This window comes from Phyllostomus hastatus, unplaced genomic scaffold (genome assembly GCF_019186645.2).
Source record: "Phyllostomus hastatus isolate PE091 unplaced genomic scaffold, TTU_PhHast_1.1 phas_contig_86, whole genome shotgun sequence".
NCBI lineage: Eukaryota > Metazoa > Chordata > Mammalia > Chiroptera > Phyllostomidae > Phyllostomus > Phyllostomus hastatus.
The window spans coordinates 11,262,555-11,334,643 of NW_025333977.1; the positions used below are offsets into that span (position 1 = coordinate 11,262,555).

A 72,089-nucleotide genomic window follows, 5' to 3' on the forward strand; every position below is an offset into this window, starting at 1 on the left:
TGTAAATTCCTGTGAAACCTGCTTTGTTTTGAATGCTCTCAGTTGAATGATAAGGGTCCAAGGAAGAAAGAAGTTTGTTCTTTAAAGTTTTACAGCTCTTTGACCCTGCTCAAAATAGGGCCTCAGACTTCCTTATTATCTATTGTTTGATCCTTACTTCCTAGCAATGAGTAATGAGCTTTTACCTGAATTCTTATTTCAAACGAAACCAATAAAAAGTCTCTCTGGAGGGGGAATGGCGCGCTCTCCCCACTGGAGAGAGTGGCCAAGCTATGCCCTCCAGGAGAGAGGGTGGCCATAGGCGTTCCCCATGTGAGGAGTAGCCTTTCTATCCTTATTCCCCCACAGGACCTGGTTGTCTCTGTGTATGTTTTTCTCGTGTTCCGACGAACATCTGCAGCCAAGATGGATACACTGGCCAGTATCCTCCACACCCTTATGATTCAGATGTTAGAATGTTTAAAAATGTCCTGGAGGTTCCTAAGCCTCTCCTCATTTTTTTTTAGTTCTTTTTTTTTTAAGAAGTGGGCTTTTCTTTTTGTTTGTTTGTTTGTTTTTAGAGAGGGAAGGGAGGGAGATAGAGAGAGAAACATCAATGTGCGGTTGCTGGGGGTCATGGCCTGCAACCCAGGCATGTACCCTGACTGGGAATCGAACCTGCGACACTTTGGTTTACAGCCCATGCTCAATCCACTGAGCTACGCCAGCCAGGTCTCATTTTTTTGAATTCTTGTTTCTTCATTCTGTTCTGATTGAATATTTCTTTCTTCCCTCTGGTCCACACCATTGATTTGAGTCCCAGTTTCCTTTCCATCACTGTTGGGCCCCTATACATTTTCCTTTATTTCACTTAGCATATCCTTCATTTTTTATGTATTTTGCAACCATATTCAACCAATTCTGTGAGCATTCTGACGACCAGTATTTTGAACTGTGCATCTGATAGGTTGGCTATCTTTTCATTGCTTAGTTGTATTATTTCTGGAGCTTTGACCTGTTCTTTCATTTGGGCCTTTTTTTTTTTTTTGGTCTGGGTATTCGTGTCATATAGTAAGGGGTGGAGCCTTAGTTGTTCACCAGGGCAGGGCAACCCATGCCACTGCTGTATGTGGGGGAGGGGTCAGAGAGGGAACAGTGTTCTGCTCTCTGCTGGTTTTGGTCACTTTTCCCACAACCCACAAGCAAACTGGGCCCTTCTGGTGCTGATTCCCATGTGGGTGGGTTTGCGTATGTTCTAGAATCCTGTGGTTCTCTCCAATGAACTCTCCTGTGAGGCTGGGAGTTTCTCCCGCTACTGCCTCAACCCCCACAGGTGTTTTCAGTCAGAGGTTTCGAGGCTTTATTTCCCCGAGCTGGAGCCCTGGGTTGCGCAGTGTGTTTCTCTCCCCAGTTTTTCCTCCCAGTTTATCTGCATGTGAATGTGGGACCACCCAGTCCACAAGCTGTTGCCTCCCCCAGTCTGCCAGCTGCCACCTTGCCGAGAGTCCTCTCCGCCTGGCTGCCATCTCCACCCCTCAATCTGGATGGAGACTCCTTTAACTCCTTGGTTGTTGGACTTCCATACAGTTTGATTTTCTGTCAGTTCTGGTTATTTTTTTGTTTTTGAATTTGTTGTTGTCCTTCTTTTGGTTGTTCGAGGAGGCACAGTGTGTCTACCTATGTCTCCATCTTGGCCAGAAGTCCATTCTACACAAACTCTTTAACTTCATTCTTTGAGGCCAGCATTACTCTGACACCAAAACCAGTCAAAGACATTACAAGAAAACTACAATTTGATGTTCCTCATCAACATAGATGCAAAAATTCAAAATAAAAATTTTAGCAAAGACAATCCAATATATGAAAAGGCAAATACCTCATGTTTACTTTAAATTTATCCCAAGAATGGAGGGCTGGTTTAACATTTCAAAATCGATCAATGTAATTTATCACATTAATAAATCAAAAAATCAAAACCGTATGATTATCTCAACAGACACAGAAAAAATGTGCAACGATATCCATTCATGATAAAATTTTTTGGCAAAATTAGTATAGAAGGGAACTTCTTTAATTTGATCTAGGGCATCTGGGAAAAACTTGTAGCTTATGGGTGAAAGCCTGAATATTTCCCTCTATTATCACAGTGCCAGTGAGATTGGGCACAGAAATTTGGGAGCTTCTCTTTTGGACTTGTTGAATTTGGGGCCCAAGATACCATTGAACATCTAACTGGGGATATGTAGAGTAATGTGGATCTGGAGCTCAGAAGAGAGCTGTCAAAACATAGAAGCTATTAAGGGTATTTTTGAGCAAGTCTATACATTTAAACAAAAGCCCCAGAGGAACGTAAGTGGACAGAAAGATGAGAAGAGGGTTAGAAATGGAAATTCTGATGAAAAACATAACTTAAGCCTCCTCCTATAGGATACAGGAAGAAGGGCAAGAAAAGGTGACCAAGTACAATCCTAGATGTGAAAAAAATACCTCTATGATGTATTTTAAGGAAAATCCAGTTTCAAGAAAGGAGGGCTTGATACAGTCAAAAGTTGCAGAAGAACATACGATACAAAGATTTTGGCATATGCTGATATTCTTAGCCATAAACATACGTGACCACTAGACTATATTGAAACTAGGCATTATCTAACATAGATGGGATTTAGCCAGTTCTTAACACTGGCTGGCACATTACATTTCATTCCATTCTGGGTGAATGTTGATGCAAGTTGGGGGTTTTTCTATCAGTGATTACACTGTTCTCTGGACTGTTCGTTCAGACTACCAAGAGAATCCAGTATCTATGTCTATCTAAAGAAAGTTCAAGTATCCATTTTTCAGAAACACTTTCCATTAGAGACCCACTAGAGGCTTAGGACTTTTGTTCCTGTATATTTGTACTATTCAACTTTCCCAGATCAGGTCCTCATTATCCTACACCAAGAGAGGCACATCATCTCACTGAGCCTCAATTTCCTCATTATTTAAAAAGTTGATAAGAACATCAGTTCTACCTCACTAATTTCATGGGATTGGTTAGAATAAAATGAAGTTTTGGAGGTCAGAGTTGTCTCACTTTGAGTCCTTAATACCTGGACTCCTGGAGGCTGACACAGCATGAGCTCAGCAAATTTGACTTCCTATAATTGAGTATTTGTTCAAAAGCTTTGCTAACTGGAAGCCATTCAGTGAGTTTTTATTTATTCCCCAGCTCCAATTTAGTCCTTCAAGTGACAAATTCAAAGCACTACCTCGTCTTGACGGGAGCCAAAGAGTAGTTGGAAGGGTCTGCAAACCTTTCTCTTCAAGCGATCCAAATAAAAACACTGCCGTGCAAACTACTTCATCACTAGTCCCCTGGCCCAGCTTCCCACCTGATTGCTGCTCCCAAACGTCTGCCTTCAGAAATTCTGTATCCATTGTGGAACTTTCGAGGGAACTAAGTGATCAAATCTCACTTTGACATCCCTTGAGACGTCACCACTGAACTCTTCAAAGCGGTCTCGGGCTCCTCCAGGTCCCCAAACCTAAGATGAAGCCACGCACTGGATATGAGTTTTCCCACGGGCCCAGCTCTTTAAGGTCTCCAACCCAGCGGCTCCAGTGCTCTCGCAGCGGTTTTAGGTAAGCGGGAGAACACGAAGCTGGAGTGGCTTCGGCTTTCCTCTGTGGCTGTCTGGAACCGCGGGGATGGGGCGGGGCACCTCGGATCCCTCCTTCTGCGCTGGCCGTCCAGTGCCGAGATGGGAGGGGCGGAGCCATCCGGGCGCCTCGAGCTCCTCCCGCCAGGGTCGGGCCAGACGGAGGCGGGGCAGGATCTGGCCCAAGAGCAAGGCTAAGCGCTGCAGGCCCCTCCTCCTGCAGGCGGGCAGGCGAGACTGGGCGGGTTTCTTCTCCAGAAAGCCAGTCCCTGCGGCGGGGCGGACCTGGAGGAGGGGCCCCGCGCTGAAAGCCCCGCCTATTTAGCCGCGGCGGCAAGTCGGGGGCTTCCCGCGACTCGCCTGCGGGGCCAAACGGGCTCTGGCTCCTCCCAGTGGCCGGCCGGGCGGAAGCAGGAGGTGGGGGTAGCGTGTGCGCTGCTGGTCTCTTCTCCCGCGGCGCTGGGGCCCGCGCTTCGCCGCTGCTACTGCATTAGGCGCTTCGCAGGCGGCCAGCTTCTCTCCGCGCCCTTCCGCTCCTCAGCCAGGCCCTTTTCTCAGTCGCGGCCCGTGGCATCGACCCGGTCGGCCCTCTCCCGCCCCGTCTCATACTCTGGCCGCCGCGGCACCGGCCCCGATGGCTCTGTGCAACGGAGACTCCAAGGTCAGTGTCTGGCGTGGGGGTCCCTCCCTCAACGCTTCCGGACGAAGGCTTGGCTCTGGGGCCAGCGAGCCACCGCGCGGGGCCCTTCCCCGCCCCCTCCCCCAAAACCGTCAGCGCAGCCCTGCTGCCCGGGCAGCGGCGCATCGGGGAGCCACGGGTCAGGGGCCTGTGGCATGTATTCTCTAGAGCGGCAGGTGCTTTGTTGATTTTCTCTGCGTGTCGGGGTTCCTGCGCCCTCCGAGCGCCGGGCGTCGGGGAGGGCGTCTGCTCCCTATGGCCACGCTACCGGCCCTGGCTCCCCCGCGCCGCTGTGGGGCGCCGAGCCCGCGGAGCGCGGCCCGAGGGTGGGGGTAGTGAGGCGAGCGGGTGTGTGTGTGTGTGTGTGTTCCGGGGGTGGGGGGAGTTCTGCAAACCTCATCCCGTCCCTTCGGGAGGCTAGGGGCCTTTTGTGAGATCCTGGGGCCCGCTGAAGGCAAGGCAGGGTCCTGGCCTCGCGTGCGGCGATCGAGCTGGGCCATTCTCTCGTCTTCCCGCCACCCCGTTTCCCGCCTGTCCTCGGTGGGGCCCTCCCCGTTCCCCCACGCACGCCTTGGGGGGCCTTGGCGGTGAGGCCCCGTAATTGCACCACCCCCACCCCCCGATCCGGATCTGGACCGGTGGCCGGAGGGTCGCTTACTCCTTTCCCCTCCCCCATCCTCCGAGGAAAGGAGCGTTTGCAACCCCGCCCCCACCGACTGAATGGTGATTTTATTCGTTTCTTTGCCATGGGACCGGTTCCCGGAGTGGCGAGCGTGGGGAGCCGTCTCTGGGACGCCAGCCTCCGCCACCACGCCAGAGGACTGGGGGAGTCTGCAGTCCCGGGGTGCTGGAAAAGTTGCTTAGTTGATGTTCGGATTGGGGATAGCCTGTTTGGACCCTGCAGCGCTTCTCGCCACCTCCAGCTCACTTTTTCTTTAGACTCCTTTCGTCTCCCTTCTGAATTGAGCGCCTTCGCTTTCATTTATGTCTTACAATTTAAGTCGGCCTGGAATTCTTTCAGACCCTCACTAAGTTTCATCAGCGGGAAACGGCAGAGTTTTGAATTAAGATTTACTTGAGTAAGGTGTACCTCCTGTACGCTGTTTAGGGCCTGACGTTAAGAAACTGCTTTATTAAATTTCATTCAGGTGTGTGGATTTTTAATCGTCAGGTGCCAGATGTAAGTCATGCAGGAATGTCTTATTTAGGCAGTGCTCCCTTACAAAAGTGGTTCCAAAGTGTCACATTTTAGTGGGTCTTCTCCATGCTTGCCTAGTATTTAGTAAACGTTCAGACAGTGTTGGTTGAACAAATGTGTGAAGATTGTAAGGTAGCTAGCTGATACAATACTCTTAAACCGAGGAAACTGATGCTCAGACTTCTTGGGGCTCTTTCTCTGAATTAAATAGGTGAATGAAGACACTCAAACTTTTAGCTTCTAACATCAGAATGTAAACCTCAGTGTACAGCTCTTCCCTGGTTACTAGTTAACACAGCTTTTTGTTCTCTTTTAGTTTGAGCCTTATGCTCATTGGAAAGATTCTGCTTTGTCCTGATAGAGGAAATGACTATATTATTAAGAGGACTCAAACCTAATTTTGCAAAGTTAATGGTGATTTGAAAAAAGTATTTTCACAAAATTAACAGAAGAAAGTTCAAGTTTCAGTTTCCAAATTACTTGATCAGTCTCAGGAGTATAGAACATACATTATTTTTTTCCTTGCTGGTATTTCTTGTTTGTTTTGTCCAACTTGAATTTTAAAGAGTATATTGAGCAGTTTGCTGTATTCGAGCCTCAGGTGAATTGTTGATTAACTTATTTTTATTTAAAGGTCCTTTATCTCTTATAGCATAATCAAGAGTAGTTTGTTTGTTTTACTATACTAACATTAAGATATGGACAGAATTGGAAGTGTTTTCACGAGGAGCAATCCAGGGAAATACCTATTTCATCAAATCTATGATTATTTCATGTATTCTTAAGGGAGGAAAAACCTTACAATTAAACCATGATGTGCACTGATCACAGGGAACATTTCAAGTGAGGACATCTTTAAATATTGGAAATACTGAATAATTAAGTAGGTGAAATAAGATATATCTCAGAGATCCACCTGGAAATCTGAGTAGGCATCTATTTTCCATAGCTTACCCCTGAACCGCCTTTCCCCTTGTGGTGCAACGTAAATAGCTGAGACACTGGGCCCAAGCTTAGTCTGCACATCTGTCGTGCCTCTGACAGTAGTGTGTACATCCTAGTTCATAAATGAAAGTGAGGAGAGAGCTGATTTTGATTCTTATTCTGGCATATTTCAATTTTTAATCCAGGACTTGCTAGAATGACTTTTTTTTCTAACCTGATAGAAAGTTGGGAGAGACCTAAAATCTATAAAAGCATTTGGGCTGTCTTCATTAGTTTTATCTACAAAGGACCCTTTTAGAGCTGGAAAGCACCTTTATGTGTTCCAGCGCCTTATACTGAAAAAACAGCTGGAGTTGGAAACGAGTTTTTTCTTTTCTTTAGGGCTACTTTGGTCAACCATCCAAAGCAGATATTTTTGTTTCCTTAACAAATGTTATTTGGTTAGTATCTCACACAATATAAACAAAAGCATAGGCAGTCAGCAATTCTGTTAAAAATTATTCAGTGTTGTCAATTAAAATACGTGTAAATGTCAAGTATTAGACATAATAACTTTTTTCAGTTTTATTAAGGCAGGATTATCTGAGTTATGTTCTTGGAGCTACTTGTCAGGTTTTCCACATTACGTCCCTACCAAGCCTCAGCCTCTTGGTTGGAGTAGAAGTGAGACTTGTCCCACCACCTTCACTAAAATATTAACTAGGTTGTGTCATACTTGGATTAAGGCTGTTTTATAAATACTTACTGATGTTATAAATTTAAATTTTGCATTTTAAAGTATAAAGGTTTTTTAAAAGAACTTCACTACATATTTAAGCTTTTATTTATTTAGAGAGAGGGGGACAGAGGGGGAAAGAGAAGGAGAGAAACATCCATCTGTGAGAGACATTGATGGGTTGCCTCCTGCCTGTCCCCAACTGTGGTCCAGGCCTGCAACCCAGGCATGTGTCCTGACTGGGAATTGAACCGGTGACCTTTCAGTTCACAGGCTGGCACTCAATCCACTGAGCCACACCAGCTAGGGCTAAAGTATAAGTTTTGTAATTTAATGGAAAGATGACCTGAGGTTTTTATCTGGGGTGCATTGAGAATTAACTGTCCTTTTTTTTTTTTTCAATGTGCGGTTACTGGGGGTCATGGCCTGCAACCCAAGTATATACCCTGACTGGGAATGGAACCTGCGACACTTTGGTTCACAGCCCGCGCTCAATCCACTGAACTATGCCAGCCAGGGCTTAACTGTCCTTTTTTGATAATCCTATAGTACATTTTTTTTCTGGGGTCAAAGATTTTTTTTTTTTTTTTGCTTCAGATTTTGTTCCATCAAGATATTCATCTAGAAATGGAAGAGCTATTACAGACAAAAGGAATGGCTTTTATTTTCTCTTCTTGGACTTGGAAGGTTTTGAAATTTCTATAGGAACATCAGATGGCTTTGCTTTTAGTATGGGCCAGCTTGTCACTTAAGGAAAGTAGTTGTCTTTCTAGGATTTAAAAAAAAAATAGACTCGTCTCATACTTTGCTCAAATGTGTTTAGTAATATTTTTAGGGCTATTTAATGAATAATATTCCAAAGGATATCATTTGATACAATGTTTGCTATCTGCAATGGTAAAAATTTCTTCCATTTTAGTACTTAAACTCTTTTCATGATTCCTACTAACCTAAACTTTGTTTAGATGCTCAAAATCAATGAAATCTATAGGGTTAATACATAATTCTGAAGTACTTTATGAATCAACAACAATAAAAAGGGCAATTGTTTTACAGAATTTTGAACCTTTATATAGCATATATTGTTCTGGATTATATAGAGTATTTTTTTTTCCATGCTTATTGTGGAATAGAGATGTTTTCTGTATTTGCTCAAGAATCACAGCAGTTCATGCCCTGGCTGGTGTGGCTCAGTAGACTGAGTGCCAGCTTGGGAACAAAAATGTCACCAGTTTGATTCCCAGTCAGGGCACATGCCTGGGTTGCAGGCCAGATCACTGGTTGGTGGTGTGCGAGAGGCAGCCAATGTTTGTCTGGCACATCAGTGTTTTTCTTCCTCCTGCCCCCTTTCTCTAAAAATGCTAAAATACTTCTTGGTGGACCCTTGCCATGGCTTTGGGTTCATGGTTTAAAGAAAAAGATTTTATTTATTTGTTTATTTATTTATTTTTAAAGAGAGGGGAAGGGAGGGAGGAAGAGAGGGAAAGAAACATCAGTGTGTGGTTGCCTCTCACATGTCCCCCACTAGGACCTGGACTGCAACCCAGGCATGTGCCCTGACCAGGAATGGAACCGGTGACTCTTTGGTCCACAGCCTGCGCTTAATGTACTGAGCTACACCAGCCAGGGCGGGTTCGTGGTTTTGAGAACCCAAGAGATGCTTCATGTAATTATGTCTACACATTCCCTAATAGAATCCATTATAATGTGATAGAAAATAAGGTGTTTTGTTTTGGTAGTGTGACCATATATTTTCTTTGTCTAAACTGGGGCACTTGATCGTAAAAGCAGGTGCTAAAATAACTTAAATTTCTAATTGCTCTAAAATAATGTTACCAAACAAATAAATAATTGTGGATTTACACAATACAGTAAATAAATTAATGGCAAAATCACTGTAGCATGAGTGCTCAGATTATACTCTTTGTACATTATGCACAGGGACACATAGTGTCTCTTTCCTGCGTGGACTTTACAAGCACATTATTCGCATTTCCCACTGACCCAGCTGTAAGTGGCCTTGCAATCTGAGGAATGGCTGTAACTCAAACGGCAGGTGCACCAAGTGACTGGCGGGAGTAGCAGCTTCAAACATTTCTCCTATCAGCAACCAAGACTGCACAGAAGTAGCTACCCCCAGTTGCCAGTGTGCAAGTGTACTTCATTTTATGGGGAATGAGGGCTAGATAATCGGTGGTTGGTTTTCACATTGAAACAGAATTAAAGTGAGAACTCTGTTCACTGCACCTGCACTCCACACAGTACGAGACAAAGGCATGGCAGAAGGTGAAGTATAAAGTGAAAGTACAGTATAACAAATCCAACATATCTTACTTTAATGCAGTTATTCATAATATTATGTTAAAAATTAGAAAATGAGACAAATGTTAACGTGGGTAGGCTGTGGGAATAACAGGTGTAAATTAGGACAGTCCTGGGAAAACTGAGCCATATGGCCACTCAGCTATAGAGCACATAATGTCCTGATTTCAGATCTTTTTATTGACATGTATTTAAAATTTGGCTAAAATTCAAGCCTAATATGTATATATTAGAATACTTTTTAAAAAAGATTTTAATTATGTATTTTTAGATAAAGGGGAAGGGAGGAAGAAAGAGAGGGAGAGAAACATCATTGGGTGGTTGCCTCTCTAACGCCCCCTACTGGGGAACTGGCCCACAACCCAGGCATGTGCCCTGACTGGGAATTGAACCGGCTACTGTTTGGTTCGCAGGCGGCACTCAGTCCACTGAGCCACACCAGCCAGGAGGGTAATTTTTTGAGTTAATAACTATGTGAAGAGAGTTACTCTAAAATTCTTAAAAATTGAGTGTCAAATTACTTGTTTTCTAAAAGTTGAGAACCAGTAATGTTGAAACTAACCAAAAGGAAAAATAATGTGCTCTAGTCTGCCATAAAATTTTCAGAGGATATTTCCTAAACCTTTAAAGCTGCTTGGACATTTAAAATTATTAGCTACTCTTGTTTGTCAAGGGGAGAACAGAATCCTTTCTGTCTCTTTGATTATAGATCTTAGTGAGTATGAAGTGGTATCTGGTTGTGGTTTTGATTTGCATTTCTGTAACTACTCATGTTGAACATCTTTTCATGTGCTTATTGGCCACTTGTATGTTTTCTTTGAAGAAAGGTCTTCAGGTATTTGTCTTTTTACTGAGTTGTGAAGTTCTTTATTCTGTTAACAAGTCTCTTGTCAAATGGGGTCTACAGATATATTTCTAGGGGTGGGGGTTTTCAGTTGCTTAATCGTGTCCTCTGATGCATAAACACTTTTGATGCAGTTCAATCTAGTTATCTTTTCTGTTGTCATGTGTTTTTGGCATCGTATCTAAGAAACATTTCCTAATTCAGGATCATGAAGATTTGTGTTTTCTTCTTAATCTTTTAGCACTTATATTTAGGTGTCTGATCTGTTTAGAGCTGTATTTTATATATGCTATAAGGGAAGGTACCAATAAAATTATTTTGTTTGTGGCTATTTAGTTGTCCTAGTACCATTCTTTGGCAAACACTGACCTCGGCACCCTTGTAGGAGATCAATTGTTTGATTTTGGACTCTTGATTCTGATTCATTTATCTATCTGGTTATCCACACACTAATTTTACATTGTCTTGCTTTTGTAACTTTGTGTATTAAGTTTGAGATTGGGTTGTGTGAATCCTCCAACTCTGTTCTTTCTCTTTTTTTCCCCAAGTTTGTTTTGGCTATTTTGGATCCTGTGAATTTTAGCATAATCTTGTTATTTTGGCAAAGAAGTTTGGTAGAGATTGTGCTGAATGTATAGATCAGTGTGGGGGTATTTTTCCATTTAAGTCTTCTTTATTTTTAAAAAAACTTTACTTATTTCTTTGTAGAGAGAGGGAAAAGGAGGGAGAAACAGAGGGAGAGAAGCATCAGTATGTGGCTGCCTATCGTGCGCCCCCTATTGGGCACCGGGCCTGCAACCCAGGCATGTGCCTTGTCTGGGAATCAAACCAGTGACCCTCTGCTTCGCAGCCTGGTGCTCAATCCACTGAGCTACACCAGCCAGGGCTGTACTATAATTTTTTAGAAGATTTTACTTATTTTTTTAGGGAGAGGGGAATGGAAGGAGAACGAGAGGGAAAAAAATATCCATGTGTGAGAGAAAGAAACGTCTGTCAGTTGCCTCTCGCACTCCCCAAGCTGGGAACCTGTCCCAAAGCCCAGGCATGTGCCCTGGCTGGCACATCAAACTGGCAACCTTTGATTCACAGACTGGTGCTCAACCCACTGAACTACACCAACCATTGCTACTATAATTTTTAATACAATTGGCAAGGACAGAAATCCTTGTTTCTGATGTTAAAGGACAGCATTTAGTTTTATACCATTAAGTAGGGTATTAGCTGTGGGTTTTTTATAGATGCCCGTTATCCCGTTGAGGGAGTTCCTGTGTATTCCTAGTTCATTGGATGTTTTTGTTATGAAAATAGTTTGGATTTTGACAAATGCTTTTCTATGTATATTCAGATGATCATATGGTTTTTGTCCTTTATTGATTGGGTATATTATTAAGTTAATTGATTCTTGGATTAAACTAAACTTGCGTCCCTGGGATAGATGTCACTTCATCATAGTATATAATCATTTTTTATAATGTTTCTGGATTTTTTGTAACCATTTTGTGGAGTTTTGCATCTCTTTTCATAATAGAAAATGGCTTATAGTTATTTTGGTGTTGCGGCCATACTAACCTCATCGTATGAGATACCATTTAGTTTGTACTCTACTTGCTTTATATCACCAGTTTTTTGTGTGTAGACCCTAAGTTACATTTTGGTGGGCTATTTTCACATTGCTTCATTATTGTAACAAACTGTCAAGATATGTTCCTTCCAACTCCAACATCTGATTGGGTGAAATAAGGCATAATACTTACAGTATTAGACTGAGAAGATAATTCTTTTGAAGGTTATTGGTATACCTTGAGTGGATATAGCTTAAGTTAGTCTGAATATTTTTCTAGCTAAGAGTATAAACTTTTAATGGATGATTAATTCATCCACTTACAGGGATTTAGCTGGATGGATTTAGGGTCTTGTAACATAGTGGCTTTGAGATTTGTGTGCGTGTGTCAGCCTTGTCATCGATACTGTGGCAGTGCTCGACCATCCAGTGCCCCTGAAGGGTGAGGTAACAGTTGCTTATTGTAGTATTGTCTTTCAGTTGGTGGAGAGAAGTGGTAGTTTGAAAAGGTCACTAACAGGTGTTTTGTTTTACTTGTTTTCATTGAGGTAAAATGTATATGTGGTGAAGTATACAGACCTTTACGTTTACAGTTTAAGTTAAGTTTTGACAAATGTGTGTACCCATGTAACCACCACCCCAATCAAGATACAGAAGATTTCATTACTCTTGAAGCTTCCTCATGCTCTTTGGCAATCATTCCTTCCATTCCTTCAGTCACCACCACTGTTCTGCTTTCTGTCACCGTGCATAAGTTTTCTGTTTTTGAACTTTATATAAATGGAATTATACAATGATTCTGTCTTCTTCCTCTCAGCATAATGTTTTTGAGATTTATCCATGTTGTTGTATCATTAGTTTGTTCATTTTTATTTTTGCACAGTATTCTACATATGGATATATTAGAACTTATTTGTCTGTTCACATGTTGTTGATGGCCATTTGAATTGTTCATTTCTCTCGGATAAGTACCTAGTGCCATTGCTAGGTCAAAGGGTAGCTCCTACAGGAGATAAACCTTGGCATAGTGCATACACTTTTAAGAATTTCATTATAATATTTTATAATAATTGTATAATGATCCTTAAGAATATTTTTAAAAGCACTCATTCAGCTATATTTTAAGGGAAATAGTATGTGGTTTGTGGGGAAACACACTAATTTTTTATTGACTTTATAAATATAAAAATGTGTACCAGAGTGTGTAATACTTCTTTATTTGACAGTAGCAGTCTAAATTTTAAATCTAAAAGTAATTTGACAGTAAAGCTGATGAAAATAAATAGAATTGGAAGTGCTCTGGACTTAACAAGCTTGGGTTTTTAAAAAATGCAATCCTGGTATTGGTGTAGTACTTTCATATAATGCTATTTTTAGTAATTTGATAAGAAAACTATCAATTTGTCTGTGAGGTATAGTATCATCTTGGGCTCATCAGGCCTAGCTCTCTAGAGTTAATTACTCGTGCCTCTAGTTTCTCTGTCCTGATGTATTGCCTTCGTTAGCTAGCTCTTTAAAGAAGGGTAAGCATGCATCTATATTTTAATCTGTAAAGCTAAAGAATCAGTGTAATACCTGTCTTAAGGACAAGATCACGAAGAACTAAGCATGATTAGAGCCATTCTGTCCAGTTTTGCCCTACATTCTTACATATTTCTGTTATCTATGGCCAGGGAAAGCCGAATCACGGCATGTTATTAATTCAGAGCCTGCCATGTATGCAGTGTTTTTTAAAAATTTTACTTAATAGGTATTAGAAGTATTAGAAAATACTTCTAATTTTCTAATACTTCTAAGAAGTATTTTCTAATGGATGAATCTCAACATGGATAAATCTCAAAAGTATTTTCAAATACTTCTAATACTAATTTGTGGTACCAGAAGGGCATGTGCTAACTAATTTCCTGCTCATGAGTTTGTGGGTTGGTTCAGCATTGCTGAGCTCCATTACTCTTACCTTCCCCTTGGGATCAGTGGGCTGTGATGATTGCAGAAGCACAGGAGGCAAGTGGAAACATTAAGATATCTTAAGGTCTGGCACACTATCATTTCTGCCCTCATTACTTTGACCAAAGCAAGTGTCATGGTTGAGCCAAGTGTGAGGAGTGAAGAAATATATCCTACCTATAACAGGGCAAACTGTAAAGTCAGGCTATAGAGAATAGTGAGGAATAAGGGCCAATCATGTAGTTGGCTACATATGGAAAATTAAAAACATATGTATAATGTAACTAAAGCAAAGAGTATAATGTCTCTGTCGTTCAACTAAACAGTTATAGACACACATGGTTTAGTCTTCCTTCATATGTTTACTTAGTGCCTCACAGTAAGAGTTACATATACCTGGTCTCTATTTTTGTATGTTAAGCGTGATGAATTGAATCAGATATTGCCAACTTATCTATCCATTATCAAGTTTCACTTTCATCTAATTTCTTTTATTTTTATAGCCAGTACCTAAGTTTAGTGCTTCTCACAGGTCTGTAGTAAAAACCATTAAAAAAACCAGTTTCAATCTATTGACGACTCTATTATTGTAAAGTAAAATAAATTTTTAGGCAAGTGAAATTTAAAAATCAAAGACGCGAAAAGTAGAAGGCCCAAATTTTTGTAGATTCAACAGAAATAAAAGTACTGTAAACTTGTAATACAAGTTTATGAATGCTTATATAAAATTTATGTACGTTTTTCTTTTTCTTTTTTTTTAAGGATTTTATTTATTTATTTTTAGAGAGGGGAAGGGAGGGAGAAAGAGAGAAAAACATCAATGTGTGGTTGCCTCTCACATGACCCCCACTGGGGATGTGGCCTGCAACCTAGGCATGTGCCCTGACTGGGAATTGAACCTGCGATGCTTTGGTTCGCAGCCCGCGCTCAATCCACTGAGCTATGCCAGCCAGGGCACGTTTTTCTTATTACGAACTGGTAACAAACAGTTTGCAGACCACCACTGGTCTTTTTGTGGACCACCATAGCCGAGGTTCATTATTTTATTAGGGATTGCAAAATGGTGATACTCTAATTCTATTCTTTCTGGAATACAGGCTTTATTAGTTCGTGATTATTCGCAACAAAGTGTACTTGCTACAATAGAAAAGGCCATATGTAGAGAGGCAACTTGGTTTGTGAAGCATCTTGAAAAATTGACTGCGTACTAAACACCTGTGAAATTGTGACAGTCTGTGCTTAAACTTTACAATATTTATAAAGGAAATGTGTAGTGCTTGCATCGACAGCTCATGTATTAGAATTGCAGTGATACAGAGCAGGTTAGCATGACCTCTGTGCAAGGATGACATGCAAATTTGTGAAGTGTTCCGTATTTTAAAAAGAAAGGAAAGATATATAGGTCTCTTCTTAGCTAAAATTACATCTTAAAAGTATTTTAGGAATAGTGGTTATATGAGAAGCAAAATTGAGTCTGTTCATAAACTCAGTATTGTGGGGGGACTCTACCCGCAGGGCCCCCCCATCTGTCATGGATGAGAATAAATCTAACAAGACATGATCTGCTTGGGGAGGAAAGGTGGATGGTCTCTCAAAGGAGAAGGGCCAGGAGCCTTTTACTCAATGGGCTTTTATTGGGTTCAATATGCACAGGAATACAGGTAAAGCTCATCAGGCATTGTCAGGCAGTAAGGATCAAACAATCGATGACATACAAAGAAATATGAGGGCTTATTCTGAGTCAGGGTCAGATAGCTAAAGGGCTACAAAACTTTGGGAAACAAATTCATATCCTGCTCAGACCCTTACCAGAAAATTGAGAGCATTCTTAGCAAAGCAGGTTTTGCAGGATTTTATGTATTCTTTTTTAGGCCTGATCCCCCTGGGGAACCCGTCCTTTCCAGCACAGGGCTGCACTGCCCTCTGTCATTGTTTCAGGCTTAAGTCAGGCAGGGGAAGTAAGTCAGCCAAGAGATTAGGAGACTTCTTGCAGATAGAATGAGGACTCAGACTATGTCAAAGCCGAGGGGCGAGGGTCCATCACCCCCTTTTGCTGTAGCTCCCCAAGTCCTTCCCTGAGGGCCCCCATGACCGTGCCTGTTTTAGGTTGTTCCTCCCTTGAGGAATCTTGTCATTGCCTAACTGGCCAGGCTTGGGGCCAAGCAGGGTGAAGTAAAGGGGGCAAAGACAGTACCCCTGCCAGGGAGATAAGTTTTGTCTCCTTAGTGGCTTATGGTCCCAAGGTCTCTCATTCAGCCTTAGCCATGAGGGGTTACAGCTTCTGAAACCAGGCAAGGCGGTTCCCAACACAGTACTTTATTTATTTATTTATTTATTTATTTATTTATTTATTTATTTATTTATTTTTGCTTTAACCTTTATTGTATTTTTTCCATTACCATTTAGTCCCCTTGTACCCCAGTACCCCCAGCAATCCCCACACTGTTGTCCATGCCATGAATCTTGATTCTTTTTTGCTCGATCCCTCCACTCCCTATACTCCCCGCAGGGGTCATCTGCTCTCCATCTATGAGTCTGTCCCCATTTTTCTTGTTCAGTTTCTTCATTATTCCACATATGAGTAAAATCATACAGTATTTGTCTTTCTCTCACTGGCCTATTTCACATAGCATAATGTTCTCCAGGTCCATCATTACTGCTGAAAGGGGTAAAATTTTCTTCCTTTTTTATGACTGAGTAGTATCCCATTGTGTAAATGCCCTATAGTTGTTTTATCCACTCTTTTATTGATGGATACTGGGCTGCTTCCATATCTTGGCAATTGTAAATATTGTTGCAATGAACATAGGGGTGCTTATGTTCTTTTGCATTAGTGTTTTAAGTTCCTTCAGATATATTCCCAGAAGTGGGATTGCTGGGTCCAAAGGAAGATCCATTTTTACTTTTATTTGGTATCTCTATACTGCTTTCCACAGTAACGTCACCAATCTGCATTTCCACCAACAGTGCAAAAGATCCACATCCTTGCCAGCACTTGTTTGTTGATTTATTGATGGTAGCCATTCTGTCAGGTTTCAGATGATATCTCTTTGTTTTAATTTGCATTTCTCTGGTGATTAATGACTTTAAGCATCTTTTTTCATATATCTATTAGCCATCTGTATGTCCTCTTTGGAGAAGTGTCTATTCAGGTCCTTTGCCCATTTTTTAATTGGGTTGTTTTTTTGGTGTTGAGTTTTGTAAGTTCTTTATACATTTTAGATATTAATCCTTTACCAGATATATCAGCAAATATATTTTCCCATTCTGTGGGTTGTCTTTTTATTTTGTTGATGATTTCCTTTGCTGTGTAAAACTTTTGAGTTTGATATAGTCCCCCCATTTGTTTATTTATTATTTTGTTTCCCTTGCCTGGGGAGATATATCTGATAAAATATTGCTACCAGCAATCTCTGAGATTTTGCTGCCTATGTTTTCTTTTAGGGTTTTGATGGTTTTGGGTCTAACATTTAAGTCTTCGATTCATTTTGAATTTATTCTTGTGTGTGGTATAAGGTGATCTAGTTTCATTTTTCTGCATGTATCTTCCAATTTTCCCAACACCATTTATTGAGTAGGCTATCTTTAGCCCATTGTGTACACGTGCTTCCTCTGTCAAGTATTGACTGTAAAGGTGTAGGTTTATTTCTGGGCTCTATTCTGTTCCATTGATCTATGTATATGTGCTTGTTTTTAATGCCAGTAGCATGCTGTTTTTATTACTATGGCCTTACAACATAGTTTGATATTAGGTAGCGTGATTCCTCTAACTGCTCTTCTTTCTCAGGATCGCTATTGCTATGTGGGGCCTTTTGTGGTTCCATAAAGATTTTTTAAATACTTGTTCTGGTTCTGTGAAATACATCGTTGAAATCTGGATAGGATTATTCAAAAGAAGATGAAATTCTTTTCAGACTACAAATTGGTTCAGTAAAGGAGAACAGATAAGTTAGAGAACAATACGGGGAGGACGGTGCATTGGCCCATATAACAGAAAGAAATTTTTTCAATGTGTGAAGTCAACAAACCAAGATCAGTAAAAGGCTAAGACAACACTATATGTCACTAGGGACTTGTATTTCTCAAACCTATTAAATGCTGAAAACAATAGTAATTTATTGAAAAAATTCCAATAGAAACCTGTAGGTTGCATTTTCAGATTAAAGGAGGTAGAGAAAAGCAAACTCAGATGAATTGAATAATAAAAATTTTGTTTACAGCCCTGGCTGGTTGTCTCAGTTGGTTGTAGTGTGGGAAATCCCATACACCAAAATCAGGTTTCAGGGGTCAGGTCACATGCCTAGGTTGTGGGTTTGATCCCTGCTTGGGGTACATAGGGAGGCAACCCCTTGATGTTTCTCTCTCTCTCTCTAAAATTAATTAACGTGTCCTCAGGTGAGGATAAATTTTTTTGTGTTTACAATGTTAATATCTACAAGTCTGTTGAAATTATAATACAAATGGGACAAAAGCCAGTGATCATGACTTAGGCAATATGTTGATGATTGGTAAGCATTGCTTATACAACTAAACGTGTATTCATATTGTATATTATTGCATTAGGGGATGCATCGTGACTTCTAGATTTTTTTTTCAGGCACAGTATCATTTCCTAAAGGCATTTTATGCATTTGTTGCATAAAGTGAACAACTGTATAACTGTCACCTGTATTTAATAATTGCACCTAGAATTATACATGTGTGTATATATATAGTAAGAGACTTATTTAGACAGATTTTTTAGGATCACATGCCACTTATTCACAAATATAGGATATCTATATGTATGAAATAAATTAGTTTTGATATTTCTAAACCTTCTTCATGTTTAGTCTGACTCTTCTAAATTACTTTTTGGCTTAAGTTGTCTAGGTCTTATTTTTCTATACGACAGGTGGCAAACACAAGGCCTGCGGGCTGAATGCAGCCCTCCACCTTGTTGTATCTGGCCAGACACCTTGTTTCTATCCGGCGGTAGCGCTAAGCTCCTTGCCCCTAGTTAAGGGGTAGTTACATTTATACAGTCCTAAAATTACATTCAGCCCTTTGAAGGCAACCATGAGGCTGATGTGGCCCCTGGTAAAAATGAGTTTGATACCCTTGCTCTGTACCATTACATATTTTGATGATTCATCATCTCTTGAGAGCGCCCAGTTACTTTTGGGATTTTTTTCCAGGCCACTGACAACTTATTCTGCATGTTTTGAGGCTAGCACTTCCTTGATCTTTCCAGAAGATGTCAATGGAAGTGTTTCAGGTAATAAACAGAACTCAGTCCTTATTCAGATGTTTTTTAAATGTTTTGCTGACTGAAATAAATGTTAAGGGGTTACATTTGTCCAGTCATACCACCAGGGATAACAAGCCACTATACTTTCCAGGGATCTTACTCAAATGTTCATCTAGTGCATAGAGGAGTGACTTAGATGGTGAGTTACATAAAGCTCCACCATGTCTATTCTAGGTAACTTAATTTTCAGCCAAGTTCACCTATATTTCTTTCCTTGGACCCTTGGGTCGTCTTTCTGTTCTAAGGGAAATTTCCTGAGAGACTACGGCAATCTCTTTTCCATAAGGAAAAATTTATGATACAGTGTAATTTCACAGATGTCTTTCAGTTGACAGTGTTTGAAACCGATTCACCAATGTTGGGATTTTTCATCCAGAAAGGACAGCAAACCACTCTGGCGCTATGGAGACTTTAAACAGCAGTTAGGCTAAAGAGTCAGCCAAGGCCTCACAGGGCTTGGAAAGTATTTTGGACTTCATTAAACTTTAAGGGGAAGTTAGCTGTAGGGATTTGAGCAAGGGGAAGACTTGAATCAGATTTCTATCTTTTAAGCACAGACATTTTTACCAACTGATGGAAGTCAGTATCACCAATAGTGAAACAAAACAGCATTTTTCCTTATTATATTACATCAGGAGGAGGAATGATATCACCAATGCAAAAACTGTTGCCAAAAAAAAAGTTTACCTGGAATGTAGTCATGAGGCAACAAATAAATCCTGGTTATGGAGCATTCCACAAAAAGCTGAACTTAAAAAGAATTTTCCATGTCCTTTTAAAAAAATTGTTTATTTGATTTTTAGAGAGGGGAAGGGAGGGGAAAAGAGAGGGAGAGAAGCATTAGTGTGTGGTTGCCTCTCATGCATCCTACAACCCAGGCTTGTGCTCTAACTGGGAATAGAACCAGCGACCCCTTAGTTCATAGGCTAGCACTCAATCCACTGAGCCGTACCAGCCAGGACATGTTTCTCTTTTATGTGACTTTAATATTCCTGAATTTTTAGAAGAAATCTTGGTTCCAATAAATTCTATAACTTTATAGAGCTCCCTCTTCTGTTAACGTTATGGCTGCTTGTTACCTGAGGATTCCTGGCTCTCTGATCCCTCTTCTCCCTCCACTTTAGTCTGGCCCTTCTATTTCCTTCTCCCTTGTCCTTGTCCTACTTAATTTTGAATCTGCTCCCAGCAGTTTCTCCTCATTGTGAGCCCTGCCTTGGAAGGGAATCCTCGCCTGTTAGTTTTGAAGATTTGTAGGGATTAAACCCCTTCCACAGCGTTAGGCCTTACTTACCTGGGGTCTCTGGCCCCCTGTGCACCACTGGAAGAGGCACACCTCCCTCCCAGTGCTTTCCAGCTAGTATCTCTTGGCAGTTCTGGAGTTTTCCTGTTCTTAAGTTCTTGATGAGGCCTGGTTGCTTCCCACACAGATGCTGTTATACCAGGATTTGTGACTTTGGTAGTTTGTTACGACCACCTTGAAGTTTGAGTTCTTGGGGGTTAATTGGTCATTTAGTTATAAGGTAAATGTTTTTGGTTTTGCTCTCTGGTTGTTCAGTGATATGTGGGGATTCAGGAAGATCCAAAAGTGATACCATCTTCATCTTCTCAGAATCTGCTAGATTCTTTTGTCTTATTCTTAAATAGGGTGCTGAATATGCACCCTAGTTTAGAATTTTCCTTAATATTGTCTTGATGCCTTAAAATGATATTTTTATGAATATCATTTACTTTGTGATGACCTCAGGTTAGTTGAGATGAATGTAAGGCTTAAGACTTGAGTCTTTTGTCTTCAGTTTTTAAATAGATTTTATAAATAGATATCATTGATTTTTCTGTCTTTTGTTGAAATTCATTTGTCTTTACTATTGATATGAACAACAGCTTCTTTTCTTGTTAGGGTACTTTACTAACCTTTTGAAGGTTTGGAAGTCTAAATATCAAACTTTGCAACTCTGTATGAAGTAGGAGTAAAGTTTCAGGGTTTTAAGGGAAAGGAACTTTTGCTTTTACTACTAGTGACCTTTTTGCTTTTCTCTGAGTTATTGAAGCTGTGTGCTGAATAGGATAGTTGATGGTTGAGGTAGGAAGGAGTGAGGCAAGGGTTGATTCATAGTGTTTCCTCATTGACCTGTGGTGTAATGTGATTGAACATTTAAAAAAAGTTGCTAAAAAAAACCTAAAAATGGAATTGCTTTTTGACCTGACAATCCACTGCTGGGATTATACCCTAAGAACCCTGACACACCAATTCAGAAGAACCTATACACCCCAATGTTCATAGCAGCACAATTTACAATAGCCAGGTGCTGGGAGCAACCTAAGTGCCCATCAGTAAATGAGTGGGTCAAAAAACTATGATACATTTACATGATGAATACTGTGCAGCAGAAAGAAAGAAGGAGCTCCTACTCTTTGCTGCAACATGGATGGATCTGGAGAGCATTATGCTAAGTCACAGGTGGCAAACACGAGGCCCGCATGCCAAATCCAGCCCTCCACCTTGTTTTCTCCAGCCCGGCATCTTGTTTTTACCCAGTGGCAGTGCTGAGCTCTCACTTAACTGTTAAGGGGTAGTTACATTTATACAGTCCTAAACTTACATTCGGTCCTTTGAAGGCTGGAAGGCAACCAGCCTGTGAAAATGAGTTTGACACCCCTGTGCTAAGTGAAATAAGCCAGGCCATGAAAGACAAATACTGTATGATCTCACATATAAGTGGAACCTAATCAACAAAACAAACAAGCGAGTAAAATATAACCAGAGACAGTGAAATTAGGAACAAACTGGCAGTAACCAGAGGAGAGGTGGGAGGGCATAAAGGGGCAAAAGGGGGAGGGTTTTTCAGGAACATGTATAAAGGACACATGGACAACACCAAACAGGAGGGGATAGGATCAAGGGTGGGAGGTGGGGATGGCTGGGGTGGGGGGAGTGGTAGGGGGGCAAATGGAGACAACTATACTTGGACAACAATAAGAACAAATTGTTGAGAAAACAGTATAGAATTATAAAATACATTTAAGTGAAAATTAGTTGATTTAAACAAATATAGAACTGTTTATATCACTGCACAATAGTGAAACAACCATAATAATGATCATGTAAGCTAAAACTATGCAAAGTGATTTTAATAATCAGTGGGAAAATTACAATAGTTTCATGACCTTTAAAAATTCTTGTTAAAACATTTAACTTTTACAGTTAATTATAAAAACATAGTGAAACAAATTGGTAAAACTACTATATAGTATAGTATAACTTCAGACATTAGAAATGTTGAGCCCTGGCTGGTGTGACTCAGTAGATTGAATGCCAACCTGTGAACCAAAGGGTCGCTGGTTTGATTCCCAGTCAGGGTGCGTGCCTGGGTTGTGGGGCAGGTCCCTGGTAGGGGGCACGTGAGAGGCAACCATACATTGATGTTTCTCTCTCTTCCCTTCTCTCTAAAAATAAATAAATAAAATGTAAAATAAAAAATAGAAACATTGAAAATTGTTCTATTTCTTTGTAAAAGACTTATCAAGACTAGTTTAAACAGTGCTTCCTTTTGATTTTTTCTTTTTCTGAAGACTTCCTTCCTTCCTTCCTTCCTTCCTTCCTTCCAGAAGGGAAGGGAGAAAGGGAGAGAAACATCAATATATGGTTGCCTCTCACAGTCCCCCTACTGGGGTACCTGGCCTGCAACCCAGGCATGTGCCCTGACTGGGAATCAAACTGTCAACACTTTGCTTTGCAGTCCAGCACTCAGTCCACTGAGCCACACCAGCCAGCTCCCTTTGCACTTTTCCTATACCTTTGATGGTTTTCAACGTTTGCAAAGTTATCCTTTGCACTTTGAATGCCATGGAATATCTGCAAGATTTACCTTAATTTGAAGTATTTTCTTGGGAATCAGCTCCTCTGAGACATCCTTTTCGTCACAGCAACCTTTCTCATTGATACTAATGAGTTTGTTTTTTCTAAGTTCCTCTGGACATTCCTGCACAATGTGAAGTTCCTGCACATTCTAGAGCAGGGGTGTCAAACTCATTTTCACCAGGAGCCACATCAGCCTGGTGGTTGCCTTCAAAGGGCTGAATGTAATTTTAGGAGTGTATAAACGTAACTACTCCTTAACTGTTAAGGAGTTGAAATTACATGTGGCACTTTGAAGGTAACTGCGAGGCTGATGTGGCTCCTGGTGAAAATGAGTTTGACACCCCTGTTCTAGAGGTTCTCAAACCACAGCAGTGTCAAAATTGCCGGGGCCAGCTATTTGTTCTGTAGCTCCATTTACATTGGATTTGAATTTCACTTCCAGCATATCACTTTTCATTTCTTTACTGCACTTTCATCTTCATTGTTAAGTTTTTGCTTTGGATTATCCATATGTGTAAAATGTCATATGGATTTATCACTGGGACATAACAACTTGTACCCTTGTCCCTTTGTTGTACAGTGACCAATCACCAACAGATTTTGAAAGAAGGGTCGTGATTGGTTACTACTGATCATGATGTTTGTTCACCTGTTAATGTGATGATCTGTGGACTGAAGAACTGGCACTGAGTTTGTATTTTATTTACTCACAGTTAATATATGTTAACTGAAATTTAAGCCATCTTTTGGGGGGCCAGTCTTAGTTAACTAAAGCTTGGTATAAACCATGGTAACTGAAATTCGTGCATGTTGGAATCATGCAAAGTGAGGTTGAACTTGGATTTGGTAAAAAAAAAAATTGCGATAATGGGATTGAAAGATATAGTTATCTTTAAAAAATACTTTATTCTTTACAAAAATAAATTATGATTAAGGAATTTTAGATACATTCCTTAAAGGGCATTGTGTCTGTGTGTGTACATGCACACACGTGTATGGTAAGATTAATGGCAAAGGTCTGGAAGAAGAAAATGTTGGCATTTTTTTTTGCACTAACATATTCTATAAACTGCCTTTTTTCTGTGACCTGATTTTTTGACCATTATTCAATATGCCTATGATTAAAACTCATGTTTATAATCTGAGTAATTTGTTCTGGTGTGTGGTTTGTCCTTTTCCAAATCCACCTCTGTAGATGGTTGTGATAGTTGCTTTCTTCATCACTGTAGCAGAAGTGTGAGTAGTGTTGTGAGGTCTGTATTTATTTTTTCACATAAATGGAGAGGGAAGAGGGATAGAAAGGTTACATAAGTACCTAAAAGATCTATTTGAGCTTTTTTAATGCACAAATTTATAAACAAAGGGGAGTTCAAAGTATGTGTGTCATATACATTTAGAATATACTAGAAAATGTATAGAAAGTAAATTTAAGATAGCCTATAGTTCCCTCACTCAGATACAACCTTTGTTAATATTTTGGTGTATATCTGTACTTTTTCATACATAACACATACACTCTTGTGCTTTTACACAAAATATTTTAAAATGGGGCCATGTTGTATATGCTTCCTCCAAGTGGATTTCCAGGGTATGTACACATTTTAAAAGCTTTTTTTCATAAGTAAAATATCCAAAACAGTATAGAGACTAGACTGAAATGAAAGCAATATACCTGTCACCCATCTTCAGTGATTTCAGTACATAAGCAGTTATGTTTTATCTGTAACCACCTACACTTGCATTATTTTGAAGCCAGTTCCAGGTAAATACTTGAGGGTGCATAGTGAATTTTATGTTTTGTCAGATCACTTTCTAGAACAGTGTCATTAGTGTACTACACAGAGATAAGATTTTAAAAACCTTCAAAATTTTATTGTTATGGGTTAGATGCATATATATCATTTTCCCCAGGTAATTCAAAGAACCCTAATAAAGTGAATTTGGGCATGCTTATACTCTGGCAGCAAAATTTAGTTTCTCATCAGTATATCCATCATAGGAAAGCCGTGAGTACTAAGGAGGGTGACCATGTAATTTATTGCTCAATTGGGGTGCTTTTGGGATTTGAAAGAGGCATTATTAATAATAATGCTAGTGTAACAGGCATAAATTAGGACTACATTTTGGTACAGCTGGATTGTATGCTTACCGTATTCTTAGATAAGGCATATAAGATATACATTATACATAAAATGACTATCATGTAGGTAATAAACGGTAGCTTTTGCCTTGTTGGGGTAGCTCGGTTGGTTAGAGCATTGTCCCAATACGCCGAGGTTTTGGATTTGATTCTGGGTCAGGGCATATACAAGAATCAACCAGTGAGGGCACAAGTAAGTGGAAAAACATCGATGTTTCTCTCTCTCTCTCAAATCAATAAATAAAAATTATAAAAAGTAAATTGTAGCTTTTATGTAAAATGTGTATGCTGGTATGTGGGTATGTATAAAAACTTTCACCTTAAACAAAGTGTTTTGAATTGATAATTTAGAAAGTCCTAAATTAACAGTTTTTGGTTCTGTGTGATTTTGGAGCTGGCAGTGACCACTCTTTTATAAAGTAGCTCTAACTTTCAAAATTAAGACATGTGTATTAATATTTGCAGGTAGAAAATGCTGGAGGAGACATTAAGGATGGCTGCCACCAGTACGAAGGAGCTGTGGTCATTCTGGATGCTGGTGCTCAGTACGGAAAAGTCATAGACCGGAGAGTGAGGGAACTCTTCGTGCAGTCTGAAATCTTCCCCTTGGAAACACCAGCATTTGCTATAAAAGAGCAAGGATTCCGGTAGACTTTTCACTTATGATTTTCTGAGGAGATTGAACTTACATTGTAGGATATTTTATTATTTATTTGCTTGAGCACTGCATTTTATTTTTAATGAATATAATAAGATATGGAATGGTTTTACAAGAAATTTCCCACGCTTCTGATTTTTTATTTTATCTAATTTATTTATTTTTAGAGAGAGGAGAAAGAGGGGGAGAGAAAATATCAATGTATGGTTGCCTCTCGATCACCCCCAACTGCGGACCTGACCCACAACCCAGGCATCTACCCTGACTGGGAATCCAACTGGCTACCCTTTGCTTTACAGGCCGACACTCCATTGGCTGAGCCACACCAGCCAGGGCTGATTTGGAGGGAAAAAAAAAAAAAAGAAAGAAAGAAAACTTAAGTTTTTCCATTGAAAAGATTACCATAAGTTTAATTGCACAATTTTAAGGACTTATCATTTGAATATTTTATGTTTAGGATTTCTGGGTCAGACTTAGATATGGCTATTGTAGTCATTCATTCATTCATTCTTTCTTTCAATTGGTCCCAGAACATTTGATCTAAGGAATATTTACAGTGCTAGAATATGTAAATGACAGGAATTCTGCGCACAGAAGTTGCTTCCTATCCCAAGAAACTAATTTCTAAAATATGAAGATTTCCTAAGTCTAATATAAGGGCTAATTTCAGCTTGTACTCTTAGAACTAGTCCAAACAGCAGCCAACTTACATATAAAACTCTTCCTTTAATAGCGATTTCTGGTTAATTCTATGTCTTTTCTCATGAAATTAATGTTTTTTTCTTATCCAGAAGTAAGCAACTGCAGTTTATAATTGGCTCCTAAATGTTAGTGCTATGTTTCTTCCAAAATATAAAGTTTTTAATTTTTCTTAAAAATGTAACTATTTTTTCCTAAGGGGAAAAAATTAACTTTTAAAGACTTCATAGACATATATACATGGTCCTGTGATTCTTGTTTCTGAATTAGGCTGAATTGGAAATCAGAAAAGGCAGGTTTAATTTAACTGTTTTAGTTTTTAGTCTTCAGATACAAGCTAAAACAGCTATCTTTTTTAAACTGTAGATCTTTAGAATAAGAAGCGTCTCTTGAATTTATCTAACTCACCTGTCTTCATTTGCCAGCTAGAACCAGTTTTAAGCGAATCAGAAAACTCTGAGAAATCTGAGTGGCTCGCTGTCAAGCCCAAGCCTCCTCATTTCCCCACCCAAAACAAACCAACAATAAAAATCCCCAGCAAACTAACCCAGACTAATTGTTTTAGCATAGGGTAGACATATAGTTGGCTGTAGAAGAGTCTGATTGGTTTTCTTGTCACCTGATCATGAACAGTTCCTAGGTCCTGCTTGTACCTAGAGCGTCTTCTCTGTATGGGAGTGTAGGAACTATAGCATTGTGGCTTTATTACTATAATATTTTCTGTTGAGGTAAGTATTGACCACCTTTTTTGTAGAATAACAGTTAGTTTGGTTTTTTAAAAAAGATGTATTTTTAGACAGAGGGGAAGGGAGGGAGAGAAGGCGAGAAACATCAATGTGTGGTTGCCTCCTATGTGCCCCCAACTGGGGACCTGCCCCGCAGCCCAGGCATGTGCCCTGACTGGGAATTAAACCAGTGATCCTTTGCTTTGCAGGCTGGTGCTCAGTCCACTGAGCCACACCAGCCAGGGCAGAATAACAGTTTTATGACATGAGACATGTTAACCTATATGTTTGTGGAACCTTGATCTGCCTGATTCATAAAATTGATATCTGAAATGCCTTTTGGTTTATTGGGCATTACAGTTCTAAGTTAGTTTCAAAATAATAGCAAGATAGAAATAGAAGACTCACAATGAGTGATTAGCTTTTCTCAAGATTTAATGAGATTAGAATTTTCATAATTGGTTTAACTACTGCTTGAGTTTTTATTTTTGACTAAGACCATTTCCTTTTCAAGCATTAAGACTCTTAAAGCCTTGAGTTTATCAGATTAATGAGGAATGCTGGGCAGTAGTCCCATGGTGGTTCTCCTTTATAAGATTAAATATACTGAAATTATACAGGTTCTGACTACTAAATATGTTTTATAGAAGTTTAGCTTCTGCATTTTTAGGGAGCTAGGTTATAACCTCAAACCCCTTTAGAATTGTTATCTTAAAGATGTTAAGTTTATTGTATGAGTAGGTTTTCTTCAGTTTCTTTTTGAAGAATATAGGCTAATAGACAATGTAGAACATACAAAGTTCAAAGAGTGGAGCTTTTGAGCTCACTTAAATTGTTTATATATACATACGTATAATTTTTTAATGATTTTATTTACTTATTTTTAGAGAGAGGGGAAGAGAAGGAGAAATAGAGGGGGAGAAACATCAATGTGTGGTTGCCTCTCACGTGCTCCCTACTGGGAGCCTGGCCCGCAATCCAGGCATGTGCCCTGATTGGGAATCGAACCAGTGACCCTTTGGTTTGCAGGCCCACACTCAATCCACTGAGCTATATCACCCACAGCTATTGTTATATTTAAAAAAAATTCCTGGGCTGGAGGAGGATGGATAGGGTAAAGGGGGTTAAATTTATGGTGACAGAGACGGGTGGTAAGCACACAACAAAATATGCAGACGATGTATTATAGAATTGTACAATTGAAACTTAAATGTTACTAACCATTGTCACTCCAATAAACTTAAAAAATAAAAAAAAATGCTCCAGTTTGCTGAGTAATTTTTGTGAATTTGACTTTTGTTATATTATTTTTCTATTTTTCTGGATGTACAATATCATAAGTCTAGCATTTTAGTTTATATGATTTTGTATGGAAGGCAGCCACTAATTATAAAGTGAATTGTAATCCAGATTTGATTGTAAGTACATTTTGGTTAGATCTTGGAATGTATGCATGTTTTTCTTTAGAAATATAGATCCATCGGGATTTCTGAAAACTCAAACTTAGGATGAGCCTGAGAATACCTTAAATTGAGCAAAAGGCCTAAGCTTGTCTGTACTATGTAAGTGGGCATGTGCGGCAAACTGGAGAGCGCATGTAGTGTGACAGTGTATGTCTGTGATTCCAGTTGTTTGTAGCCATGTGAGACTGAAGGCCTAATTTTGCCAGATTCATCCCTTGTTTTCCCTAAATAAAACCTGGAAATCTGCATTTTTATGGCTATAATAGTCATAAAATCTGTAACAGTATTAGTGTTCTAAATTATCTTGAATCAATGCTCAGGGTCAAATTTGATGTATTGGCAGCCTGGTGAGGAACAGATTTCCGTTTACAGCTTCCTTTATACTAGTAGTTGGGTTCTTAAGCTAACCTGCGGAAAGAAGGCTGTGTGAATTGTAGTGTCACTAAATTATAATATTGGCCTTGGTTCTCAGAGCACAGCCTTTGGAGCAAAAATGATGTTAGTTTCCTTTCCTGGGTTTCAGGTAAGATTGTTGGGAATGTAGAACAGGTTTTAAACAGGCAAAGTTAGGTAATTCTTCACATTCTGCCATCCTTTGCTGTAGAATATTTGCTCTGAGTTATCTGGGGCCTTCATAATACTTTTAGTAACCTGGTTTACTGCTTGCTTCCCAGAACGACCTACATTTTCTCCAGCTCCCAGACTTCTCATTTATTTTCTCCATTGATGAAGGAAACAATCAAAACAAATTTATGCCACCTTTGTGGATAGAAACCTTGGTATTTATATATTCGGAAGTTGTGCCTATTAACAAGTGAATGTTGAACTGATGCTTCAGTACATGCAATAAAGTAAATATGATTAAGCCATGTGGGAGGATACTGTTGGGCTGGCCAAAAAGTCCAAATGTAAAATAAAAGACAGTCTTCATTTTCACCAATAATTTTATTGATTTGGATATATTGAGTATGTTGGCTATCTCCATCTATTGGCTTCTAGTGGGTAGAGTCTGGGGGTGCTGCTAAACGTCTTCCAATGCATAAGACAGCCCCACAGCAAAGAATTATTTGGCAAAGTGTCACTAGTACCAAGAAACTTGGCAAGCCACTTTTGACACGTTCTGTCAGTCATGGCACCTTCTCCATACACTGCACAATCTTTTATTGCATTGCAGTTGTTTTTTTACTTTTTTGAAATAATAAAGCATGATACACGAAAAATGTTGCGTATTTTCTTCCATCTTCAATATTAAAATGTCTGCCCCCAAATCCATCAATTTTTATGTTTTTAAATTTGTTTTTACATTTTTTAAAAAGATGTTATTTATTTTTAGAGAGAGGAAGAGAAGGAGAAAACGAAGGAGAGAAACATCAATGTGTGAGAGAGACATCAATCACTTCCTTCTCACACTCACCCAACTGGGGACCTGGCCCACAACCCAGGCATGTGCCCTGACTGGGAATCAAACCGGCGATCTCTTGGTTCACAGGCCAGCACTCAATCTACTGAGCCACACCAGCCAGGGCAGTTTTTCTTTTTTTTAAATGCACACTGATGTGACGGCTGTCACAATACAATCTAACAAAATTGTTTTGACTAAGTGCTACTTGAGCCATCTTTTGAAAAAAACTAAATGAACTTCTTGGCCAACCCAATAATTAGCTGTGATAGAGTCCGGATATCCTATAATACACCCAAAACATAAAATCTCTGAATCTGTGGACTTTGTCTAAAAATCAGCTTCTTCCCTGACTCTTCCTTCAATCCACAGTGCTATTATCATCTCTGGAGGACCTAACTCTGTGTATGCCGAAGACGCTCCCTGGTTTGATCCTGCGATATTCACTATTGGCAAGCCTGTTCTTGGGATTTGCTATGGCATGCAGGTACATCTGTGAATGTGTCTTAACTGTTGATTTAATTTTATTCTGTTTGTATTCCTACAAAGTTAGTGTTTTCTGTCTTTAGACTATTTAGGATATGTAGTTGTGGGAAATAGTTTGTGTATATTACAACTGTTTATGAATTGCTTCACTAGTATGGCAAAACTGACCTGAATGGGAATCTATTTTCAGGAAAGTAACTAGATTATTGCATACAACAAAATACTGTCCATTAAAATAAAAACAACTGAGACCTTCAGATGTATAGAAAAGTAGCAGAAACAGTACATAGAGCTCTTGTATACTTTTGCTTGTTTCCCAAAACGTTGACGTGTTTAATTACTTACGAGTAAGTTGCAGACGTGATGAAGTCCTTGACTTGTATTTCCTAAGTGCTAGGACTTTCTCCTGTATAACCCCAGTACAACTGTCAAAATCAGAAATTAACATTGGTTCAGTGTTAGCATCTAAACCACAGACTTCAGTCACATTTCACGGTCTTTCTCATTAATGCCCCTCGTAAGACCCATATCCAGTCTTGGACCGTGTGTTTAAGTTGTCACGACTCTTTAGACTCCTTTAGTTGGGATCCACTCCTCAGTCTTACCTTCTCTTTCATGACCTAGACAGTCTTTTTTTTTTTTTTAAGTTACTTTTTAGACCATCCCTCAAAAATAAGTACAAAAGCCTTCTGAACAGGTAGGGGAAATAGCTTTAAACTTTACTGCAAGCCATCATCTTTGTAAAAAGCCTTTAGTTTGAACCTTATAGACTTTTAAATTGTGTAGAGTTCCAACAGCTTTGGTTATCTTGGTCATTCAGCTGTCTTCTAATTAAGAACTGCAAATTAGAAGCAAATTTCATTCAGCAAATTTGAATGACTGCTCTGGGCCACCCACTTTGTTAGGCCCCTGGGACTTTGAAGAAACCTGAAGATGCAGTGGTGAGGTCTGTTTTGGTAATCACACTTGCTTGAATGGCTGGAGTAGAGAATCAATGGGAAGATAAGAGATGAGATTAACTAGACAGTGGCTGTTTAAGGAAGAATCTTTGTTCAATATAAGGGACTTGGACTTTGTCCTAGAGTCAAGGAGTCAGCAAACCACAGCCTCCCACCAGGTCTAGCCCACTGCCTGTTTTTTTTTATGACCTGCAAGCTAGGAATGGTTTTTATGCTTTTAAGTAGTTGGAAAAAATTTTTAAAGAGAATTCTATTTTGTGACATGTGAAAATTACATGAAATTCAAATTTTAGTGTTTGTAAATAAAATTTCATTTGAACACAGTGAAACTCATTACTTTTACATATTGTTTATGGATGCTTTTGCGCCACAACAGCAAGAGGTGAATAGTTGCTTCAGAGACAGTAGGGCCTGCAAAGGCTAAATTACCCTGTGGCCCTTTGTAGGAAAAAGTTACCAATCCCTACTATAAATGCGACAGAGCCATTGAAGAATTTAATCATGCACTAATACAGTCTGTGTTTTAGTAGCTAACGTTGCTACAGCCATGTCTCAGAGATAGATACCACAGTTTCAGTTCCAGGCCACCACAATAAAGTGAGCCATAATCTATTTTTTTTTCCTCCTCGTGGAAGCTCTTGCCTTCAGTTTGTTTAAAAAGAAAAAAGGCAATATCTATGAAGAGCAGTAAAGTAAGCACAATAAAAATGAAGTATAACTATACTGGGTTGAACAAGGTTTAGCAAGTTTTTTTCTGAGGTTTGACCCAAACTTGTTTTTCTAAAATTGAGGGGTTTTTTTTAATTGAATATTTTTATTTATTTATTTTTAGACAGAGGGGAAGGGAGGGAAAAATAGAGGGAGAGAAACATCAGTGTGTGGTTGCTTCTTGCATACCCCCTACTGGGGACCTGTCCTGCTAACCAGGCATGTGCCTGGCTGGGAATCCAACCGGTGACCCTTTGGTTCACAGGCTGGTGCTCAGTCTGCTGAGGCACACCAGCCAGGGCTGACCCAAACTTTAGTTGCAGGAAGGTTTATTGTGAATGTCTTAAAAGGAGAGTCTATAGGGCAGCGTTTGGTGATGGTTCTAAAGACTGTGCCACTGTGCATTATAAGAATGAATGTTTATTTAGCCTTCTGCCTACTTTTCTGTTAGCCTGGATCAGCTGTCATCATGCGTTATGATGATAGATATGACACCTGTTGTGGAGCAGCATATCAAGATGAGTTGTATTAGTGCAGATTTAATGTTTGTAAAAGTCTTGTTTGTATTTATTTGGTGTTGGGGGGTTTGGACATACGTAAATGCAGATTTAAAAAAAAGAGCGACTGACACAGGAAGGGCAGAATGAAGAGACCATTTGAAATAAGAGTCTTTAGGTGAATGGGATTTGAACAGATGAATTCAGCTGAAAGATTAGATTTTTTTTTTTTTTTTTAACTTACCCTGTCTCCATAGCACAGCCTTCTGCCAGCTTTCAGACCTTTCCTCTGGGGCCACACATGAGACAGCTTGGAGGAATTTATACCTGAGGTTATACCTGTCTGGTTTTAACACCATAGCTCTTCTTGTTTACTCTAGCCTTTTCTGAGCTCGTATTATCTTTTAAAATGCTTTTAATTTGAATTCAGAAGAACGTATTAAGGAAATCTATTTTTAACAGATGAATTAATTAAAGTATATTAAATGGAAAATCTGCCAGTGTTTAATGGAAATTAACCTCAGGTCAGATTTTTAATCTAGTTTTGTTTTATAATGATGTCTCTTAATAACTGTATAATTATATAATAATGTCAGGTTACCTACATTTATCAAACTACCTTTATTTGGGGGGGCACAAATATACTATATCCTAAAAACCAGGAATATAAATGATTAAATTAAGAATATAAAATGGATATTTTAAAAAATTTATGCTAATACCCATTTATTTCTCTTTGAACAGATGATGAATAAAGTATTTGGAGGTACTGTGCACAAAAAAAGTGTTAGAGAAGATGGGGTCTTCAGTATTAGTGTGGATAACACATGCTCGCTATTCAGGTATTACAGATATTTTTAGATGACCAAGAATGGTAGTAGATTGATTTAAAGATGGGATTGTTATGCTTCAAAGTTAGAGATTCTATAATTCTTAGACAAAATTAAGGCCACAACACTGGCCAAAGGTAGAATTGTCATAGTATTTGTCTTTCAGTTTAGTGTCCAGACAGCAGAGGAGGTGCAGATGCTAACGAGGAATAAGGAAAGCACTTACACCATAATTAAAAGTACCTCTGCAGTCTGGGACGCCTGTTTGGGCTTACATATTGTGGTGCCAACATTTGCAGTTTTCCTTTTTCCTCTTTGGTGTGGAGTGTGATTCTAAACATATGTGCCAGATGTGGCAAATGCATTCCATTTTAAACTGCCCTGCATCTGCCATATGTATTTGTATACCTTCTCACCACATTCTTGCTGGGTACTTAGCAAGCCATCCATTTGCAGGCCTCATTACTTAATAGGTGCTTTGTCTCACTCTTAATTTTCTTAATTGGAGCACAACTGTATCTGGTATACTATTCTTTTTAATACAGCGAATATATTGATTTTATTGCTACATGATAATAGATTAGATGTAAAGCTTTACTCTATTTAAAATTTCTGAATGAACTGTTTACTAATTTCCTAAAATTATTTATCTTCTGCTTTATTTAAAAAAAATTAAATCGACCCTGGCAAGGTGGCTCATTTGGTTGCAGCATCATCCTGTGCACCAGGAGGCAAAAGGTTGCATCTTGGATCCCCAGTCAGGACACATACTTGGGTTGTGGGTTCAATCCCCAGTTAGGGCATGTGCTGGAAGCATCCGATTATCGTCTGTCTGTCTGTCTCTCTTTCTTTCTGCCTTTCCCTTCCTTCCCGTGTCTCTGAAATCAACGGACATGTCCTTGAATGAGGATAAGAAAAATTTTTTGAGTTTTCTGAAAACCAGAAAACTTTAGTTTTAGTCACTTGCTTTCTCTTTGGGTTTTTTCCATGTTTTGGGTAAAGCCCATTTTGGTGGACTATTGGTCACTTCTTTCTGACCTAGATTTAATGTTCTTTTATTGACTTCATTGATAATGGATAGAATAAATTTAAATTCCAGCAGTGTTGCACTGTTACTTGCTTATTTCTATTTTCTTGATCTATACATATGGCACACTAGTATTTCTAAAGCAAAAGAACAAACTTTGAGTTATAAGATGAGTAAGTTCTGGGGATCTAATATATAGCATGGTGACTACAGTTAACAACACTGTATTGTGTACTGGAAAGCTGATGAGAGAGTAGATCTTAAGTGTTCTCACCACACACACAAATGGTAACTGTGTGAAGTGATGGATGTAGGAACTACTAACCTTACTGTGGTTATCATTTCTCCATGTATAGACGATACATACAAGTTCTGTCCAGAATGTATCCAGCCACGTGCTGTGAAAAATAGAGACTTTTTTGGAAGAAGATACAAGAAACATTGTACATAGAACAATGACGCCCCAGTCCCCTTCCAAGTAGGCATCTCGGGACCTCACACAGTTCTCCCAATCACCATTAGCTGCCCTTTCTTATTTTCTTGAATCTCACTGACAGTCTGAAATCTCTTTCCTTTCAAAGGAGGTTTTAGTTTTGGGAAAAGCCAGAAGTCATAGGCACCAAGTCTGGGCTGTAGGGGGGCCAAGTCACCTGGGCTATTTGATGTTTCGCCAAAAAAACACAGTAGGAGATGTTATGCATGAGTGGGCGGGTTACCGTGATGAAGCTGCCAATTACCAGTTGCCCATAGCTGCGGCCTTCTGAATCATCTGAATTGTTTCTGCCGAGGATTGTTCAAGCTTACTGGAAAATTTGATGCTGACATGTTGCTCTACTCACTCACTCAGTCATTTTGAATGTGACAGCCACACAGTACACATGCTAACTCGAGGGTATCTACCGCACCCACTGACTAGTACAGTGAAGTTGTCATTCATTTTTCGTGCATGCACATTCCAGTCCACTCTCTGGCTGCCAGGTTACACAGATGTCACGCAAACACAGCTGGAGACTCTCTGGACAGACCTCGTATATAATTAAGGTGTACAACTGTAATTGTATATGCGTATATATAATTACCTTAAACTTACACAATATTATATGTTAGTTATATCTCCAGCTGGGGGAAAACAAAGCGAAAGAACCCATTAATCATGTGTTGAAGATATTTATGTGTTGTGTTGTACCTTTTGTGTGTTCAGAGGCCTTCAGAAGGAAGAAATTGTTCTGCTCACCCATGGAGACAGTGTAGACAAAGTCGCCGACGGATTCAAGGTTGTGGCGCGTTCTGGGAACATTGTGGCAGGTGAAAACCCTACAACTTTTGCAGATTTTATTCTTAAAAATTTATGTAGAGAGTCTAAGCATGTTTCTGTATGAGGTACTCTTTATGATTTTTCTTATTTTTTAAAGATATTGTAAATGTCGTAGGATTAATCACCAATTTGTGAAGGGAATGAAGTATTAGGAGGATTATTTAGAAGTTACTTACTGATTTGCTCTGAAATACTTTTTAACTGTTTACCCTAACATAAGTTTTTCAGACATAAAACACAGCAGCTGTACTTACACAGCTCAGGAAAAGTTTGAAAACTGTCCATCTTTCTAGCGTGATATGTTCACGTTGCCTTTTTAAATGTCTTCCCTAGGTATACATAGGCATGTGTCTTGGACAGCTGCAGAACACTGGACTAAGCACACAGGGGTGTTTCTCTGAACCAGGGTTGGCAAACTCTAACCTGTGGGTCAAATCCAGCCAGTAGCCAGTTTTTGTATGTCCAAAATTAAGGATATAATTTTTACATTATTAAAGGGTTCTAGTAAGAGAGACTATACATAGGCATTCCACAGAGCCTCATCTTTTTACTGTGTAGTGCTCTATAGAAAGTTTGTCATCCCATGCACCGCTTTTTTGAAGAAGAGGAATTGATTTTCTGGCTGTTTGTAATTACTTGCTTACTTGATAACTGTTAATGTAAATAAACTGCCAGTAGTCCTAGAAGTCAGTAAAAAAAAAAAGTGGTTTTATTAATAAAGTTTTTGTTTAAAATGCTGTATCTAATAAATAATACATTGAAAGATTCGTCATGGATAAAATGAATTGAGTAATCTTCCCGCAGTTACTTAAGAGACTATTATATTCCCATAAGAATGATCAAGAATGGTTTTCATACTGAAATGTTTTCACTTCATGTGAAAGATGAACAGTGGTGGATGGCTTGTGCAGTTTTATTCATTTAACAAATATTTGAGTACCTACTATGTACTATGCACATAGGTGTCAAGATAAAGTAATGAACAAAGTGGACAAAATCTTGGTTTAACATTCTAGTTAAGGGGAAGGACAGACAATACAGAGTATCAGTTGTCAGTGTTTATTAAGTGCATTGAAAAACTAGGGGAAGAGGGGAGTGCTGCAGAATGTGTGTGATATAGGGTTGTTAATGTTTTGTATCAGATACTCAGGGAAGGTATTTTTGCAAGACGATATTGGACATGAAGGAAGTGAGTGCAGACGCTTCTTGGATGAGACCATGTTTGAGAACAGCAAGGAGACTAGGTGGCTGGAGTGGAGTAGACGTAGGGGAGAGCTGTTGAGGCCAGAGAGGTTGTCGGGCACCAGAACACAGGACCTTTGAGGCCATTATGAAACCCTTTGCTTTACTCATAGTGAGGTGACTACAGTGAGGGGAAAAGAGAAGATCAAACACAGAAGCAAGGAGAGCAGCTAGGAATCTGTGGTGGTAATCAGGAAAGGAGAGCAAATGGTCTAAGGAGCACTGTGACAGAAGTGGAGGTGGGCAGGGGTAATTGGATTCTCAGAGATCTTATATGCATTTTGTTAGATTTATACCCAACTATTTCATTTTGGGGGTCTGCTTATATTAATTGTATTTTGCTTTAAATTTCAAATTCCACTTGTTCATTGCTGCTGTATGGGAAAGCAATGAACTTTTGGTATTAACCTGTATTCTGCAGTCCAGCTCTGATCACCTACTATTCAGGAGTTTGTTGTTGCTCTTCATTGTTGTTGTTGTTGTTCATTGTTGTTGCTGCTGCTGCTGCTTTGGGGTTTTTTGCATAGATCTGGAGTTGAGAGTATGGTCGGTTTTGATAATCACACTTGCTTGAACGGCTTGAGGAGAGAATGAATGGAAGATAAGAGATGAGATTAACTAGACAGTGGCCATTTGACGAAGAGTCTTGGTTCAATATAAGTGACTTGGACTTTGTCCTAGAGTCAAGGAGTCAGCAAGCCACAGCCTCCCAGCAGGTCTAGCCCACTGCCTGTTTTTTCATGACCTACAAGCTAGTATGGTTTTCATGTTTTTAAATGGTTGGAAAAAATTTTTTAAAGAGAATTCTATTTTGTGACATGTGAACATTAAATGAAATTCAAATTTCTGTGTTCATAAATCAAGTTTTATTGGAACACAGCAACATCCATTACTTTAGGTATTGCTTGTAGATCACAGGTGGCAAACACAAGGCCCATGGGCCAAATGCGGCCCTCCACCTTGTTTTCTCCAGCCCGGCACTGTGTTTCTACCCAGTGGCAGCGCTGAGCTCTCGCGTAACTGTTAAGGAGTAGTTACATTTATACAGTCCTAAGATTACATTTGGCCCTTTGAAGGCAACCACGAGGCTGATCTGGCCCCTGGTGAAAATGAATTTGACACCCCTGCTGTAGATGATTGTATTTGCTTTAGTGACAGTAGGGCCTGCAAAGGCTAAAATACTTTCTGGCCCTTTATGGGAAAAATTTACCAAACTCCGCTGGACATACCATTCATGAAAGTGTGGGCCTCTCTAATGACTGGGTGCTTCTGGAATTTTTATCTCAGAATTATTCTGGCTGAGCCTCCAGCAGTGCATCAGTTGTAGTTCAGGTTTTCCCTCCTCGGCAGTGGTTCCTGTGGAGTGGATGCTCAAGGGTTTCTGCTCCTTTAAGCTGTGATTCTCTGTTAGTTTCTCTAAGGACAATAGTCAGCTTTTTACACTCTTGTTCGGACAATGTGGCATTTTCCAGCTTTTTACATGCCGGACTGGAAAAGGGAAGTTAGACTGAATTCTGATATATTTTGAAGGGGGGTATAGAGGATTTGCTGTTGGATTGCATGTGGAGTAGGGAAATGAGAGTACAGTCAAGTTTTAACTCCCAAGTTTTTCAGCCTGAGCGCCAGAGGATGAAGCTTCCATTTACCTGATGGGAAAGAATGCAGAAGTTTGGGTTTGCATGTTTAATTCAAGATGACTTATGAAATGTTGAAATGAAAGTACGAGTAAGCAGTTGTGTACACATGAGTCTAGACTGGAGAGAACTGGGCTGGAGGTACAGATTGGGGAGTGTTCCACCATAGGTGTAGCATTTAAGGTCATGAGAATTTGACATCACTCAGAATGTACAGAGAAGAGATTTAAGGGCTGAGTAGTGGTCAGCTTGCATAAGATGAAGAGGAACCAACAAAGGATTCAGAAGGAGCAGACGGTGAATTAAGTGAACTGGGAGAGTGGGGCCCTGGAAGCCAAGTAAATACAGTGTGAGGTACCCTGTCGTAGTGGAATGAGGATGAATTTGGGAGTCTTCGGGTCTGTTTAACTGCTTAACTCTGAGTTCAGGCAAGTATCTTGATATCTCTTAACAGGGTAATATATGCACGTGTGAAATATCTAACCTAACATCTGATACACAGTAATCAGTAATTGATAGAAACACAGTAATTAAGTCAATGAAATTATATTTATGGTTAATAGTACACTTGGAATATTCTGTGGTCTCCCTTCTGCTCTTATAGAGAAAATTGGTACCTGCACATTGCATGTGAAAGCCATGTGGGTCCAAGAACCAAAATTGAGTAATTGCAATAAATAATCAGGAGAATCGAAGTAATTTTAGTGAAGTGAGGTACCGTGAAATAATCTCTGTAGGGCTTATTTTATTGTCATATAGTTCACTAATTGCTACACAAGAAAAGATTTTTATGAAGAAAGATCATGGTAATACAGTTTTTGCTTTTATTGTTTTTTCCTGTCTCTAAAAATCCAACTAATTCATATCAATCTTGACATTTCTAGAGGGAGAAATTGTGAGGAATTACTGTGGGTACTAATTGAGCCTTTTCAATATGAAAAAATTTTAATATGTGATTATTTTCTCTGTAAAGGTATAGCAAATGAATCTAAAAAATTATATGGAGTACAGTTCCACCCTGAAGTTGGCCTTACAGAAAATGGGAAAGTAATATTGAAGAACTTCCTTTATGAAATAGCGGGGTGCAGTGGGACCTTCACTGTGCAGAACAGAGAACTTGAGTGCATCCGAGAGATCAAAGAGAGAGTAGGCACGTCAAAAGTTTTGGTAAGCAAAAAGTCTACAAATGTATGTCTAATGCTAGAACTCAGCTGGCTTCTTCAACATAGCGTGTAGACTGGGTGGTCATATGCTTCGTGAATTGTGCTGTTTCAGAGAGCTTTTTCAGTTACCATGCATTCCCTTGATACAATGTTTTTACGTAATGATTTCAGCTGATATTTTTTATTTTTACTTTTTGCTTACTGTACTCAATTTGATTTTTTCATTTTACCCTATAGGTTTTACTCAGTGGTGGAGTAGACTCGACAGTTTGTACGGCTTTGCTGAATCGTGCTTTGAACCAAGATCAAGTCATTGCTGTGCACATTGACAACGGCTTTATGAGAAAACGAGAAAGCCAGTCTGTGGAAGAGGCCCTCAAAAAACTTGGAATTCAGGTCAAAGGTATTGATGAACCCCAGAAAAGTTAATTTGAATGTCAGGACTGCTTGAGTCAAATCTAGCCTTATAAACCAACCACACACCAAGGAACACATTGCCCTAAGTACAGTTTTCCCATTAATCTCATGGTTTAAAGTTTTGTGTTTTTGTTTTTGTTTTTTAAAGATTTTATTTATTTATTTATTTTAGAGAGGGAAGGGAAGAAGGGGGGGGGAGAGAAACATCAATGTGCGGTTGCTGGGGGTCATGGCCTGCAACCCAGGCATGTGCCCTGACTGCAAATCGAACCTGCGATGCCTGGTTCACAGCCCGAGCTCAATCCACTGAGCTATGCCAGCCAGGGCGGGTTTAAAGTATTTTTTATTTTTTATTTTTATATTATCATTACTTCTGGTTCAGAAGGGGTCCCAGTATAAATTTTAAAACTGTTAATTACTCCTAATGTTATATATAGATCAGTAAGTTACCATTTTCTAGCTATCATTGTTCTCTTCTACTCATTCTCTTTCTTTTTGTAAGTTATCTTTTCCCATCCATAGTATCATTTATGCATGAGCATACCCAAGCCTGCTTACAGCAGGTATGGTTATACAGATTATTTTACAAACAGGAAGGCTGATATGGAGGAGGACTGAAAAGTCTATAGTCATTTTTTAAAGCCACTTAGTAAGCTTCTTAGGTCATAACTGCATTTACATTAGTGGAAATCTTTTTTTAAAAAATAAGGTGCTATCAATAGTTACAGTGAGATCAAGTCAGTAGTTTAATGATGCAAACCATATAAATTATTGAACTAATTGAAATCTGTGCTGAAAGGTTGAATGTAAAATGAAGACTTGTAGTAAACATGAAGAGCAGTCTGTTTCACCTTTTGAATCTTTGCTGAAGTGGCAGCATGGGCATAAAACTAATGTCATGTCACAAGGACAAAGAACAGAGGAGGGGCTAGGGGTCTAATGGCTTCAACTACGTGCTGAAGGTGGAAAGCTGATAGAGAAAAAGCCAGTTATCTGGAAGCTAGTGAAGTTAAAATTTCATGATCCCTCATGCTAGATCTTTTCCAGAATTCTGGGAGGGACCCTAGGATTCTCTTCACATGGTCATATTTTCATGAATTTACAAATGAGATATATTTTATTTTATATTTTTATTTTTTTTAAGTTATTTACTTTTAGAGCGAGGGGAGGGGAAGGAGAAAAAGAGGGAGGGAAACAGCAAATGTGTGGTTGCCTCTTGCACGCCTCCATGTGTGGACCTGACCTGCAACCCAGGCATGTGCCTTGACTGGGAATCAAACTGGTGACCTTTCAGTTCGCAGGCCAGCACTCAATCCACTGAGCCACACCAGCCAGGGCACAAGTGAGATATTTTAAAAATGTGTAGTTAATTAAGTTCACTTTGTTTTCTCTCTCTAACTTGCTTTCTATTGGGTCATGTTTGAGTGGCTGTGGGCATTTTGGGATTAGGCTAAGAAAAGGTTGAGTTAGGTATACATTTCATTTGGGTTTGGTGGTGCAGGCATGCCTTGGGGATGCAGCAAGTTCCATTTCAGACCATCATAATAAGGTGAAGTGTAATCCTTTTGCCAGTGGAGGTTCTTGCCTTCCATTTGTTAAAAAAAAAAAGAAGTAGTGTCTGTGAGATGCAATAAATCAAGACACAATAAAACGAGGCATGCCTGTACATGCGTGATTTGTAATTGTTTGTGTGTATAGGTAAGTTCCTGTTAGCCATCCTAGTATTGATGGCTAATTCTTAAAATACTTAATTTGTTATTCTTTTTCTTGAAAGGACCTCCAAATTGTAAACATTCTTAGCCCCACAAGAACCTGCCTCTGCTCCTGGTAACTTGCATAGTAAAATGGAGGGACTCCAAAACTGAGGGGTGGAGGTGAGGGGAGGAAGCCAACAAAAGCAAGACTTCTGGGAGGCTCAGCAGTTGGAAGCTTTTTGGGGCGTGGTTCTCTGGGTGAGCCTACAGTGGATTGGTCGAAAACTGTGGAGCAGATTCTTTGCCTCAGCATAGGAACAAACTGTTGCTGTCCCTCTCCATCCGAGGACTGGATTTACTCTGCGGAGACGCTAAACAGGAGAGGCTTTGGGCTTGGGCGTGTCAGTGCCAGGCACACCAGCCATGGCTAAAAATCTTTTAGATTAAAACATGTTTCTGCTCTCTTGCCCAGTGATAAATGCTGCTCACTCTTTCTACAATGGAACAACAACTCTACCGATATCAGAGGAAGACAGAACTCCACGGAAGAGAATTAGCAAAACGTTAAATATGACAACAAGTCCTGAGGAGAAAAGAAAAATCATTGGGGATACTTTTGTTAAGGTAGCTTTTCAACATCCTCTGTAGCATTGTTTGATGTGAATTTTAGTATTTGTTTTTCTTTGTCATTATCAAATAACTAAATTTCCTCGTTTTGTTTTTTGCCAAGAGTTTTACTGTATATTGCTGTTATGTAGATGGTAGAAACTGTTTTATATTTAAAAAGCATGTGTACTCACATTGTGCTACTGTTTAAACTAAGCACAGCTATTTTCAGTTGATATTAGATGTTCAGTGTTTCAGTGGTTAGGTTTTAGCTTTTGGAGGGGGGAATGTTTGCAAACCTTTTTGAATCATGTGAAAGCCTGTTCCTAGTGTTCTTAAAGGAGTGTATTTTGGGAATGGGTGGGTTTCACCTGGTCAACATTGTACAAGGACTTCTGAGAAATTTAGCTGAAAGTATAAAATTTTTCTATCTTGCTAAAAGATTCACCTTTTAAAAGGCTGTTTTGCTCCTGTTGGTTATAGATTGCCAATGAAGTAATTGGAGAAATGAACCTGAAACCTGAGGAGGTTTTCCTTGCCCAAGGTACCTTAAGGCCTGATCTCATTGAAAGTGCATCCCTTGTTGCAAGTGGCAAAGCTGAACTCATCAAGACCCATCATAATGACACAGAGCTTATCAGGAAGTTGAGAGAAGAGGTAAAAACTTAGGTGAACTTTCCCATAAAGCCTCTTTTCTTCCCTCCCTTAACCATTTTTAAGTGTACATACAGTTCAGTAGTGTTCGGTGAATTTGCATTGTTGTGAAACAGATTTCTGTAACTTTTTATCTCTCAAGCTGACACTCTGTGTCCGTGGAACAACAGCTCCTTTCTTCTCCCTCCCCCCAACCCCTGAGAGTCACAATTCTGCTTTCTCTTTCAATGATTTGACTATTTCAGGTAGCTCGTGTAAGTGAACTCATACTGTGACTGGTGTATTTCACTTAGCATAGGTCCTCAAGGTTAGTCCATGTTAAGATGTCCTTTTTAAGGCTGACTAGTATTCTGTTGTATGTTTACATCCATTTTGTGTATCCGTTTCTCTGTCAGTGTACACTTTGGTCTCCTCCACTTTTGGTTACTGTGAATTGTGTTGTAAATATGGGTTTGCAAATATCTCTTGTAGACTCTGCTTTCAGTTCTTTGAGAACATGCCAAGAAGTGGGATTGCTGGATCATGTAGTAGTTATATTTTTAATATTTTGAGGCTTCCTTAATATTTCCATAGTGGATATGCCATGTTACATTCCTATCAACAATGCCAAGAGTTCTCATTTCTCCATACCTTGCCACCACATGTTATTCTCTGTTGTTTTGATACAGCTATCATAATGGTGGAAGTATTTATCTCTCTTTATTTTGAGCATCTCAGCGAATGTGTAGTAGTATCTCATTGTGGTTTTGATTTGCATTTTTCTAATAGCTAATGATGTTAAATATTTTTTCATGTGCTTATTGGCCGATTGTATATCTTTGGAGAAACACTGATTCCGATCCTTCGTTCCTTTTTAAATTGGTTTATTTATCTTTTTATTGAATTAGGTTCTTTATATATTATAATTACAAGTTCCTTATAAGATATATGATTGCCTAATGTGGGTTGTCTTTTCACTCCCTTGATGGTATTTGGAGAGTTTTATTTTGAAACACTAGTATATTTTTAACTTGCCTTGTCATCTAGTGAGAACTATATCAAAGAGAGGGTAAGTTTGCTGTATGTATATTTAAAATGTGTTTCAAAGAGAAATAAGATCACTAAAATATTCATCTAATGCATATAAGCATGTAGGAAGAAATGAAGTTTTAAAAACTGATTTTTAAATCTAAGGTAAAAGACAATAGGGAAAGTCAATAATTTGTTATTCTTTGTTTTCCATGTCACTTTGGTTTCTAATTTGTGTTAATTGGCTTTTTTCCTGTTGTAGGGAAAAGTAATAGAACCTCTGAAAGATTTTCATAAAGATGAAGTAAGAATTTTAGGCAGAGAACTTGGACTTCCAGAAGAGTTAGTTTCCAGGCATCCATTCCCAGGTAAAATTAAAATTGAATTCTGTGTTTGTTCTTAGACCTTCATTTTGAAGAAAAATCAATTCAGACAATTTTGAAATAATACGTTACCACGGGCAATACGTAACCTGAGGGAATGGAAAAGGTGATTAGGGAATAAGCATTCTTTTTGCTATCTAGTGTATACTTTATTAAATTCTTATTTTCCATTCTGTTTATATTTAAATATTGTACCACTCTTGTACCTCTGGCATATAATGTTGACATCAGATGAGAAAACCAAGGCATAAAGATATTTAATAGCACTGCCAGACAGCTCTTGGTGCCAGAGCTGGGATTTGTGAGTTCTCTCTGTGATGCCGTGATGGAAGACAGGGCTCAGACCTGCTCTCTGAGATCCTTATACCATGGCTTGCTTGTCTGAATCGCTGAACCACTTGTTTGCACGGGCTGTCTGTAACTACTTCAAGAACAAATGAAAAATATTTTTTAAATAGTCATTTCCTGTCATTTAGAAAAATAATTAATTAGAGGTGATATTTATTTGAAATTAGAACTGAGAATTTTAACATGTTTTTATTATGGATTTAGACGAGTCTGTACCTTAATTTGTAGCTCTCATCATTTGGAGATGACTTGAGAGAATGGTCTAATTAAAATAAAAAATAGTAATAGCTCACATTTCTTGAGTACTGATATGTGCTAGGCATTCTGCTAAATATTTTACATATATTGTCTTATTCAGTCCTCGAAACTGTCTGCAGTGGTGATATGTCAATTATATCTCAATAAAACTAAGAAAAAACTTAAAATGGCACATGAGGTTTAATTTTTGAAAGGATTTTCTATTTTGGGAGTATTGACATTTTTGTATTAAACTTGGTATTAAATACCATTGTTACTCTTCTCTGTAGGTCCCGGTCTGGCAATCAGAGTGATATGTGCTGAAGAACCTTACATTTGTAAGGACTTTCCTGAAACCAACAATATTTTGAAAATAGTAGCAGATTTCTCTGCAAGTGTTAAAAAGGTAATAATTTACTTTGAATTTGTATGTTTTGAGAGCTTTAAACAGTTTAAGCCAATCAGTGCAAAGAATTGAATCGATTCTTGTACTTCAGAATTTACAGTGAATTTATTTGACTTACTTTATTTGAAGATTCAGAGTAATTTTACCTTAGAAATGACTATGAAGAAAATATTCTACAGACACTTAAATGTACACTTTAGAGCATATTGGATACCCTAAGTTCTTAAAAATGCTAGATATGAAAAGGTGTTTTAAAATACTGTTTATGTATTGCAAGAAAGCAAGGGTATTTGTTTTAGCTCATATTGAGGATGACTGGGAAAGTATTCTGGTCCTTCTGTGTATTTGGTGTCTAAAGTCACAGTCTGTGTGGTCTGAAAAACTGCAAGCCAAGAATTCAATTCTAATATAAAGTGGACCTTGGTTGACAGTGCTCACAGATGTCAGGCAAGAAGCAGTGTAAATTAATTTGCTCTTTGAAATATCTCCAGTTGGTCCTCAAAGAATTCCCATAGATACAGGTCCAACAAATATGAGCTTACAATAAAAAATTACAAAATATGTACAGAAGCCAGGCACCGTGAATGAGAGTTAGTGGAAACTAGCAGAACAGCACCCTCAGACACTTCGAGTACTGGAATTAGCATATGGCATAAAGTACATAAAATAAAAGAAGCAATTGATGATAAGAATAAGGAATATGCCAAGAGGCTATCAAATGACTGGGCAGTTTCTAAAAAGTGAAGTCCTGGAAATGAAAATAACTAAAATTAAAAATAGCTAAAGAGCGATGTTAAGAAATTATCCAGAAATCAGAACAAAGCATCAAAGGGAAAATGTGGATAGAAGTTAAGATAGAATGAAAAGGTCAATTTGAACATATTTTCAGAGGAGATAATAGACAAAATATTTGAATTCCTTTACACTGGTTAGAGACCATGCCTCGGATTCTGGAAAACATAATGCATCTGTATCAGGATAAAGGAAAAGAATTTGACATTGAACTGACATACCTAGCAAAGCTGCACACTTCCTAAAGTCAAAGCAGCTCCAGGGAAGAGATTGATTTACCTTACAAAGGAAAGACCATTATACAGAAAGCAATGGTAAAAGCAAGACTTCAAAGTCCCAAGAGAAAATATTTATGAACAGTAATGAATAGATACACTGCCTTCTCATTAAAGGCAGTGGTTCTTAAGCTGCTTGTGTATTGGAACCATCTGAGGGAGCTTTTGTTGTATACTGTGCTGGGACCCCTTCTTCCCTAGAATTTCTTATTTAACGTGGGATGGAACCGGATCATACCAAGTAATTTGAGTCTACAGCTGGGCTTGAGAACCACTGTTTAAAGGACTGACTTTAGGAGAAGCAAAAGGTTTCTAGGAGAAAGGTCTCAGATACAAGAAAATGTGGTAAACAAAGACAATGGTAAATGGCTAAAATTCAAACAAACATGGAGTATATAATAAAAATAATGGTCTGTAATTTTTGTTGTTTATTTAAGAAGCACTGTGATAATACATAACTAATAGCACGTAAACCACAAGGGGATTGATTGGAGTTAAAGCTTTTAAAAATGATTGTATTGTTTGCCAGGAGGCTAGAGAGATTAATTCTCCTTTGTTAAATATGCATGCGAACATTTAAGGGGAACTTCTGAAAGACTAAAAACGGAGGGTTTAACTTCAAAACCAAGGGGAAATAAAGGAGCTGGGGGAAGTCACCAGCTCACAATGTAAGAAAGGAGAAAGAAGCATAAGAAGTGGGACAAGTAGAAACTACTGAATAAAATGGTGGAATGAAATCAGCCATATCATTAACTCACAATTAATTAAAAGGACTAGCATCTCTAGTTAAGACATAGATTGTCAAACTAGACTGAAAAGTAAAATCTACCTATAGTCTCTTTACCTACAAATTGAAGGGGTGAAAGTAAGAGAATGGAAAAAAATATACCAGGTAAATAAGCCCCCCACTCCTCCAAAAAGTAGGAAGATTAATTTCAGACAAAATGGACTTTATGGCAAAAAATTTTACTAGAGAGGAGAAGGTTTGACTTGTGAAGTAGGTTCCTTGCTGGTGACAGAGGATTGAAGCTTGGATGTAAATCTGATCTGTATTTCTTATCCTGATATTTAACTTCTGATAGCCCTAGCCCTCAGGAATGAAATTCTGATTTGCTACATAGCACACACAAGTCAGAGGGAAATGCCCAACAGGATCTATTACTGTAAACTAGTGGGTGTAAATATGTTAGATAGTAATAGAGATACCAAAAGAGTGAGTACCTTATTTCTTGAAATCTTAAGAAATATGTCTTGTTTTCTCAGCCACACACGCTATTACAGAGAGTCAAAGCCTGCACTACAGAAGAGGACCAGGAGAAGCTGATGCAGATTACCAGTCTGCATTCACTGAATGCCTTCCTTCTGCCAATTAAAACTGTGGGTGTGCAGGTGAGTTGTGTGAGTTCATTGACTGACCCGTGACATAACCCTCTGCAGATGTTCTTTCCACTAACATGGAAATAGGGGTGACTTCGGAATATGAAAATATATATGCCAAGTGTAGAAATGTAAAAAGGCAGTGTTTGATATAATGTTTATGCAGTGAATAAGGATCTGAGGACTCCGTATTCAGGCTGAGATTTTGTAGTTTTGGAGCATCTGTCATCTCTAACAAAAGTAAAGATTCAAAGAATGGTTTGCTCTAGGGTTAGCTTGTTTGTTTCTGCCTTGAAGGGTAGTCACCAGGAGGTCATGTTCTCGTTTATCCTTCTTGGTACGAAATGCACTGTGGCTTTAGAAGTATCCAGCTGCACGAAGGCCCCAGGTGAACATGTTATGCCATCAGGTTTCACCGTTTCAGGTCTTGCTCTCAGCCCGTGTACTTTTTAAACCAGCGCTCTCTGTTTCTGTCTCATGTGTTTTCTCTCTTAGCTGTGGTGATGCACAGGGAACATTTTTGTATTGTTCTGTCTTTCCAGTTGTAAAAGCATGTGAGGATAATGTAGTTTTAACTGTTATTATAGTGCTATTCATAATTAGACTATATCCTTTGTTTATGGGATTCTCAAGTGAGTGTCTGAGGGAAAAAATGGTCAAAGGGTAGAGAAGAGGAAGGTTTCTTTTCTGTTGTTTAGAGTTTGTAGTAAAATGAAAACTATAAGGTGTCAAATAATTAAAATGGTATGAGTGTCAGTTACTGGGTTAATGTGTTTATAATGGCCTTGTAGAGTAGAATTATGTGTGGAAAGAAATGAACTGTTGTGGAGATTATTCATCTAAAACTTAATAAACATACTCTTTTTGCTGAATTGTTGGATGAGTGGCTTTTTTAAAAATGAAGCTTACTCAGATTCCACTATTCTTCCCATTAAAATCAAAGGGCTTTTGTTTTTTTGTTTTTTTGTTTTTTTTTTTGTTAGATATTTAACTTCATTGTAGTCTCTTAGGCCTTTGGGGAGCCCTGGAAGCCCAGTAAACATCGTGATACATGGTTAGGATAGCAGTGAAGTTTGTTTTCTGAACACCAAAGTAAACCATAATTGTAAAAACAATCAAAATGCAATACATTTGAAAGGAATTTTCTCTGTTCTTGCTCTCCAACTGTTGTGTGTGTTCTTCCACATACATTTATTTTAAAAAGAAAAGAGAATTACACAGACACACTGTCACTTTGTTTTTCTTAACTGAGCATCATGAACTTACCGTTTCATGCCACTAAAGGTAGATTATTCTTAACTGCTGCCTTATATTCCATACATGGTTACACCATATTTTTAATCATTCCCCTACCTATGGGCATTTCATTGTTATAGGCATTTTAGCAAGTAATGTTTTATTTCTTTAAGCAGTCACTCATGTACTTCTGTAAGATCATTCCCTGGTTTAAAACCATGTACATTTTAAACTTTGATAGATACTATCAAATTAGCATTCACACAGTCTGAATTCTTGTTTTCTCAATATACTGGGTATTAGGTAGTTCTCTAATGACTATTAAAATTGCTTTTCAGTTTGATTTTTTTTTTAAAGAAAATTACTTGGATGGAACAGGACAAAGAAAAAGGGAATCAATATTAGTACAGTTTTATTCAATTATTTAAGCTCAGTTTAAAAGAAATTGACAAGTGAAAGTTTATGAAATCATTTGTTACCTCTGACCTAAGAATCCTCTATTCACCCGATCAGCACGGGCAGATGGTCGCCAGGTTCCGTGTGCTTGCTGCCCACAGCTGGGCGGACACTTGGAGCGAATCCCAGTGTGCCTCTGGCGCATGTTCAACAAGTCCTTAAGATTACCGGGACACTTTATGTCTGAACTGATTTAGGTAGAACTTAATGTGAAGTTTTAATTTAGGATTTATTTATATTATTAGAGAAATATCCATATATGCTTTCATAAAACAGATTTTTCTTTTTCTCAAAAGATGATTGTTACTAATGGTGTCACCGAATGCATGAAATGTTTTCCAGTCCATCTTTTGACTTCTGTAAGACCATTAAAATTGGTTGTGTTTGTGCTTTCAGGGTGATTGTCGCTCCTATAGTTACGTGTGCGGAATCTCCAGCAAAGATGAACCCGACTGGGAGTCTCTCATTTTCCTGGCTAGGCTCATACCTCGCATGTGTCACAACATTAACAGGTGTGTTCTGCCGTGGGAGCAGGGTGAGGTGTAATGGAAGGATGCGCTTTTAAGGTTTTTCCATAGTCGGAGGACCGCAGGGCTCAAGCACAGAGACAGGTACACACTTAGGTCACGATCAAACAGGTTTTTAATAAGATCTTGTGTTTTGTTCCTTCGACACAATACAATCATCTGCTTACTTTTTTGTTTGTTTAAAGGAAAAATAGAAAGGATTTTTAGTTTAGTATAAAATATTAAAGGCAGTTTAAAACACGTGTTCCAAATTAGCAGCTTAACTGGCTATTGGTTTTATGGTAACATTTCAAAAGGATTGAAAAAATATCTAAAGGTTTTATAGTTAATTTAATAATCATCTCAGGGGAAAGCAAAGAAAAGAAATAGGCATGTGCCAGGTATTGTTAAAATAACTACCTGTACGATTTATTTTCAGTTTAGTGTGTCAGATTTATTTTTCCTTTGATTTGCACATTAATTTTTATGTTGGATATGTCAACAGTAATTCTCCTGAGTTTGTTTGATCCTGCCTCCCTCAAGCCGTGTTCCAAACCCAGCTTTTATTGACACCTGCAGTGGTGTCTTCCTATCTTTCAAGTAGATGTTTGCTGAAAGCGGTGCCGAGTTGCTCCTTTTAGAAGGAAACAGGAGCATACCAAGCTTTGGGGTCCATTTTGGTGACACTTTTAATAAAGTGAAAAGGAAAATCTTTCCTTGGGATCAGTGTTTCCCAAAGTGAAAAGGTTGAGTGGTCAAGTAAGTGTGGGAAATCCACTGTAGCTTCTTCATCTTGGAGGTTTCCAGTGTTGTATATTATTAGCCTGTTACAATTTCTGAAGTTCTGTTGTAAAACAACTTGTTTATTTGTTCAACCCAGTGTTTCCCCAGGCTTATGAGTATTAATTTCTTGGAGCTACCCTAACAAATGACCACAGATTGGGAGGTTTGTCACAGGGGAAATTGTTCTCTTGCAGTGTGGGAGGCTAGGAGTCTGAACTCCAAGTGTCAGCAGGGCCCGTGCTCTCTCCTCCGGCTCTGGGGGAGGGTCCTTTCTTGGCTTTTCCTCGTTGCTGGTGTTTGTTGGCAGTTCTTGGCTCGTTGCAGTGTAACTCCAGTCTCTGTGTCTGTTCTCACACGGCCCTCTTCTGTCTGTGTGTGTTTGTGTTCCCAAGTTTCTCTTTTTAGAAGGACACCCAGCCATTGGATTAATGGCCACCCTCGTGCATTATAACCTTATTTTAACTTGATGATATCTGCAAAGACCTATTTTCACCACAGAGTCCAGACAGATATGAAGTTTGGGGGACATTCTTTAATCCAAGACATTACATGAAAAGAGGATTGCAATAATCACATACTGTCTTTGCACATCCTGAGATATCAGTATTCTATAGAATACGCTTTGAGGGAGGTACATAGAACATAAACCCATCTATAATTTTATATCCTAACTTACCCATGGGGAATTTCAAGTGGATAGGAGAGATGCCTAAGAGTTAAATGAAAAGAATGTCATTCTGTGTGCCTTGCTTCCCATACTAAATTGTAATTCTCTGGAATGTTCTCATCCCCTCTTCTAGAGTCGTCTATATATTTGGCCCGCCAGTTAAAGAGCCTCCGACAGATGTTACTCCCACTTTCTTGACAACAGGGGTGCTCAGCACGTTACGCCAAGCTGATTTCGAGGCTCAGAACATTCTCAGGGAGTCTGGTGAGTTGATCATCTTGTTCATCACTGCATACTTTACCTAGGATTTGGGAGCTGGCGTTGTGATTTCTAGTAGGAGAATGCAACCGCTGATTTTTAGATGCTTTCATTTTTATTATTCATTTCTATGGATAATTCTGTGGTATTGCCTTCATATAAAATTTATTTGCCCTTTGGTCATTTGCAGACATGTGCATAGTGGCAGAAAATTTGAGTTGCCCAACTTGCATGTTCTCAGCTGAGATTGAACAAGGCAGTATTCATCTTTCTTATTTCAGTTCTCTTACTGTAAACAAGTGTCCTTTCTGTAGTCTATTTAGTGCCATTCCTTTTGCATTTTCGTGCTTTTTGTTGGTGATTTCACTGCTTAAAATGTTCCCCAAGCATGATACTGAGTTTGCTGTCTAAGCTTCTAAGCACAGGAAGGCTGAGATGTGCCTTACAGAGAAAATATGTAGGTTAGATGAGATTTGTTCATGTCTGGATTACAGTGCTATTGGCAGTGAGCTGAATGTTAATGAATGTACAGTAAATGTTAAAAAGGTGTCTTTAAATAGAAGCACATAAAAAGAAGGTTATGTACTGATTGGTTAATGAAAATGGAACCAAAGGCTTGCGAGAACCTAATTCTTGGTTCTTCTGGGGGCAGTAGTTTAGTGTTTGCCAATTCATTGCAGTATAGACCTGAACAACCATGAATTACAATAGTAGACTTTATGTTTTTTATATTTATATGTACACACACACACAAAGCTATATAATGTATCACTGCAGTCATCAAATTCTATTACTTGTATCTGTGGTTGAGTTTACTTAAGATGCCATGAGAGCAGCTGGAAACTGCAGAACGACTGTGGTGCTAGCTGTGGGTGGGTGGGTGGGTGTGTGTGGGTGGGTGGGTGGGTGTGTGTGGGTGGGTGTGTGAGAGGGAGAGGGAGAGGGAGAGGGAGATTGAGAGAGAGGGAGATTGAGAGAGAGGGAGATTGAGAGAGAGATTTTAGATGTTGTCTGGGAGGATTTCACTGAACTGGGTCAGAGAGCTTTTCCAGGGATGGTGGTGGGCTCTACATGTCAATGTCCTTTCCATAGGGTATGCTGGAAAAATCAGCCAGATGCCAGTGATTTTGACACCGTTACATTTTGATCGGGACCCACTTCAGAAGCAGCCTTCATGCCAGAGATCTGTGGTTATTCGAACCTTTATTACTAGTGATTTCATGACTGGTATACCTGCAACGCCTGGCAATGAGATCCCTGTAGAGGTAATTTATATATTTTCTTCTATCATATATTTTCAGTACCTCGTGCATTTTATAATGTGGTGAATGGAATAGACTGTGACAATGTTGATATTTCTGGGGTTGGTTTTCTGTTCATAAGATAAGCTTTTTATGTCCACAATTGACTGTTTAGCACACTGTAGTAGAAAAAGGCCTTAAATTTATATCCCTGTAGATGTCTGATTACTAACTCTAACCTATAACTTTATTTAATTTTGTCAACCATCCTCTACTTTATAAATAGTATTTATTCTCCAAGTAAAGAACCTCAGGAGTGAAGAAGAGTTTATTAGAAATAAGGATGAGAATTGATGGCATTATGACCAGAAACCCATGAATTGCTTAATGTGCCACCTACTCGCAATTCCATTTTTGATCCCCTCCCTCCTGTTATTTCTCCAGCACAGTGTTCCAAAGGAGCTATTTGCTTACTAGCGGATGAAAATCACAGTTGGCCTTTGTTAGCTGGACCACTGCCCCAGTACTCTAGTGTAGGGCAGGGCTCTGGTTACAGCTGCAGAGCTGGGCTGTGAGATGTGGCCTACGGCCTTGTTTTTCTTTAGGCTTGGATTTGCCAAATTTTGTTCACTCAGTGACCAGGCCTCCGTCTCCTGTACACTCAGTGGTGGTTGTTATTCTAGTGCATTATGCACTGCCGTGGTAGCCTCAGAGTTGTATGTTTCAGTCATAGGTAGCTTGTGGAGAATCGGCTTCACATGTTTAGATGCCATAACAATGCCACATTGCTGTGTTTCTAAACACCTGTGGACCTGTGACACACACAACTTGCGGGCTGGCACCTGTTTGTGGACTGTACTTTGAGTAGTATAGAATTTAAGCCACTTAAATCTGTGCAGGGAAATAGGTACATTGCACAAAATTTATCAGGGACCATCCCATATACATAGAGGACAGTAGTAAAAATAGATCACAATTTCAAATTGCAAATGCAAGCCCTTTAGGTCCTTTGGACATGCCGTGGATTCTGGCTCTTCTATTTGTAATCTTTGTTTTATTACAGGTGGTGTTAAAGATGGTTACTGAGATTAAGAAGATTCCTGGTATTTCTCGAATTATGTATGACTTAACATCAAAGCCCCCAGGAACTACTGAGTGGGAGTAATAAACTTCTTGTTCTAAAGTCCTGTGTGCATTTTAACTTGATTAGCAACCATTCCCAGTGTTGATATGTGCAGTACTGTGAAGAGTACTGGAGCGGCTACATCACATCTGAACTCTTCACAGCAGAGCGCTATGGCCTGAGGGCTGCGTTGGGGATATCTAAAAGGGACTGCAGAGTTTGTACGGGTACAATCAAAGCATCATTGCCTACACTCAGACAGACTGACACTGCATTTGCCTTTGCCTCACTTGTTCTTTGTGTATAAACTCACTGTCGCTGTTGATGCCTCTGTCCATGAAGATGTATGAAGGTGGATGAGTTTGGGGGTAGTAATGGGATTCTGTTTCCTTACCAGTTTCTGAGAGCTGTTAGAAAAAAAACATTATTTACCAGTGTGACTTAGTATGTATACCTGTTTTAGAATCTGAGTTTCCCTGTAAGTAACCTTATTTCTCCAAAGGTTGGGAGAGAAGTGACGAGCATATCAGATAAAGGTACAGGTGGGCTGATCCAGCCACTTTGGCAGTACACCGGCATTATAAAATGCAAGCTACCTTAATATGGACAGCACCAAGAATTTGTTGAGGTATTTTAGAATTGAATGCTGTCACAGCCATAGGAGAAAGGAACTAGGAGTGGACTCAGTTTAAAATGTTTTCAAATCATGTTTCAAATAGATGTCATGTTGCTCACAGTCAGCCTTTTCACTAGGAAGGAGCTTTGTCCTCCTTGCCTCATACTGCCTGCTCCAGCAGCCTTGCATAAGAAGTTTCTGTCCCTCCCCCCCTCTCTCCCCCTCCCTCTCCCCCTCCCTCTCTCTCCCCCTCCCTCCGTCTCTCCCTCCCTCTCCCTCTGTCTCTCCCACCCAAGAGACTGTCTCTGGCGCAGCCTGAAGTTAGAGTGCTTTAACCTCGTTTGGTCTGAGGGGAAGCTTTGAGACCACAAAAACCATCACGCATGCCTGCAGTTTACAAATGCATGCCCACAGCTTATATCGTCCAGTGAAGAGTTGTGAAATAAACTCTTAGATGTAATCTGTAGACAGATTTATTACCCGCTGCCCAGAAGACTGTGACTAGTCTTGATCCACGCAGACTATTGCCAAACTTTGTAATCCTTCTACCAGCTGTAAGAGAAGATTCGAGAACTGGTGTAGAACTTGTTGCTGTTGCCACCAGTCTCTACCAGATCCTTTGTGACATTTGTATAAGCACTCTAAAAATACACAGTATTAGACATAGATTCTACAACCATCTCTCACTCAGTGTTTTAGCTGATGTTACTGTTTAAGAGTGTTACCATGCTTTTCTTTGTTCATTTTTTAATTATACTTTAATAGTATAATTGACATTATATTAGTTTTAGGTGTCCCTGTTTTTCTCATACTATTTCCATCTCAGGTTGCTGCCTCTTAATTTTCAAAATTCTGTATTAGGAAAAAAAATTTTTTGTATGGGATTCAGTGTTAGGTAAACAATAAAATTATGTGTGGCAGATACCTTCATTCTGGCTGGTCCAGAGGACAAGAAAGCTGTTGCTGGACCATCTAGGGAAGAGCTCTGTCTATTGTAACAGATATCCTTACCTGGGACCTAGGAGTCAGATGACTTCTACAGAACTTGAAAGGTTCATTCTCTGTCCTGATGGTGGGTTATTCTCGATGGCCTTTTGACAAGAGGGTTATGTTAGTGATTTGGCCTTAACAGATTTGGAGTCATGTTATTCTGGAGCTGGAATAGACAGCCTATGAAAGGTTTACAGACATTTATGTTTATGTGAAAAACTTTCTCTTTACTGAAGTGTCTTATGATTGTGTTTTCAAGCACATACTAGGAAAAATATATAGTAATAGTAATAGTGCTGTCGTTGTTGTTTTCCCCCCAAAGGGTGTTCTAGGGAACGTCACTCCGCCGCGATGGTCCTTGTGAAAGGGTCAGGTCCTAGAAGCTTGGAAGGCGCTGCTCACTTGTCCGTCCGTCTTGGAGATCTTGGAGTCGTAATCTGTATTATATTCAAGGCTCTGAGAAATTTTGAAGTTTAAAACAGTTAATTTTTTTAAACCTAATGTGTTCCTGCTATTTGTTCACTAACCCCCTTCTCGTACAGTCCTATTTAATACTGGAGAAATGGTTTCTCCAAAACAGACCTTGACAGGATATAGAAAAAAATGAAAATTTCTGAAATTCAGAAATTCCCTAATACTAAGTACCCACTCTTCTTTTGCGAAGCACTGTTTGTTTTGTGGCGTACAGTACTACTCCGTACCCTCACGGGATTTCATTCATGCAGCTGAGAAACAGTAAGATTACAGTCCTGTTTTACACTGAAGGAAACAAGCTCAGCTTAGTAATGGCTACCTGATGAGTTTCAGAATTAAACATGATCCGTGGTAGATCACGACTGCATTCCCATCATTTGTTGCCTACCTGGGACACCTCTATCTAATTAAATGTATTTTGTTTCTTTATACCTACTAGGAGGAGGGTGGCAGAGCAGTGGAAGCATCATTTACTTCTAAGAATTTTTAAGACCAAACACCCAGTCCCACCTTCATGTCCCACCTGTGATTGTCAGCTGTGTTAGAAATAACATGGGTAGCCTGGCACAGCGTCTGAGAGGAAGTCTTTAGGTGTATCTGGGAGATAGGTGTGCACTGTTTCTCCATATTTTGCTGCCTTCATCCTGAAACAGCTACATGCATCTAGCCAAACAAGAATTGCAAAAGTCGTTTCCTTGCTGTGTTTTGGCTTATCTCTTGATACCCTGTTTTACCAAAGTACTTTTGAATCAAAACTCTAGAGAATAAAGGCACTCAGATTAGGTAGGTGGGAGTGTCCATCTTCAGTGCGTGGTCTTGTCATTAAAAAGCTGTGAGAACTTGCTCAAGTCATTTGTTTCTTTATCTGTAAGATGAGGCAGTTGGATAAACTTACAAGATCAAATCCAGCCCTAAATTCTTATTTTATATAAATAATAAGAAAAATCATTGCAGGAAAAAGAATGGAGAAGAGGAATAATTTTTTAAAATATCAGTTAAAGGTAAACCTCAGAATACATTGTAAAATAAAATATTAATTTCCCTTCCTTTCATCAAAGTTATGGTATACATAAGCAAGGTCTGAACACTTAAGAAATCTGTGGTGATTATGACACTTGGAAAATACCCATCCACACATTCCCAGTGGCAGTCCCTTCGCTGTGTGTTTTGGGAAGGTTGATAGAACATGCTTTTGCTTTGAGACTGCTGAGAAGTCTCCCCCAGTCAGTTATAGACAGCTAATTGTTGGCAGAGCTGGACTTAGAATCCAGGCTTTGAGATGTCTACCTTGAAGGTAATGCTATAAGGCCCTTCAAGGTAAGGCTTACCAGGAAGTTGTCTGTGTGTAATTGACCATCAGGGATGAAGGTACTTTGAAAGTGTGTTAATCACCTCGTTATTGACAATTAGTGATTCATCTCTAGGGGTAGTACTATCTTTCAGAAATTCCTCTGACACTCAGGCCCAGTGTAACCTTTCCACACCAGCCCCCTTCACTGTTCTCCACACCCTGCTCCTCCCTCCCCCTCTCCTGAATCCTCACTGGAATATGCTGAGGACACACCTCAGTGGGTGCTCCTTTCATTGGCCCAAAGTAAGCAAGTAACAGAAGTGAGTACCAGTTGGATGTCTCCACCCCTGGAAAGCGCTCCTTTTGCCCCTACTGGGGTGGCTTAGCCACACAGGTGATACAGGGAAGCCAGGTATTTTAGCACTGGAGGGCTTTGACAATAGTAGTAGTGTTGGGGCCTTTGGCTCTTAAATTTGCGGAATGTCTCATTTAATGACAAGAGATTTGGACTCCCCACCGAGTGCCAAAATGCCAGCTCCCAGCCCTGGTCTTATATATTGAAGAGGCCCAGGTATTCAACCCTATCCAACGCTAACTTTTTGTTGGTGGTCCTCAACCCTGGGTGCCTCTTAACTACTACCTGAGGAGTTAAGTTGGCGTAATGCCTAGACCTCATGATCAAACAGATTAAATTTGAATCTCGATGTGGCCTGAACATTGACAGTTTTAAATCTCTCCACTGGAATAAATTGTTAATGAGGAACATACCTGGTCTATTCATGACGATTTAAAATCTTAGACGAACCCATAGGTGAGAAGAGAAGGCCACAGATACTGCCTTGTCCAAGATCTCACAGCTAAATTAGTTTGCAACTGGGGACCAGACTCCAGAACTGATTCTACAACTGATTCTACCGGTACTCTGTTGTAGCTCAGACACTCCGAAGGTCTGTTTGGTGATTAGGATGGCTGACATATATGTCGTCTCTGTCGAGGCCTTAGTAACAACTCTACCTGCTTCTTTCTTTCAACCTGTTCCTTTTGCTTTTTTTGTCAAAGAGGAGAAATTGACCCCTATGCTGCAGTCCCCTCTGCAAATCTGAGTAACCTGATCGTGAAACTGATACTGTACCCACTCAAAAATCCTGGAGCTGTGTCGTTCTGGTAATTCTCTAGAGAGCTAGAGAGATTACCTACCTGAAACCTAAGTTCCTTGAATGAGAAGTTTTTGAGCAGTTCCATCTTAATTTACTTGCCCATTAAGGTCTTTGTTCACTAATAATACCTGTGGCATTTTTTTCTTGACCTTGTTAAGAGTCCTTTGATTAGCAGAATACTAAAACTGCAGGGAGTTTGACTATTTCTGGGGTATTTAGAGTAATTGGAGTATATGCTTTTGGAGAATACAGATGTTGAAGGTAAGTAACTTTCCTTGAATCTACTATGACCTTAAGATATTAAGTGAAGAAATGAATGTAATCTTTTGAGCAGACTTTTCATACAGAAATATTTTGTTACTTGGAGTAAGTAGTGTAGTTGTGAAACCATTATGTAATTGTTCATGGTATACCGAAATGTATGTTGTGAAAATGTTGGCACAAAAATGCTTTGCTAAATTAATGTGAAATGACCTAAATGCCTTTTGTCTTCAATATACTTCATAAAGGAGGAAACAACTTCCAGACTTTGTCATTAAGCTTAAGTGTCCATGAGAAAGTCAGAAACCAGAGCAAAGACGACAGACACTATCAGGATATGGGAAATAAGAAATTGCATATACTATTAGGGGCTTCTGGGAAATAAACTTAACTCCTCTTCCACATGTGAGAGAGTAGGCAACATTTTGCCCAGAATGTTAACATTGAACATAGTGGACACAAAATACTAGGTAGCCTTTTATTTAAATGACTAACTTAAAAGGTTTGTATTCGTGTTTCCAAAATTAAAGTCACATCCACGCTTATTTGACTTCTTGCATATTTATTTATATTTGGTCAAATCTGTTCTCAATTTCTTAAAACAAATTACCTTTATTTTTTTGTTTATTTTTTACAAATTACCTTTATTTGATAGACAGGTTGGACCCTTTTCATTGTTTGGAACTATGTTATCAGAGTTGATCAAACCCATTAAATTAAGTGTTTGTATTAGTGAGTCACCAATGTGAAGATTAGAAGAAATAACCATGTTCAGAAACCAAGTTCAGTCATTACTTTCAGGTAGCTACATTGCCGTGGTATGTTTCCTTTCAATCCTTGATCTGGTCTGGCCTTCTGTCATCTGAGAAGACTTTAATTTCACTGTATTTTGAAAAGTCTTTATTGTTTTAACATGGCACAAAATAATACTGAAATTTCATCTTGAACTCTCAAAAATCTCATTCTCTTTTAGAAAAATCAAAAGCTGTATTTCACACCATAGCTAAATAGGGCTTTTTTTGTAGATTGTTAGTGGATTATTTTAATTAGTTATACATATTAGGTACTATACAAGCAGTTGGGAATTTCACTTGAACCTCACTGTTACCTAAACACTGTGTTAAATTCTAATTAAATACATTTTCTATATTTCAGAATGCTATTCTATATGCAGTGTTATATTTCAGTTCTTTTAGACAATATGTAACCTGCCAGCACACTCTTTTTTAGAAAAATTAACACCATAGGGAAAATTATATTTTTAAAAATTACACTTGATGTGGTTACATTAAATAGTGAAGCACGTAAGAGCCTTTCATTAAGATGCCTTTCCTGCCCTGGCCAGTATAGCTCAATGGATTGAGCATGGGCCAGGGAACCAAAAGGTCACTGGTTCATTCCGAGTCAGGGCACATGCCTGAATTGTGGGCCAGGTCTCCTGCAGGGGGCATGAGAGAGGCAACCACGCATTGATGTTTCTCTCCCTCTCTCCTTCCCTTCCCCTCTGTAAAAATAAATAAAGACGCCTTTCCTAATTGTATTAGGATAATTGATAATTGCTCTAAGAAACAAGTTTCAATGAACTAAAGAAAAATATTTAGCTAAGTGCAAGAAAATTTCATCTGATTCTTCTGGAAAGCAACTTCTGTTACATTGGTAATGATGTAGTGTTATAATGAATGGAAGTTTTATAGTGCCTTTTTTTTTTTTTTAAGAAAAAGTGCTAGGAATTAATACATGCTATGACTGTTGGGTGTTCAACAATCACCTTAAAACTTTTCAAGGACATGGCATCCCATCCAAGTTTGTATTACTTAGATTGAAGAATTAGTACTTTTCCTTGATGACTGAATAAAGTGATGTAGCACATAATGAGATTTCCCTAAGGTTGGTAATAAGTACCCAGAGATTTAAATAAAATAAATGAGATAGATATCTTGGAGTATCTTTTAAAATAATTCAGTGTTTTGCTGCTGCCCTAGCCTGTTTCCCATCAGAATTTTGCTTAAAGAATATTAAGAATATACTGTTGAATGGGAAACATTTTGAAAAATCTTTACTTTTTCTCTTTCTTGGTTAAGTTACTAAAGTACCTGACACAAATTTATTACTGAGGTTCCCACACTTTTTCCTTTCATGGTTTTATTACTAATTTTTTCTTTTTTTTCTCTTTTAAAAGATTTTATTTTTAGCAGGGAAGTGGGGAGAAAGAGGAGGGAAACATTATTGCATGGGTTCCTCTCGTGCACCTTCTGCAGACCCAGCATACAACCCAGGCATGGGAATCGAACCTGCCATCCTTTGGTTCACAGGCCAGCACTCAATCCACTGAGCCGTACCAGCCAGGGCAATAACTTTTTAATAGTGACCCTAGACCAAAATAAGTATCTAATATTCCATTTATTAAGTGATAATCATGTTCAAACAAAAGGTAATTATGTCCTAACAACATAGTAGCTGTTTGGAAAAAAAATTACATTGAAAGAAAATATTCTTAAATAACTACAGTTAATTGCAAATGGCACATATGCATCAGTTGGGCATTGCACAATTTACCAAACTTAGAGATTGATTGATCACTGCCATCCTCATTGTCCCGTGCTGATTTTTGCACAGTAGTTTTCATCACAGCAGCCACTGAAACCCAGCTTTGCTAAGGTATGAATCACTGAAAGAAAGGTAGCAGGACTCTGTGTTAAAACTGACTGCTACAGGCTAGGGGTTCACCTGTCTATGTCAGTTGGCCAGAGTGCCTTAGGGAACTGTTTGAGAGTTCTGGTGTATGAGTATTTGATTTTTTCTTTCTTTTTCAATTTAGTTGTCTTAAGTTCAAAGGGGATGTCTACAGTACACTTGTGTCCTTAATAATGAAAGAGTTCTCTTTCTTGGTTTTGACTTTTAAGAGTTGGAATATTTTGCAAAAATGCGGATGTTTAAAAATCTCAACGTATCCTCCTAAGAGTGGAGAAACAGTTAAACCATATTACATAATGTATACATGTATAGAATGTGCCTAGATCCAAGTTTGTTGTATACCTTTTAAGAAATATTTTGGGGGGCGGGGAAAATATTTTTAGAGAGGGGAGAAGGGAGGGAGAGAAACATCAATATGTGGTTGCCTCTCACATGCCCCCACTGGGGACCTGGCCCACAACCCAGGCATGTGCCCTGACTGGGAATCAAACTGACAACCCTTTGGTTCGCAGCCCGAGCTCAATCCACTGAGCTAACACCAGCCAGGGCTGCTGCATAGTTTGATTCACTGCAGAGCTTGCTCTGTCAGGTAAGTGCAGTACTACAGAGGCTTAAAACTATCCTATACTTTTAAACCTATACTAGAGAAGTGCCTGTTTTAACTTACTGAACTACACCATGCCAACTGTGTTACCTACACATTTGTTAATATAGGGAAACAGTCACATCACACACACTTAAAAAAATCTGTTAAGCGGACAGCGATGGCCATCTCTTGAAGAACATGTTTTCTGAATTGAGAGATGTGTCTCATTAAGGCAGAGAGCGCTGCTCACATCAGTTTGGGAGTAGGTTAAACTGAAAGCTTACCACAAGACCACAGTTATCTCGCATAGTTTCACCTGTGTGTGACTTTATCCTGAATCTCAGGAGAGAATCATTGCGGAAAATGTAAAAATTTTCCCCCTCAGAAAGAGGAATGAGACTCTATTCAGAGATCTTAAGAGTATTCATGATGTAAAGTAAGATTCTTAGTTTAGTTGTTAGGTGTGCAATTTGGGACTGTACATAAATATCTGTTCCTAATTGTGCTGATAAAAACCTGAAATCCAACAAACTTGATCTATTTCTGACTCCGTGTAGCTGTGTTACTCTGGGCAAGGAAGCAGCTCCTAGACAACAGCTAACAAACGTGCCTGTGCGGTCCAATGAAAGAGGGTGAAAAGCTGTGCTCTACCTGTAAAATGCCTCTGTGAGCATGGTCTGTTGTTTAAAACGTGGCAGTGCAGATAAGACCTGATGCGGGATTGATCATCCCATTGTGTGAAATTAGCTGGGGCAGTGCAGGTAAATTCGCGCTCTGCCACGTCTTCAGATTTCGTGGATGGGGTGGGTAACTTGCTTTCAGTGTCACAAGGGCCCTGTGTGCATCTTTATGAAGTTCATGTCACATGACTTCACCCCTCACAGAAGGAAGAGAACCCTTGTCTCCTGTAAGCTAATCTCCAGTCTGGTACTTGAAATCAAGTGCCCCGTTTATTTTCTTTTGATTTTAGTGGTGTTGTGCAATTATGAAACATGTTCTCTTCCTGTTGGGGAACAAAGTTTGGGACAAGAATAGATGCGATAAGTCAGCATGTGAGTAATAGCAGGCAAACATTCAGGCACTACTTCCACAAAGTGGTGAGAGTGAGGGAGAACACCGAAGCCCATGCGCAGTGTCCTGGTGTGTGATGTCACCCCTTGCGTTGGAGCTGAGTCTTAGCAGGCAGTCGGCTACGGAAAGGAAGAAAGTGTGGAATATTCCAGGAGGGCGGGGGCCAGGTGGAGCCCTAAGTGAATAGACTGCCTGCCCTGGGTCATTGGGAGGTGGAACCAGCGAGTTGGTGTGACACCGGGAGGCTGTGATGCAGCCCAGGGATGGCACTGTCCAGCTGGAGTGTGTACTGGGCAAGGCAGCGGAGCTGGAGCAGCTTTGCTTTGCGGTAGCCCAGCTACCCTGGAGGAAGATGGCCCTAGCCCATTTCCCTTGCTGTAAACAAGGCCATCAGTCCAGTCAGTCACATAATCGTTTCCCATGCTTTACATGTGGTTTAAGTAACATGCTATATGTCTGAGAAAAGCCTTTAGTGTGGCTTTTGAGACCCTCCACAATCTGACTCGTGCCTGCCAGTCTGGCCTAACTTGGCCTTCTGCAGCCAGGTCGGTCCTCCTGTGGGTCACCTCTCTTTCCCCCGCTCCCTGTTTCTCCCCCTGCCCGGGAGCCAGCCCCAGGGCCCTCGTGCCCCACTCTGCGGGCCATCCTCATGTCGGAATGGGAGATTCCTTTCCAAGCTCCCGTTGCCTGTTGAGGAATGTCATGACTAGTTGTTTATGTTTATTATTTCTATTTTACTTATTTACATGCATTTTCTTCAACCAAACTAAACTTTCTCAAAGAGGATCAATGGTGTTTTACCTTTGAACTCTTAGAGCCTGGTTCTTAAAATGTAAAAATTGAATGCTTTTTTAAAAAGACCCACAAGACCTACAAGGCCTACGTCAAAGGAAAAGTGTCCAGTAGGAGGATTCGTGTATCAGACACCTGAGCGAGGATGCTGAGCTCCGGCAGGCCACCCAGCCTGCGCCCCAACTTCCCCTCCTGCAATCACCGAATAGGAAGCCACTGCGTTTTCCCCCAGGTGTGACATCTGCCCTCTGTTACAGCCCTAAATGCTGTGCTGTGTTTATAAAAATCACTTTTTTTAAAAGCTCTGGGCAGACAGCTTGGTTCTTTGGCAAATTCTGTTTGAATTGTAAATTAAAATAATGCTCGGAGCGTAGCATGCCATTATGGGGGTTTGTTCACTCTTCTCATGAGGTTGGGCCGAGAAGGTCCTCCGTGTCAGGGAGGCAGAAAACCTCAACGTTCAGAGCAGTGCGCTGACAGCCCCGGCCTCGGGTGGTCGGAACCGTTTCCAGGTGCTGGTGGTTGGCCTGGCCAGTGGTAGCTCGGGTTTCCGGAACTGCTCTCTCAGTTCCTCCCTGAACATCTTGTAAATACTCTTTTCAGCAAGATAAAAGGAGAGTTTTAGCAAAGAAGGTTAGGTAATTAAATCTCAATGAGGATTTCAAAGCTGTTTTTCAGCGGCTGCAGCAGAGAAACACTCGAGTTCATTACTCAGAAGAGTGAAGACTAAACACTATTCAGTTCATGATTCAGAAAAGTGAAGAATAAATCTTGAGGTTTATTTTTGAGTGCTAATGTGCTGCAGAGTGGCCTGGCAAACGTGAGGCTGCCATAGACTGCACTTATTTTGTGATTCAACAGTAGAAGAGAAAGATTTATTATCCATCGTAATTACCATAAACATTTTGCATTTATGCAGTGATGGGAAGGTATATGCAACTTGATGTTTATTATATTCCCAGCAAATGCGAGCGCATCTCTGGCAGGAACTTCGGACTGACCCCCGGTCCCTTGCGTGGCAGTGTGCTGGAGCCCAGGGAGCAGGCAGGCTCCGAGCCTGGGGGAGGTCACGTCACGTTCTTCACGTTCGACGACTCTGGCTCTCGTTACCATTCCCAGCCCTCCATGTGCATATCTGGCTTCTTTTTAAGTGATCACTCCTTCTTCCAAGATGTCTCTCCAGTCCGCTGCTTTCCATTCCCAGCTCCCACCACAGGCCAGGCCCTCACTTGTCTGCCCTGTCTTACTACAGGGGCAGCTGCGGGGTTTTCTTAGCTCCTGGTTTCTTTCCTTCCCAAGCTAGCATTTCCATTTCAAAACACAGATTGTGGACTCAAAACGTTCTGGCCACCTTATTCATCTGTTCAAAACCCATTGGTAACCTCCTATGCCCATGGAACAGGGCCCAGACTGCTTCACCCAACATATACCGTATTTTTGGACTATAAGACGCATCCCCTCAAATTTGGGAGGAAAAGGGGGTGCATTTTATAGTCCAAATGTAGCTTACCTGGCTCGCTGTGCTGGGTGGGCAGCAGGGGAGCCGGGTCACAGGTTATTAAATATTGTACCACACTTTTTGCTTCAAAAATTTTTCCCCTATTTTCCTCCACTAAAACCTAGGTACATCTTATGGTCCGGTGGTTCTTATAGTCCTAAAAAATATGGTAATTAATTTTCCAGCTTCATCTTCCAAGAATATTCTCCAGCTACTCAAATTTGAGTAGCCCCTGCCCCTGTCTGCGTGTCCAGGCTGAGCCCCATGTTCCTGGGCTGGGGTGACCCGCAAATGAGGTGGAGACAGCTTGTGCTTTAAAGCCCAGCCTGTCACCCTTCCCAGAAGCCTCTCTCAGCTCCTGTGAGTCTGAGCATTCCCTCTCCTCTACGTTCCTGGAGCACACGTGTGCATCTGTCGTATTCCACCGACTCCATCCGCCTTGCTCCGCGGCAGTTCGCTTGCCATGTCCCACTCTCGGTTGTAAACTTTGGGAGGGGAGAGAGCGGATTCCGTGTCCCATTGCTGCCCACAGTTAGGTTTGACTTGTATGGCCGCTTGTCAGATGCTTGGTCAGTGCTGTGATCTGTGCTTTCTAGGTTTTTAATTGCTTGCCTTTTGGTCAGCAAACTCTTAGTTTTCATAAATTACTGGTGGACTGGATCCTCATCATCCGAACTTACAGGTCAGGGTTGGGTAAAGAAGGTAGAGGGAGTTTGTCTGTGACAAATAGGTTAGCGGCAGAGAGAATTGACACAGGATAGAGAACCGGATTTCTTGAGGCTGTTTTTCCAGCTTCATCAGTTATCAGCTCTGTAATCTTGGACAAGGTAATCTTTCTCAACATGTTTTTTTACTTATAGTCAGATGAAAATAGTACCTATCTACTAGGACTATTGTAAGGACCAAATAAGTTTTATTTTTTAAAAAAAAATTTTATTTATTTTTAGAGAGAGGAGAAGGGAGGGAGAATGAGAGGGAGAGAAACATTAATGTGTGGTTGCCTCTGGTGCACCCCCTACTGTGGACCTGGCCTGCAACCCAGGCATGTGCCCTGACTGGGAACTGAATCGGCGACCCTTTGCTTCACAGCCTGGCAGGTGCTAAGTGCACTGAGCTGCACCAGTCAGGGCTAAATTGTTTCATTTTTAATGTGGCACCCAGCGCAATGCTGGCACATGACGGTTTTCAGCAAATGGTGATCCCCGTACACATGGCCTGCTCTGCCCACAGCCTCTGCTGCTTCAGCAGACTTGTTTTTTTACAAAATATTTATTTTGCCCTGGCTGGCGTAGCTCAGTGGATTGAGTGCGGGCTGGAAACCAAAGCATCGCAGGTTCGATTCCCAGTCAGGGCACATGCCTGGGTTGCAGGCCAGGTCCCCAGTGGGGGCCACATGAGAAGCAACCACACACTGATATTTCTCTCTCTTTCTCCCTCCCTTCCCCTCTCTAAAAATAAATAAAATCTTTAAAAAAACCCTACATCTTCAATTATAAAAAATTACATATATTTATTTTTAGAGAGATGGGTATGGAGGGAGAAAGAGAAACATCAAGGTGTGAGAGAGAAACATTGGTTGCCTCTCATAAGTGCCCCAACTGGGTATCAAACCTGCAACCCAGGCATATGCCCTGACCGGAAATTGAACTTTTTGCTTTGTGGGGCAACACTCAGCCAACTGAGCCAGACTTGTTTTGTTTTGTATGACCCTACACACTCCTTGCTACAACTGACAGTGACAGACAAGAGCAGCCTGTTTATAGACTGGCTAGCCATCAGAGACATAGTCACCTGGCATTAAGGGCCCTTCCTCGCTAGCATTGATTATTGTTTCCTGCTTGGCAGTTTAAATGCGGGGCAAGGCAGGGAGGTTCTGAAAGTATTTAAGGTAAATTAGAGTTGGATCTTGAGAGGCTGTGTTGATCCTGTGCAAGGCGAGGTCCTGAGTTACCAGGGGAAGGTGGTCAAGTGAGAACGGAAGAGATGCATAGGAAGGAGCAGGGATAACAGGTGGGGGAGGGCAGGACGAGAGGCAGGTAGAGAGATGGTAGACTTGGTTCTCAGTAGCTCTTAGTACTGTCTCCCAGATGGTATGACAGCCCTTTGTGTCTTTCCACAGGAGACAGAAGATGTGGCACCAGGTGGTATGGGGGCTTTGTGCTCTTAGCTCCCTTCCTCCGAGGGCTGAGGCGGTCCAGCTGGTCAGGCGGCTCACGCCGGTCTGCAGAGTTGATGCCTAGGGTGCTTCTCCAGACAGGCTGTCACCGAGGAATGGTCTGCAATGTGATCTCCAGGCCCATTTGCCCGTAGGACTCTGGGTCCTTTCAGCACTGGAGAATTGCGACAAGAGTGGTCTTTGTTCTCCCTGGGAGGCTCAAATGTGGTCACGTGGGCTCAGGGTACAGGGCTGGGTAACCCCAGTCATGACTCCTGTGATGGACAGGAGCTTGGCATCAGGACCCAAAGGAACCAAACCAGAAAGCAGACATCACAGATTATGCAATTTACAGTTGAAGTTAAATGATTGAAATGATGCAAGTATTGAAAATTTGAGCAACAAAGGGAAGAAATCTTAGTTCAATTTTTTAGTTTAGGCAGTGAAACTGTGGACGAATAAAACCCATCCATCCTGGTCTGATAATTCAGAAAGAATGTTAGAGTCCCCTGCACAACAAGGGTTAAGCATTCCCCAGATGTCCTGTTTCCCCCCTGCCTCTCCTCCACACCCAGATGGAGGCACAAAGCTCTTTATCAGCTTAGTGTCTGATTTGGCCTGGAAAAGAGCTGCTATTTTAATCGGTTTCCTTGCCTTCTGATTATCTAGCACTAGAACTTAGTCTGTCTCAATTTGAAACACACCTGAGTCCTGGCTGGTGTGGGTCAGTGGATTAAGTGCCGGTCTGCGGTCTGCGAATCAAAGGGTTGCTGGTGCGATTCCTAGTCTGGGCAGATGCCTGGGTTGCGGGCCAGGTCCCCAGTAAGGGGCATGGGAGAGGCAACCACACATTGATATTTCTCTCCCTTTCTTTCTCCCTTCCTCTCTAAAAATAAAGAAGATCTTTAAAAGAAAAAAAAAAAAGAAGAAAACACACGAGATCAGATGTCTGGAAAAAATTATATAAGGTCAGATTTTCTTTGTTTTGAGCAATTATCACTCATTACTCTTCTGAAGACTTTCAGTTCCTAGGACAAATAAAAATAAGGTGTATGGTTTGGAGGGTGCAGGCTGTTGGAGCTCATATAATGTGACTTGGTCTAATTATAGTTTAAGTTCAAAATGCGTCTTGATGCCTGTGCATCCTCCCGCCATGCGAGCCTGATTAGTTAGACCCTCCCCTCCCTGTCTGCTCATTGTCTTGACTTTAGCTACTGAAGTGCCGCTTATCATCTTGATCATTGGGATGGAAAGAAAAGGGAAAGGCATGGAAACGTAAGCTAGTTTTATTTCTTGATAACTTCAGCCTATAAAGAAGTTTAGTGGGGAAGGAAATACTATTGGCCTCAAGTTTATTTGAGGGTAAGCTCTAGTTTATTCAGGTTTCTAGAAGGCGAGAATTGGTAAGGACCTGGGAAAACAGCTGAATTTTATCCCAAAAGGCAATGAAGGCTCTAGCGGTGGGAGGATTGCACAGCTGGTTAAAGGTGGAGCTGCACAGGGAGCTCCGTTCCCGGGAGCCCTTCTTTCCACCCCGGACTCTTTCCAGCCCTGCAGATCCTAGTGGTCGGGGTGGGCCCACCTCCCACCCTCTGCTGTCACCTCTGAGAGCAAGTGCCTCTCCCCACTAGTCTCGTCTACGTCCCGGGTCACTGCAGTGCCATTTGAGGCTTTCCTGTCCAGTTTAATTTAAAACTAAGACTCCCATCTGCTTCCTTCTCAAAAGAACCAGGACCATAGCCCTTTCTGCAGAGAACCACCACCTACAAGATTGTTTCCTTCTTCGAGCTAATTTGTGCTGGATTATGCAGACTGGTTTCTCAATCTTGAGAGGTCTTTTTGGAAAGCAGAATTTAAGTGTTTGAAGAAAAGTTTTTTAATGTCCTCAAAAGCTAATTCATTTAACAATTTATTCAAACAACGTTTGATGCCCACTCCATGTTTAAATCAACTCATGACACATGAACAGAATCATAATGTGGTTCTTAGATACTTTGCCTCTGCTTTTTTATTTTAATCTAGCTCCAGATAGAGCTAGGAAGGAGCTAGTGTTTCTTTTTTAGTCTCATGCAGCTTTTTTGATGAAGACTCCTGAGATCTCAGGCCCGGATGAGACAGAGATAAGCTCCCAACACAAGGGCTGGGGTGAAGACTACATGGTTTAGGACCAGCCCGACCCTCACATGTCCGTGAATCCCAACCTCAGCACGCGGAGGTGATCGCAGACCGAAGCAGCGCCCATCTTCATCAGATCGGATCCCCGGTAGCCAAATCTTTGCATATATTATGATCCATCCTCACTCTGACAGTCCTGATTCCTCTTAAAAGCTTGATGTCCCCCTTACTAGCAATTTACTGTTGTAATCTCCCAAGCGTTAGCCCTAAGCAATGACCCCAAAATAGAGAGTGACCTTAGTTATTTTATCTCCAGTACTTAGCTCGACAGATAGTGGGTACTCCATAATTATGAAAAAGTGGTGGGGGGAAGGCAGGAGTGAGCGAGAAGAGAGAATATTTACCTCAGTTTCTCTGGCTTTTCTTCCATGCCTGATACCTCCTTTCTCGTGCTGCCCTTCCCCATTTCGTTTTCAGTGCCCCTTCTCTGTCCCCAGCACACGTTTTCCTTCTCTCCCCTTGTGTCTACATTTCTTTCTTTACTCTCAATGTCTACTTCAGCTCTGTTTGTTTGAAGTTTCCTCTTTCTGTGTGACAAACTCTTGGTCTCTCTCACCAGATTACATTAAAAATTTTTTTTAAACAATAAGAATCAGAACCTCATGGGAAACCACCCACAGGGGCAGGGCCCACTCACCTAATAGATTTAAGAAATTAGCTGTTTAGCCACCTAGGTTTTATCCTAACTTGCTTTCTCTTTAGGCTTCCCCTAGTCACCCTGATGCTCTTTCACTTACCATCGACAGAGGAGCTGACATTTTCAGGGGCCCAGACCCTCACTTAGTGGGGGCACTAACTAGGCGGTCCCTGTGTGTGCTTGGCCATCCAAGCTTCGCCCTACTATTTGACTCCAAATATCATTAGTTGCCTTAAAACTCCTCCAATTACTACCAACAAAGTGACCAAGATTTTCTGGTACTCTATTCCCCACTCAATGAAGACACAACCAGATTGTCCCTATGAATAAAAATTGGCTAAATTTTGTCTTACCAAAAATTGTACTGCAGCCTCCTCTACAGTCACTGTAAAGCACTTCCAGTTATTAACAAAAGAGCTAAGATCTTCCAGGACCAGTTCCTCACCCGATGCGACCACTATGTGGCTTGTCCCTTTGAACTAAGATTTGTCACCCAAGGTTTGTTGCACCGCATTTTCACTCTACATCGCTCTGTGGTCTGTTTTACACTCATGAAATTATTGTTGGCAGGAGAGCCAACACTTTCTGGGGGTTAGCCCCAGAAATATGGGCCCTCCCTGGCTTTCTGGATTCATGCTTACTGTTATAGAGAGCCAGCTCGAACACCCAATTCATTCCCTAGTTCCCTGTCCTACACCACAGCTTCTGTTCTTACATCCCTACCCATTTCATGTGCAGAAATCGACACACCAATGTTGACACTTGCCAGCCCAGTGTCCCCAGATCTAGTTTCCAGTCCCAACTTCTGGATCTCTTCCCAATAGCTCCAGAGGTGATACTGAGTAGGGGTAATACTAGGACCCTTCTTAAGTATCCATTGTCTGGTGGCTTCTCCCTTTGTTTGTACCCCCTTATCTTTGACACTCATCAGCTTTCCTTTCTTCATCGACATCGGTTTAGATGTGATACCGGAGAATCTCTCCTGTGAGAGTGATTCCACAGAACAGCTCCTCTAGTCCTGCTCCCCGCCTTAGAAGTGGTTAGTTCTCTGAAAGTTTGTTTTGGATTAATTCATGCTTCCCCTTGTCTCTTGTGTTTTTTTATGGCCACGTGCCTTCCCCCAGCCCCTTTCTTTTTATTATGAGTAAAGGAAAAACAGAGATCCGCTCTGGCTGGCATAGCTCAGTGGATTGAGTGCAGGCTGCGAACCGAAGCATCGAAGGTTCGATTCCCAGTCAGGGCACATTCCTGGGTTGCAGGCACTGGGGCCACATGAGAAGCAACCACACATTGATGTTAC

At 40.1% G+C, this 72,089-nt stretch overlaps 1 protein-coding gene and 1 non-coding gene across 2 annotated transcripts; both read left to right on the plus strand.

The window, feature by feature from the left end:
* The first annotated feature begins 3,960 nt into the window (after positions 1-3,960).
* GMPS (guanine monophosphate synthase) lies at positions 3,961-54,452 on the plus strand. Its single transcript, XM_045852045.1, has 16 exons — positions 3,961-4,281; positions 25,586-25,767; positions 30,437-30,551; positions 33,459-33,556; positions 35,773-35,876; positions 39,736-39,929; positions 40,163-40,328; positions 42,509-42,660; positions 43,126-43,299; positions 44,567-44,672; positions 45,563-45,678; positions 48,009-48,134; positions 50,211-50,326; positions 51,904-52,034; positions 53,121-53,293; positions 54,333-54,452. The coding sequence occupies exons 1-16, from the start codon at positions 4,255-4,257 to the stop codon at positions 54,432-54,434; spliced, it is 2,082 nt and encodes a 693-aa protein (XP_045708001.1). The 5' UTR covers positions 3,961-4,254; the 3' UTR covers positions 54,435-54,452.
* LOC123827583 lies at positions 15,105-15,211 on the plus strand. Its single transcript, XR_006787247.1, has one exon. It is a non-coding gene; the product is annotated as a U6 spliceosomal RNA (small nuclear RNA).
* Positions 54,453-72,089: the final 17,637 nt, after the last annotated feature.

Coding starts and splice junctions, on each gene's coding strand:
- GMPS (XM_045852045.1), top strand. CDS start 4,255: ATGGCTCTGTGCAACGGAGACTCCAAG. Junction 35,877..39,735: donor TTCTGGGAACATTGTGGCAG/GTGAAAACCCTA, acceptor TTCTCTGTAAAG/GTATAGCAAATGAATCTAAA. Junction 44,673..45,562: donor TTCCAGGCATCCATTCCCAG/GTAAAATTAAAA, acceptor TCTTCTCTGTAG/GTCCCGGTCTGGCAATCAGA.